Source organism: Sciurus vulgaris (genome assembly GCF_902686455.1).
Source record: "Sciurus vulgaris genome assembly, chromosome: 6".
NCBI lineage: Eukaryota > Metazoa > Chordata > Mammalia > Rodentia > Sciuridae > Sciurus > Sciurus vulgaris.
The window spans coordinates 61,222,508-61,283,455 of NC_136466.1; the positions used below are offsets into that span (position 1 = coordinate 61,222,508).

The 60,948-nt window shown below is 39.9% G+C and overlaps 1 protein-coding gene across 2 annotated transcripts; it reads right to left on the reverse strand.

Moving 5' to 3' along the window:
* Positions 1–29,006: 29,006 nt before the first annotated feature.
* SMIM3 (small integral membrane protein 3) lies at positions 29,007–52,809 on the reverse strand. Of its 2 annotated transcripts, XM_079145995.1 has the most exons (3): positions 52,117–52,778; positions 35,548–35,777; positions 29,007–30,315 (listed from the first exon to the last, which is right to left on the reverse strand). In XM_079145995.1, exon 3 carries the CDS (start codon positions 30,302–30,304, stop codon positions 30,122–30,124), a length of 183 nt encoding a protein of 60 aa, XP_079002121.1. In that variant the 5' UTR covers positions 30,305–30,315; positions 35,548–35,777; positions 52,117–52,778; the 3' UTR covers positions 29,007–30,121. The 2 variants fall into 2 exon arrangements, with proteins under 2 accessions (XP_079002121.1, XP_079002122.1); XM_079145996.1 differs by lacking the exon at positions 35,548–35,777 and having other exon boundaries at positions 52,117–52,809.
* Between the last annotated feature and the right edge of the window lie 8,139 nt (positions 52,810–60,948).

Here is a 60,948-nt window from a genome sequence, read left to right on the forward strand (position 1 = left end):
GACACTGTTCAGAGACCTAGAAAAAAAATACTCCTAAGATTCATATGAAAGATTAGAAGACACAGAACAGACAAAGCAATCCCAAGCAAAAATAGCTATACTGCAGGCATCACAATACCCAATCTTAAATCATACTATAGAGCTATAGAAATAAAGGCAGCATGGTATTGGCAGAAAAACAGACACAAAGACCAATGGATTAGAATAGAAGACACAGAGAAAAATCCACACAGAGTCATCTGATTCTTGACAAAGGTGCCAAAACCATATTGGAGAATAGATAGCCTTTTTAATAAATGGTGTTAGAAAACTTAGAATCCATATGGAAAAGGATGGAACTAGATTCCTATTTCTCAGCCTTCACAAAAAGTCAGCTCAAACTGGATAAAAGCCCTAGGAATATTCACCAGAAAGTCTGCAGCTACCACAAGAAAACACAGGTCAACACTCCAACATACTGGCCCAGGCATTGGCTTCCTTAATAAGACCTCTAAAGCCCAAGAAATAAAACCAAGAATCAGTAAGTAGGATGACTTCAAATTAGAAAGCTTCTATGCAGCAAAAGAAACAGTTAAGCATGAGAAGAGAGAGCCTACAGAAGGTAGGAGAATGTTTTTGCCAGCTACTCTTCTGATAGGAGATTAATATCCAGAAAATGTAAATAACTCAAAAAACTTTATACCAGAAAAACAAAGAGCTCAATAAATAAACAAAAGAACTAAGCAGAAATTTCTCAAAAGAAGATATACAAATGGCCAAGAAATATATGAAAAAATGTTTAATATCCTCAGCAATCAGGGAAAGAAAAATCAAAACTACACTGAGATTTCATCTCTCCTCAGTCAAACTGGCAATTATTAAGAATACAAATAATAATAAATGCTGATGAAGATGTGGGGGGAAATGTACACTCTTACATTGTTGATGGCACTGCAAAATAATACACCTTATTTACCCATGGAAATCACTATGGAGATTCCTCAAAAGATTAGGAAAGGACCTACCATATAACCCAGCTATCCTACTCCTTGCTATTTATTCAAAAGAACTAAAATCAGCATGCTATAAGTGATACACGCATACCAATGTTTATAACAGCACAATTCACAATAGCCAAGTTATGGAACCAGCCTAGGTGATGTCAACATACAAATGGATAAAGAAAAGGTAGCATACATACACAGTGGAGTTCTACTAAGCCAAGAAGAATAAGATTATGCCATTTGCTGGTAAATGGATGGAACTGGAGAACATCATGCTAAGTGAAACAAGCCAGACCCAGAAAGTGAAGAATTGAATGGTTTCTATGTGGAGACTATAAAGAAAATAAAATAGGAATAAAAAAGGAATCTCTTGAAAATAGGAGACCAAATGGAGTAGAGGAAGGAGGTCAAGAGGGAGGAAGGGAGAACACAGGAAAGTACTAGATAATGAAATCTATCAAATTACATTATGTTATGCCCATGTATGAATATACCACAATGAATCCTGCTTTGATATAATTATAATGTACTAGTTGAAAAATAATAACATGGGGTAGAGCATGGGGATCAGGGAAAAGGAGGAAAGGAGGGAAAGTGGAGGAAAGAGATTGATCAAATGATCATGTACAAATATATCACAATGAATCTTATTATTACATATAATTCACCAATAAAAACCATAAAAAATAAAGAATAAATCTGCCCATTTGCTATTTGCACAGCATAAATTTTTTAAAACTGTAAAATATTTATTTATACCTACAAAAAGTTAAATGATTCATTATCAACATAGCTGCACTACAAGACATTAAAGTCCTGTAATCACACTAATTAAAACTTTAACTGATGGATATCTGCATGTGCACGAGAAATATCATCATGGAAATGACAACCGTGTAGATAAGTATAACTGTTTCCTTTAACATATAAATTTCTTCAGAATATAATTGACTGATGAAAGCAGAAAAATAATAATGTAATGTGGGTTTTATAACATAGACAATAAAATGAATGATAAAAATGGCACCATCACACCTGGCACAGGGGTGCATGCCTGTAATCCAGCAACTCGGGGAGCTGAGGCAGCAGGCTCAAGGTTAAGAAGGTTAAGGCCAGCCGGGAAAACTTAGTAAGACACTGTCTCAAAATAAATTTAAAAGAGTTGGGGATGTAGCTCAGTGGTACAGCACTGGCCTAGCATACACAAGGCCCTGGGGTCGATTCCCTTAGTACCACACAAGCAAAAAATAAAATAAAATATATATATATAGTACCAACATAAGGATGGCATGAATGGAAGTATGTTATCATATGGTTCTTGAAATGTCATAAAGTAAAATAACATTGTTTGAAAGTGTTCTGTGATGAGGTAAAAATATGTACTATAGTTTGCCACTAAGAAATCATCAAGAAATAAAATCACAAATATAACTAATAAAAACAAAGTAGAATATATAAAAATGGGCATAAGGGATGATAATGAGGGTGGCTATGATCAAATATGTTATTTGCATATGGACATATGTCACATTGGAACCCAATATGCCATATAATTAAAATGCACTAATAAAAACCACAAATGGGCAAGTACACGATAAATAGAAAGGTGTTAGATTTGAACAAATATGTCATTCTAGTTTGGACTGTGAATGTTTCCCACATGCTCATGTGTTAAAGACCTGGTCCCCGGCTTATGGCACGACTTAGAACTGGCGAAACTTAAAGGAAATGGGGCCTCGTGGAAGAAGTCAGGTCACCGGGTGTGTCCTTGAAGGAAATATTGGGACCATGATCACTTTCTCTCTCTTTCTTTGCTTCCCAGTCAACCTGACATGAGCAGCTTTGCTCCATACACACTTTCCGTCATGACGTTCTACTTCATAACATGCTTAAAAGCAACAGAGCCAGCTGACCATGAACTGAAACCTGTGAACTCATGAGACAAAATAAAGCTTTCCTCCTTTAAATTGATTTATCACAGGTATTTTACCTCAGTGATGGAAATCCAACAAACACACATACCAATACTAACTTTAAATATAAACGGTAAGACCTAATTGTCAAAAATTGTGCAATTAGATTTTTAAAAATCAAGACACTACCAGATGTCTATAAGAAACCCACTACAAACATTAATAAATATTGCTTAAAAACATATGGATATGTCAATCTAAAGAAAGTCAAAGTGTCTATGCTAAATAATCACCAAATTGGAACACAGAGTTTAGAAACCTACTAGGGATAAAGGACCATTTAGTAATGATAAAAAGTCAATATATCAAGAAGACAAAATAATCGAAATTATAAGCAAGTATAAGCAAAAGTTCTCAATGATAAGCAGGTATAAGCAAAAATTCTGAACAATGCATGGACCAGTTAACTAAGGGCTCAGAGACAAGCATTCTCTCTCTCTCTCTCTCTCTCTCTCTCTCTCTCTCTCTCTCTCTCTCTCTCTCTCTCTCTCTTTCTCTCTCTCTCTCTCTATCTCCTCCCTCCCTCTCTCTCTGTTAGCTCTCTCGCAGCGCCTTACTCTCTCTCTAATCAAATGTAGCCCAAATGTCAGAGTTTTCCAGCAGCACTGACATAAAGAGCTCTAATAAGAAGCCCTCTATTTTCTGTTTCTGGACTAAGGGATCCCTCTGAGTTAAAGAGAGAAATGCTTATCCTTTCTCCCCTACTCAACTCCAGTGGTAACAGAGGCCAGGCAGGTACCTAAGTTATCAAGAAATAGCAGCCCTCTCCCTGACCAGGGAAATAAGAATGCCAAGAGTGTATCAGGCAGCCCCACTGATTCTTTCTCCCCAACCTCCGGCCTCTCTCTCTCTCTGTTCTCACTGCTCCCTATCTGAGTTGGAAGCATTCATAGAAAGCATAGAACAAGGTGGAGAAACTAAGACCTCAGCTTCTATTTAGAGAAACAGGAAAGGGGACTCAAGGAAGTAGGAAAGTGTTGGGGTATTTGCTATGGAAAGGAACCCAATGAAGTAATCCCATAAAGTTGTCTATAGACCCCAAACTAATGATGCCTGACCTTTAATATAAATTGTGTACCAGAAGCTTTGGTAACAGAAGTACAGACAGGCTGCCGCAGAGGTGCCAAACTGTCCACTAGGTGGTGCAAGTGTGAAATAGCTCCAAATAGCACCGCAAAAGTTTTGAAAATTGAACTGACATTGGAGCCAAACACCCACTCATATCAGATAGCTGAACCTCGTCAGCTAAATAAAAATCAAAGATATCAACATTCTGCGTAGGGTCTCATAATAGGCAAAACATCCCAAAGACCATCCAAAGTTACTATTCTTGTGAAGAACCAGGAAAATCTCAACATCTCACAAAGGAAAAGACATTAATAGATTTGTCAAAATTAACTTTTTTTCTTTTTCCTTATTGGAAGTTGAACCCAGGTTCAGTAGGTCCACCACTGACCTACATCCCCAGCACTTTTTTTCATTTTTTATTTGTTCTGATTAGCTGTACATGACAGTAGAATGCTTTAAAACATTTTGATAGGTCATGTTCTCCCTAAGCTACTCAGGCTAATCTCAAACTTGTGATCCTCGTATTTCAGACGCTCCAAAAGTTGGGATTACAGATATGTAACACCAAAAATGCAAAATTAACAGTTTTGCTCTGCAAAAGAATCATTGTTAATAGACTATAAAAGATATGCAACTGACTGATAGAAAATATAAGCAAACTCAGTATCAGACAAAAGATCTTTTTATACAATATATAAAGACTTCATTAAACTTAATGCTAAGAAAAACAACCCAATTCTTAAAAATAAGCTAAAACTTAGACATTGGGTCAAAAAGATATATAAATGCCTAATAAGCTCATGAAGACATGATCAACATTAAGGAAATTCACACTAAAAGTACATGTGGTATCACTGCATTCATATTAGAATGGGAGGAAAGAGTAAGTATCAGGATACTGAACAAGTGAGACATGCACTTACTTAACACTGGTAGGAATGCAAAAATGGTGACTGCTCTGAAAATATGTAGCTCTCACATGAACTAGCATCACACATTCTCCTGTATTAGGTATTTACCTAGGAGAAATAAAGGCTTATGTTTATATAAAACCCTATACATGATGTTCACAGTCACTTTATTTGTACCGATCAAAAATGAGAACGTCCAAATGTCCTCCTATTAGTGAATGGATAACTAATATGTGGTTTAATTCATTTTTTTATTAAAAATCATAAATTTACATACGGCAATGTTGTTTGATTCATTCTGTTATTTTTTCCCTTCCCCAACACCCCACCCACCCCTCTTTTCACTCTATATAGTCCTTCCTTCCTCCATTCTAACCACCCTCCTTATCCCTAACCCTAAACCTAACCCTAACCCTAATGCTAACCCCTCCTACCCCCCATTATATGTCCTCATCCTCTTATCAGCGAGATCAATCATCCTTTAGTTTATTGAGATTGGCTTATCTCACTTAGCATGATATTCTCCAATTTCATCCATTTGCCTGCAAATGCCAGAATCTTATTCTTCATGGCAGAGTAATATTCCATTGTATATATATGCCACAGTTTCTTTATCCATTCATCAACTGAAGGGCATCTAGTTTGGTTCCACATTCTGGCTATGGTGAATTGAGCAGCTATGAACATTGATGTGGCTGTATCTCTGTAGTGTACTGATTTTAAGTACTTTGGGTATAGGCCAAGGAGTGGGATAGCTGGGTCAAATGGTGGGTCCATTCCAAGCTTTCTGAGGAATCTCCATACTGCTTTCCAGAGTGGCTGCACTAATTTGCAACCCCACCAGCAATGTATGAGTGTACCTTTTTCCCCACATCCTCGCAAACACCTATTGTTGCCTGTGTTCTTGATAATCACCATTCTAATTGGGGTGAGATGGAATCTTAGGGTAGTTTTGACTTGCATTTCTCTTATTACTAGAGATGTTGAACATTTTTTTCATATATCTGTTGATTACTTGTACATCTTCTTCTATGAAGTGTCTGTTCATTTCCTTAGCCCATTTGTTGATTGGGTTATTTGTATTCTTCATGTAGAGTTTTTTGAGTTCTTTATATATTCTGGAAATGAGTGCTCTATCTGAAGTATGAGTGGCAAAGATATTCTCCCACTCTGTAGGCTCTCTCTTCACATTACTTGATAGTTTCCTTTGCTGAGAGAAAGTTTTTTAGTTTGAATCTATTCCAGTTGTTGATTCTTGCTTTTATTTCTTGGGCTATGGGAGTCCTGTTAAGGAAGTCTGATCTTAAGCCAACAAGTTGAAGGTTTGGACCTACTTTTTCTTCTATAAGATACAGGGTCTCTGGTCTGATTCCAAGGTCCTTAATCCATTTTGAGTTGAGTTTTGTGCAGGGTAAGAGATAGGGGTTTGGTTTCATTCTGTTGCATATACAGTTTTCCATTTTTCCCAGCATCATTTGTTGAAGAGGCTATCTTTTGTCCATTGCATATTTTTGGCACCTTTGCCTAGTATAAGAAAATTGTATTTATTTGGGTTTGTGTCCATGTCCTCTATTCTGTACCATTGATCTACCTGTCTATTTTGGTACCAATACCATGCCATTTTTCTTACTATTGCTTTGTAATAGAGTTGAAGATCTGGTATTGCGATACCCCCTGCTTCGCTCTTTCTACAGAGGATTGCTTTAGCTATTCTGGGTTTCTTATTCTTCCAGATGAATTTCATAATTGCTTGCTCTATTTGTGTAAGGTACATCATTGGGATTTTAATTGGAATTGCATTGAATCTTTATGGCACTTTCGGTAGTATGGTCATTTTGACAATATTAATTCTGCCTATCCAAGAACATGGGAGATCTTTCCATCTTCTAAGGTTTTCTTTAATTTCTTTCTTTAGTGTTCTGTAGTCCTCATTGTAGAGGTCTTTCACCTCTTTTGTGAGATTGATTCCCAAGTATTTTATTTTTTTCGATGCTATTCTGAATGGGGTAGTTTTCCTAATTTCTCTTTCTGAAGATTCATCGCTTATGTATAAAAAATGCATTGGATTTATGAGCATTGATCTTGTAACCTGCTACTTTACTGAATTCACTTATCAGTTCTAAAAGTTTTCTGGTGGAATTTCCTGGTTCCTCTAAATATATAATCATGTCATCAGCAAATAGGAATAGTTTGAGTTCTTTTCCAATTTGTATCCCTTTAATTTCTTTGGTTTGTCTAATTGCTCTGGCTAGAGTCTCAAGAACGATGTTGAATAGAAGTGGTAAAACAGGGCATCCCTGCCTTGTTCCAGTTTTTAGGGGGAATGCTTTCAGTTTTTCACCATTTAGAATGATATTGGCCATGGGCTTAGTGTAGATGGCCTTTACAATGTTAAGGAATGTTCCCACTACCCCAATTTTTTCTAGTGTTTTGAGCATGAAGGGGTGCTGTATTTTATTGAATGCTATTTCTGCATCTATTGAAATAATCATGTGATTCTTAACTTTTAGTCTGTTGATATGGTGAATGACATTTATTGATTTCCTGGTGTTGAACCAACCTTGCATCCCTGGGATAAAACCCACTTGATCGTGGTGCACTATCTTTTTAATATATTTTTGTATGCGATTTGCTAAAATTTTGTTAAGAATTTTTGCGTCAATGTTCATTAAGGATATTGGTCTGAAATTTTCTTTCCTCGATGTGTCTCTCTCTCTGGTTTAGGTGTCAGGGTGATATTAGCTTCATAGAATGAGTTTGGGAGGGTTCCCTCCTCTTCTATTTTATGGAATACTTTGAGAAGTATTGGAATGAGCTCTTCTTTAAAGGTTTTGTAGAACTCGTCTGAAAACCCATCTGGTCCTGGACTTTTCCTTGTTGGTAGGCTTTTGATGACCTCTTCTATTTCATTGCTTGAAATTGATTTGTTAGGATCCAAGATGGCAGACTAGAGGGAGGCTGCGTTCCTTGTTGCTCCGTAATGCCGGATTCAAGCAGAGGATATCTGTTTCTCGGTGAGGCAGTTTTTGCTGCTTATCGATTCCCTGCTCTTACCCCATTTGTCTGCTGTGATCACCTGCAATCTGCCAACATATCGACGCCTTTTTTGAGAGCAGATTGCTCACTGTCAGGCGTCTATCATCCACCATTTGCCTGCCTCTCACCTGTCCATTGCCTGCATTACCCCTATCCATCACCGAACGCTCGAGGGTCACCTCCCGATCATCCAACAGCTGCCAGCAGACCGACCGCAGACCGCCAGTGGAGTACCAACTACCTGCTGTCGCCTGGAAGTTCACTGTTACAGTACCTGCAGGTTTGATTACACATGGCTGCCGCCATTTTGAGACAACAGCCAGGCCCCGTAGGACCCCTGGCCAGACTGACTGAGCCCCGTCTCCAGGATTCCTCAACCCGACCGATCACTCCCTGCCTCTGGGGCCCTCACATCGACTGACCGCTCCCTGCTGCCAGGACCTCCAGACCAACTGACTGCATCCTATCACCGGGACCCCAGACTGACTGATTGCACCCAGCCTCCAGGATCCCACAACACACCAAACACACCAGACCTCCAGGATCCCTGCCAGACCAACTGCGTCCTGTCTCCAGGACGTCTAGCTGACCATATCCAACCCTGAGCTGCAGCTCCCCATTTGCCAACACATTTGGAAGCCAGAGCAGCCATCTTGGATAATCCTGGAACCTTAGCTCCGATCTTCCGGTGGGGTAAATCCCATTCTGAGATGCCTGCTGGAGGCTTGAAGCTCATTGTCAGGTACCTCTCATGCATCAGGCTACTGAACACTGGGAGGTTTCATTAGTGTATGATTGTTATACAGTAGTTTTCTTTTTTCTCCTTTTAAAAAAATTTTGTTTTTATTTCTTTACATTTCTTGCTTTCTTTTCCTTTTGTTTACCTGTTCCCTCAGAGTCTCTTTCTCCCTTACATGCATGCTAACATCTGATTTCTTCTGATTACACTCTCACGCTTTCTATTTTCTAGAACTTCTGTATATTCTTTTCTTATCCCATTAACAGCCATATTCTACATCCCTCTGAGTCCTCTTTGCCCTCCATTAGAAACTGCAGACCTTATTGCAAACCTGTTTGTTTTACCAAATATAACATTTGAACTCATTTTGTTTATTATGACAATTTTGTTATTGTCCTCATACGGGCTATTTGGTCTAGGATTGCATAGTGTTTGATTTGGGCACTGCTAATATTGATCTCCCCTTAAAGAAAGGGTTTTGGAAACCTATAGGGCCACTATAAGCCTATAGGGGGAAATCTGCAATACCCCAGATCTGCACTGCTAGAGGGGAAGATACATGAACAACATGAAAAAACAAGGGAAGAAAATGATCCAAACAAATCTAGATTCTATAATAATAGAATCCAATGAGAGTATGTTAGAAGAAATGTCAGAAAAGGACTTCAGATTATACATGATTAAGATGATTCACGAAGCAAAGGATGAGATAAGACAGCAAATGCAGGCAATGACTGATAATACCAATAAGCTGAAAGAGCACCTGCAGGAAGCAAAAGATCATATCAACAAAGAGATAGAGATTCTAAAAAAAAAAAAGGAAATCCTTGAAATGAAGGAGACAATAAAGCAAATAAAAAAATCAATGGAAATGGAAAGCATCACCAACAGACTAGACCACTTGGAAGACAGAACCTCAGACATTGAAGACAAAATATTTAATCTTGAAAATAAAGTTGCCCAAACGGAGAAGATGGTAAGAAATCATGAACAGAATCTCCAAGAACTATGGGACATCATGAAAAGACCAAATTTAAGAATTATTGGGATTGAGGAAGGCACAGAGATACAAACCAAAGGAATGAACAAACTACTCAATGAAATAATATCAGAAAATTTCCCAAACCTGAAGAATGAAATGGAAAATCAAACACAAGAGGCTTACAGACACCAAATGCACAAAATCACAACAGATCCACACCAAGGCACATTATAATGAAAATGCCTAACATTCAAAATAAAGATAGGATTTTGAAGACTGCAAGAGAAAAGCATCAGATTACATATAGGGGGAGACCAATACAGATATCAGCAGATTTCTCAACCCAGACTCTAAAAGCTAGAAGGGCCTGGACCAACATATTTCAAGCTCTGAAAGAACATGGTTGCCAACCAAGAATCCTATACCCAGCAAAACTAACCTTCACATTTGAAGATGAAATAAAATCCTTCCATGATAAACAAAAGTTAAAAGAATTTACAAATAGAAAGCCTGCACTACAGAATGTTCTCAATAAAATATTCCATGAGGAGGAAATGAAAAACAACAATGGAGGTCAGCAAAGGGAGGAACTACCTTAGAGAAAAACCACTCAAAGGAGAAACCAAGCCAACTTAAAAACCAAAAATAAGCCAATGACTGGGAATACAAATCATTTCTCAATAATAACCCTGAACGTTAATGGCCTAAACTCATCAATCAAAAGACATAGACTGGCAGAATGGATTAAAAAGAAAGACCCAACAATATGCTGCCTGCAAGAGACTCACCTCATAGAAAGAGATACCCATAGACTAAAGGTGAAAGGATGGGAAAAAACATACCATGCACATGGACTCAGTAAAAAAGCGGGGGTTTCCATCCTTATATCAGATAAAGTGGATTTCAAGCCAAAGTTAGTCAGAAGGGATAAAAAAGGACGTTTCATACTGCTTAAGGGAACCACAAATCAGGAAGACATAATGATAGTAAATATTTATGCCCCAAACAATTGTGCATACCTGTACATCAAACAAATCCTTCTCAATTTCAGGAATCACATAGACCGCAACACAATAATTCTGGACTATTTTAACGCACCACTGTCGCCCACTAGATAGATCTTCCAAACAAAATCCAACCAAAGAAACCATAGAACTCAATAACACAATCAATAACCTAGACTTAATAGACATATATAGAATATTCCATCCATCAACGAGCGGATTCACTTTCTTCTCAGCGCACATGGAACCTTCTCAAAAATAGACCATGTGTTATGCCACAACGCAGCCCTTAGGAAATGCAAAAAAATAGAGATACTGCCTTGTGTTCTATCAGATCATAATGGACTGAGAGTAGAAACCAATGACAAAATAAAAAAAGGAAATTACTCCAACACCTGGAGACTAAATAATATGCAATTGAATGAAACATGGATAACAAAAAACATCAGGGAGGAGATTAAAAAATTCTTAGAGGTCAATGAGAATGATGATACAACATATCAAAATCTCTGGGACACTATGAAAGCGGTACTAAGAGGAAAATTCATTGCATGAAGCGCATTCCAGAAAAGAATGAAAAGTCAGCAATTAGATGACCTAACATTACAGCTCAAACCCCTAGAAAAAGAAGAACACAATAACAGCAAAAGTAGTAGAAGACAGGAAATAATTAAAATTAGAGCTGAAATCAATGAAATTGAAACAAAAGAAACTATTCAAAAAATTGACATAACAAAAAGTTAGTTCTTTGAGAAAGTAAATGAAACAAATAAACCCTTAGCCACACTACAAAGAGAAGGAGAGAGAAGACTCAAATTACTAAAATTCATGATGAAAAAGGAAATATCACGACAGACACCACTGAGATACAGAACATAATGAGAAGCTACTTTGAAAATCTGTATTCCAACAAAATAGATACTACCAAAGACATTGACAAATTTCTAGAGACATATGCTCCTCCCAAACTGAACCAGGAGGACGTACACAATTTAAACAGATCAATATCAAGCATAAATAGAAGCCATTAAAAATCTACCATCCAAGAAAAGCCCAGGACCAGATGGATTCTCAGCCGAGTTCTACAAGACCTTCAAAGAAGAACTCATTCCAATAATTCTCAAAGTATTCCAGGAAATAGAAAAGGAGGGTACCCTACCGAACTCATTCTATGAAGCTAATATCACCCTCATACCCAAACCAGGAAAAGACACATCGAGGAAAGAAAATTTTAGACCAATATCCGTGATGAATATAGATGCAAAGATCCTTAACAAAATATTGGCGAACCGTATCCAAAAACATATTAAGAAAATTGTGCACCATGATCAAGTGGGGTTCATCCCTGGAAATGCAAAGATGGTTCAACATTCGTAAATCAATAAATGTAATCCATCTTGTCAATAGACTTAAGGATAAGAATCATATGGTTATTTCAATTGATGCAGAAAAAGCATTTGAGAAAATACAACACCCCTTCATGCTCAAAACACTAGAAAAAATAGGGATGCTAGGAACATACCTGAACATTGTAAAGGCTATTTATGCTAAGCCTATGACCAACATCATTCTTAATGGAGAAAACTGAAACCATTCCCTTTAAAAATGGGAACAAGACAGGGATGTCCTTTTTCACCACTTCTATTCAACATTGTCCTCGAAACTCTAGCCAGAGCAATTAGGCAGACCAAAGAAATTAAAGGGATACGAATAGGAAAGAGGAACTTAAGCTGTCACTATTTGCGAATGACACGATTCTATATTTAGAGGATCCAAAAACCTCCTCCAGAAAACTTCTAGACTTCATCAATGAATTCAGCAAAATAGCAGGCTATAAAATCAAAACACATAAATCTACAGCATTTTTATACGCAAGCGATGAAACAGCTGAAAGGGAAATGAGGAAAACAACTCCATTTGTAATAGCCTCAAAAAAAAAATAAAATATTTGGGTATCAATCTAACCAAAGAAGTAAAAGATCTCTACAATGAAAACTGCAAAATATTGAAGAAAGAAATTAAGGAAGACCTTAGAAGATGGAAAGATCTCCCATGTTCTTGGATAGGCAGAATTAATATTGTCAAAATGGCCATACTACCAAAAGTGCTATACAGATTCAATGCAATTCCAATTAAAATCCCAATGACAGACCTTACAGAAATAGAGCAAGCAATCATGAAATTCATCTGGAAGAATAAGAAACCCAGAATAGCTAAAGCAATACTTAGCAGGAAGAATGAAACAGGGGGTATCGCAATACCAGAACTTCAACTATACTACAAAGCAATAGTAACAAAAACAGCATGGTATTGCTGTTTGCACCAAACTAGACAGGTAGATCAATGGTACAGAATAGAAGACACAGACACAAACCCAAATAAATACAATTTTCTTATACTAGACAAAGGTGCCAAAAATATGCAATGGTCAAAAGATAGCCTCTTCAACAAATGATGCTGGGAAAATGGAAATCCATATGCAACAGAATGAAACTAAACCCCTATCTCTCACCCTGCACAAAACTCAACTCACAATGGATCAAGGACCTTGAAATCAGACCAGAGACCCTGCATCTTATAGAAGAAAAAGTAGGTCCAAATCTTCACCTTGTTGGCTTAGGATCAGACTTCCTTAACAGGACTCCCATAGCACAAGAAATAAAAGCAAGAATCAATAAGTGGGATAGATTCAAACTAACAAGCTTTCTCTCAGCAAAGGAAACTGTCAGCAATGGGAAGAGAGCGCCTACAGAGTGGGAGAATATCTTTGCCAATCATACTTCAGATAGAGCACTAATTTCCAGAATCTATAAAGAACTCAAAAAACTCTACACCAAGAATACAAATAACCCAATCAACAAATAGGCTAAGGAATGAACATGAACACTAACAGAAGAAGATGTACAAGCAATCAACAGATATATGAAAAAAGGTTCAACATCTCTAGTAATAAGAGAAATGCAAGTCAAAACTACCCTAAGATTCCATCTCACCCCTGATTAGAATGGCGATTATCAAGAATACAAGCAACGATAGGTGTTGGAGAGATGTGGGGAAAGGGTAAACTCATACATTGCTGGGTGGGACTGCAAACTTAGTGCAGCCACTCTGGAAAGCAGTGTGGAGATTCCTTAGAAAACTTGGAATGGACCTACCATTTGACCCAGCTATCCACTCCTCAAGCCTATACCCAAAGGACTTAAAATCAGCATACTACAGAGATACAGCCACATCAATGTTCATAGCTGCTCAATTCACAATCGCCAAACTATGGAACCAACCTAGATGCCCTTCAATTGATGAATGGATAAAGACAACTGTGTTATACTATATACAATGGAATATTACTAAGCTATAAAGAATAATAAATTGTGGGCATTTGCAGGCAAATGGATGGAAATTGGAGAATATGCATTGTAAGGAGATAAGCCATCTCAAAACTCCAAAAGAGGAATGATCTCACTGATAAGCGGATGATGAACAAATGGGGGGTGGGAGAGCGATCAGAATGGAGGAAGGAGGGACTGTATAGAGGGAAAAGAGAGGTGGGAGGGTTTGGGGGGAAGGAAAACTAATCATGGAATGATCAACATCATCACTATATGTAAATATATGATATATGCAAATAGTATGCTGTTACTCCATGTACAAACTGAAACAACATGTATCCCATTTGTTTACAATAAAAATAAATTTAAGAAAAAGAAATTGATTTATTTAAGTTGTGTATGTCCTCCTCATTCAGTTTAGGTAATTCATATGTCTCTCAAAATTTGTTGATGTCTTCGAGGTTTTCTGTTTTGTGGAGTATAGATTTTTAAAATAGCTTCTTATTATGTTTTGTATTTCACTCGTGTCTGTTGTGATATTTCCTTGTTCATTCTGAATTTTAGAAATTTGAGTTTTCTCCCTCATTCTCTGGCTAAGAGTTTATCAATTTTGTTTATTCTTTTCAAAGAACCAACTATTTATTTTGTTAATTTTTCCAATTGTATCTTTTGTTTCAAATTCATTGATTTCAGCTCTGATTTTAACTATTTCCTGTCTTCTACTACTTTTGGTGTTGGTCTGCTCTTCTATTTCTAGGGCTTTGAGCTGTAGTGTTAAGTCATTTATTTGTCATTTGTTGAATACACCCCATGAAATAAATCTTCCTCTAAGTACTGCTTTCATAGTGTTCCAGAGATTTTGGTATGATGTGTCTTTGTTCTCGTTTACTTCTAAGAATTTTTTTATTTCCCTCCTGATGTCTTCTGTTATCCATTCATCATATAATAGTGTTTGTTTAATCTCCAAGTATTGGAGAAGTTTCTGCTTTTTATTCTGTCATTTATTTCTAATTTCATCCATTATGATCTGATAGACTACAAGGTAGTATCTCTATCTTCTTGTATTTGCTAACAGTAGCTTTGTGGCATAAAACATGGTCTATTTTAGAGAAGAGGTCATGTGCTGCTGAGAAGAAAGTGTATTCATTCTTTGTTGGATGGTATATTCTATATAAGTCGGTTAAGTCTAAATTATTGATTATGTTATTGAGATCTATGGTTTCTTTATTCAATTTTTGTTTGGACGATATATCCAGCGGTGAGAGAGGTGTGTTAAAATCACCTAGTATTATTGTGTTGAGGTCTATTTGATTTCTGGAATTGAGAAGGATTTGTTTGACGTACATGGATGAGCCAATGTTCGGGGCACAGATATTTATGATTTATGTCTTGCTGATTTATGCTTCCCTTCAGCAGTATGTAATGTCCTTCTTTATTCCTTCTGACTAGTTTTGGCTTGAAGTACACATTATCTGAAATGAGGATGGATACTCCAGCTTTTTTGCTGTGTCTGTGTCCATGGTATGTTTTTTTCCATTCTTTCACCTTTAGTCTATGGGTATCTCTTTCTATGATATGAGTCTCTTGCAGGCAGCATATTGTTGGATTTTTCTTTTTAATCCAATCTGCCAGTCTATGTCTTTTGATTGATGAATTTAGGCCATTACATTCAGGGTTATGATTGTGATATGATTTGTATTTCCAGTCACTTGACTCATTTTTGTTTTTTGACATGATTTGGTTTCTCCTTTATTTGGCTATTCCTTTAGGCTAGTTCCTCCCTTTGCTGATTTGCATCGTTGTTTTTCATCTCTTCCTCATGGAATACTTTGCTGAGAATGTTCTGTGATGCTGGCTCTCTTTTTGTAAATTCCTTTAGCTTTTGTTTGTCATGGAAGAATCTTATTTCATAGTCAAATCTGAAAGTAAGTTTTGCTGGGTATAAGATTCTTGGTTGGCATCCATTTTCTTTCAGGGCTTGGTAAATGTTGTTCCAGGCCCTTCTAGCTTTTAGAGTCTGGATTGAAAAATCTGCTGATATTCTTATTGGTTTCCCCCTGAATGTAATCTGATTCTTTTCTCTCACAGCCTTTAAAATTCTGTCTTTATTTTGTATGTTAGGTATTTTCATAATAATGTGCCTTGGTGTGGGTCTGTTGTAATTTTGTATATTTGGAGTCCTATAAGCCTCTTGTACTTGGTTTCCCATTTCATTCTTCAGATTTGGGAAATTTTCTGATAGTATTTCATTGAATAGATTGTTCATTCCTTTGGTTTGTTTCTCTAAGCCTTCCTCAATCCCAATAATTCTTAAATTTGGCCTTTTCATGATATCCCATAGTTCTTGTAGATTCTGTTCATGATTTCTTACCATCTTCTCTGTTTGGTCAACTTTGTTTTCAAGATTAAATATTTTGTCTTCAATGTCTGAGGTTCTGTCTTCCAGGTGTTCTATCCTATTGATTATGCTTTCTATGGAGTTTTTAACTTGGTTGATTGTTTTCTTCATTTCAAGGATTTCTGTTTTGTTTTGTTTTTTTTTTCAGTATCTCTAACTCTTTATTGAAATGATCTCTTGCTTCCCGTATTTGCTCTTTTAACTGTTGATTGGTGCGATCATTTAATGCCTGCATTTGCTCTTTCATCTCCTCCTTCAATGCCTGCATTTGCTCTTTCATCTCCTCGTTTGCTTCCCTGATTGTTTTAATTATGTACATTCTGAACTCCCTTTCTGACATTTCTTCTGCTGTGCTGTCATTGGGTTTTATTGATATATTATCTAGGTTTGTTTGGGACGTTTTCTTCCCTTGTTTTCTCATATTGGTCAGATGTCAGTGGGACTCTGTGATATTGCAGATTTCCTCTATTGGCTTAGAGTGTCCCTGTAGATTTCCAGTGTAACACTCCCAGCCTTCAGTAGCCTGAAGTCTTGGAGTAACTTGATAATGCAGTGCTTCCGCAGAAAGCTGCCCCTAGCCCATTACTGGTTCCAGGGAGAGAGACCTGGAGAGGTCTCCAGTTCCCCTGCCCTGGTCCCAGAGGCTGCTTGCAGGTCGGAATTCTCCGCTGGCTTGGGAACTTGTGGCTGGCTCCGTGTAGAAAGGCTCTCACTGGGCGGTCTTCACCAAGAAGCTAGCCTAGGAAGGCACTTCCCACCGGAGGGAGCCGGGCTGCTTGGGGAAGTCCCTGGCTCCCCTGTCCTGGTCTCTGAAGAAACCTGCTGCATGCTGGCTCAGGGACTTGGAGCTGTGCAGAAAGGCTCTCATTGGGGGGCCTGCTCCGAGAAGCTGGAGAGTTTGGCCCCGTGGGAGGAGCCCACCACCGAGTGCTCAGGGCTGCCTGGGGGAGACTCTAGCTGCCCTGCCCTACTCTAATAAGCCACCCAAATCGAGGCCTGTTGCCCAGGCCAAGCTTCACCGGGTGGGGGAGACTCACCCCATGGTTCTGTTTTAGTCCGAGTCTCTCAATGTCTCCCCTTCTTGAATCCTGGGATCTGGAGTGACTGGAGATGCAGTAACCCTCTAGTCCACCATCTTGGATCCTGTGGTTCAATTCTGTAACAACGTGGAGGAGAGTAGAGATACACAGGATACAGATGCAAAGGACAAATACACTGTCAAAGGAGTGAGACTCAAAAGAATACACACTGTCGATTCCATATACCCACCATTATGTAAAAGGCAAAACTATACTGGCAGAGAACAGATCATTGCTTCTCAGGAACTGGGGATGGGAAATTGATTTTATTAAAAAGAGATTCATAGCCAGGTACAGTGGTGCATGCCTGTAATCCCAGCAGCTCAGGAGGCTGAGGCAGGAGGATCACAAGCTCAAAGCCAACCTCAGCAAAAGTGAGGTGCTAAGCAACTCAGTGAGACCATGTCTCTAAAAAATAAAATACAAATTGGGCTGAGGATGTGGCCCACTCAATTCCCAGTACACACACACACACACACACACAGACGCACACACAGAGAAATTTATCACAGTGTTTTTGGATGTGGGGACTGCACTCTACCCTGTTGGTGGTGATATTTACATGAGTCTTCACATATTTCAAATGTCATAGCAAACAGGTCAATTACACTGTACATAAATCTTTAACAGATTTTTCTTTTTTTAATATTTTTTATTGTAAACAAATAGGATACATGTTGTTTCTCTGTTTGTACATGGCGTAAAAGGATATCATTTGTGTAATCATAAATTTACATATGGTATTGTTGTTTGATTCATTCTGTTATTTTTTCCCTTCCCCCCACCCCTACCACCCCTCTTTTCCCTCTATACAGACCTTCCTTCCTCCATTCTTGCCCCCTCCCTAACCCTAACTCTAACCCTAACACTAACCCCTCCCTCCCCCCATTACGGGTCCTCATCCACTTATTAGCGATATCATTCAACCTTTGGTTTTTTGAGATTGGCTTGTCTCACTTAGCATGATATTCTCCAATTTCATCCATTTGCCTGCAAATGCCATAATTTTATTATTCTTTATGGCTGAGTAATATTCGATTGTATATATATACCACAGTTTCTTTATCCATTCATCAATTGAAGGACATCTAGGTTATTGTGAATTGAGCACAACCTGGCTATTGTGAATTGAGCAGCTATGAACATTGATGTGGCTGTATCTCTGTAGTATGCTGATTTTAAGTCCTTTGGGTATAGGCCAAGGAGTGGGATAGATGGTTCAAATGGTGGTTCCATTCCAACTTGTCTAAGGAATTTCCACACTGCTTTCCAGAGTGGCTGCACTAATTTGCAGTCCCACCAGCAATGTATGAGTGTACCTTTCTCCCCACATCCTCGCCAACACCTGTTGTTGGTCTATTCTTGATAATCGCCATTCTAATTGGGGTGAGATGGAATCTTAGGGTGGTTTTGATTTGCATTTCTCTTATTACTAGAGATGTTGAACATTTTTCCATATGTTTGTTGATTGCTTGTACATCTTCTTCTGTGAAGTGTCTATTCATTTCCTTAGCCCATTTGTCAATTGGATTATTTGCATTCTTGGTGTAGAGTTTTTTGAGTTCTTTATATATTCTGGAGATTAGTGCTCTACCTGAAATATGATTGGCAAAGATATTCTCCCACTCTGTAGGCTCTCACTTCCCATTGCTGATAGTTTCCTTTGCTGAGAGAAAGCTTTTTAGTTTGAATCTATCCCAGTTATTGATTCTTGCTTTTATTTCTTGTGCTATGGGAGTCCTGTTGAGGAAGTCTGGTCCTAAGCCGACATGTTGAAGATCGGGACCTACTTTTTCTTCTATAAGATGCAGGGTCTCTGGTGTGATTCTGAGGTCCTTAATCCATTTTGAGTTTAGTTTCATGCATCGTGAGAGATATGGGTTTAGTTTCATTCTGTTGCATATGGATTTCCAATTCTCCCAGCACCATTTGTTGAAGAGGCTATATTTTGTCCATTGCATATTTTTGGCCCCTTGTCTAGTATAAGAAAATTGTATTTATTTGGGTTTGTGTCCGAGTCCTCTATTCTGTACCATTAATCTACCTTTCTATTTTGGTACCAATACCATGCTGTTTTTGTTACTATTGCTTTGTAGTATAGTTGAAGTTCTGGTATTGCGATACCCCCTGCTTCACTCTTCCTGCTAAGGATTGCTTTAGCTATTCTGGGTTTCTTATTCTTCCAGATGAATTTCATGATTGCTTGCTCTGTTTCTGTAAGCTCTGTCATTGGGATTTTAATTGGAATTGCATTGAATCTGTATAGCACTTTAGGTAGTATGGCCATTTTGACAATATTAATTCTGCCTATCCAAGAACATGGGAGATCTTTCCATCTTCTAAGGTTTTCTTTAATTTCTTTCTTTAGTATTCTGTAGTTCTCATTGTAGAGGTCTTTCACCTCTTTTGTGAGATTGATTCCCAAGTATTTTATTTTTTTTTTTGAGGCTATTGTGAATGGGGTAGTTTTCCTGATTGTTCTTTCCAAAGATTCATCACTTATGTATAAAAATGCATTAGATTTATGTGCATTGATCTTATATCCCGCTACTTTACTGAATTCACTTATCAGTTCTAAAAGTTTTCTGGTGGAATTTCCTGGTTCCTCTAAGTATATAATCATATCATCAGCAAATAGGGATAGTTTGAGTTCTTCTTTTCCTATTCGTATCCCTTTAATTTCTTTGGTCTAATTGCTCTGGCTAGAATTTCAAGAACAATGTTGAATAGAAGTGGTGAAAGAGGGCATCCCTGCCTTGTTCCAGTTTTTAGGGGGAATGCTTTCAGGTTTTCACCATTTAGAATGATATTGGCCATGGGCTTAGCGTAGATGGCCTTTACAATGTTAAGGAATGTTCCCACTATCCCTATTTTTTTAGTGTTTTGAGCATGAAAGGGTGCTGTATTTTATCAAATGCTTCTTCTGCATCTATTGAAATAATCATGTGATTCTTGACTTTAAGTCTATTGATATGGTGAATTACATTTATTGATTTCCTGATGTTGAACCAACCTTGCATCCCTGGGATGAAACCCACTTGATCATGGTGCACTATCTTTTTTTTTTTTTTTGAAAACGACCAAGACAGATCCTTCTGTCTGGTTTTTTTTTTTTTTTTTTTTTAATTGTAAACAAATGGGATACATGTTGTTTCTCTGTTTGTACATGGCATAAAGGCATACCATTTGTGTAATCATAACTTTACATAGAGTAATGTTGTTAATTCATTCTGTTATTTTTCCCTTCCCCCACCCCTCCTACCCTCTTTTCCCTCTATACAGTCCTTCCTTCCTCCATTCTTGCCCCCCTCCCTAACCCTAACTCTAACCCTAACACTAACCCTTCCCTCCCCCATTATGTATCATCATCCACTTATTAGTGATATCATTCGCGTTATTATTGAGATATGATTTGGTTTCCCAGTCATTTGGTTCATTTTTAAAATTTTATTTATTTATATTTATTTATTTATTTATTATTTATTTATTTATTTATTTGACAACGACTTGGTTCCTCCTTTATTTGACCAATTCCTTTAGGATAATTTCTCCGTTTGCTGATTTGCTTCTTTGTTTTTCATCTCTTCCTCATGGAATATTTTGCTGAGAATGTTCTGTAATGCTGGCTTTCTTTTTGTAAATTCTTTTAGCCTTGTTTATCATGGAAGGATTTATTTCATCATCAAATTTGAAGGTACGGTTTGCTGGGTATAAGATTCTTGGTTGGCATCCATTTCTTTCAGGTCTTGAAAAATGTTGTTCCAGGCCCTATGTAGCTTTTAGGGTCTGGATTGAAAAATCTGCTGATATCCATATTGGTTTCCCCCTGAATATAATTTGGTTCTTTTCTTCTCGCAGCCTTTAAAATTCTGTCTTTATTTTGTATGTTAGGTATTTTCATTATAATGTGCCTTGGTGTGGGTCTGTTGTAATTTTGTGTATTTGGAGTCCTATAAGCCTCTTGAACTTGATTTTCCATTTCATTCTTCAGATTTGGGAATTTTTCTGATAGTATTTCATTGAATAGATTGTTCATTCCTTTGGTTGTTTCTCTAAGCTTCCTCAAATCCCAATAATTCTTAAATTTGGCCTTTCATGATATCCCATAGTTCTTGTAGATTCTGTTCATGATTTCTTCCATCTTCTCTGTTTGTTCAACTTTGGTTTTTCAAGGGTAAATATTTTGTCTTCAATGTCTGAGGTTCTGTCTTCCAGGTGTTCTATCCTATTGGATGTGCTTTCTATGGAGTTCTTAATTTGGTTTATTGTTTCCTTCATTTCAAGGATTTCTGTTTGTTTTTTTTTTTTCAATATCTCTAACTCTTTATTGAAAATGATCTTTTGCTTCCTGTATTTGCTCTTTAATTGGTCGATTGGTGCAATCATTCAATGCCTGCATTTGCTCTTTCATCTCATCATGCAGTGCCTACATTTGCTCTTCCATCTTATCGTTTGCTTCCCTGATCATTTTAATTATGTACATTCTGAACTCCTTTTCTGTCATTTCTTCTGCCATGCTGTCATTGGGTTTTATTGATGTAACATCTAGATTTGTTTGGGGCATTTTCTTCCCTTGTTTTCTCATGTTGTTCAAGTATCAGTGGACCGCTGAGATATTGCAGATTTCCTCCATTGACTTATAATACCCCTGGAGATTTCTAGTATATCCCCTCTTAGCCTTCAGTAGGCTGAGTCTTGGAGGAAGTTGATAGTGCGGTGCTCCACAAGGAAGTTGCCTCTCTAGGGGTGGTAGCCTTCAGGTAGGGTATTTTCCCTGCTAGTGGGCAGAGGTGCCTCCACTTGTTGACCGATGGTCATCCAAAGGGGAACTAGGCCGCGGGCTGAGGCAAAGCCTGTTTGGGCCTGTGTCTCTGGTTTTACCGTCCTTGTGGGAAAACCTCACCCGGCAGGGAAGACTCACCTGGTAGGGAGGTCTCGCTGGTCAGTTCCCCTCCTAGAGGTTCCCCTCAATCTACAGCTACCGCCTGGGCTAGGCTGCCTTCCTCTGCAATGTTCCCAGGGGCCCGGACCTACCTCCTGGGCCTGGGAGCCTCACCCTTCGCAGACGAGTCTCCTTAGGCTGCCTCTCCTCAGAGAATCTGCCCGCAGTCCTGGAACCTTCGCTCCGCCCCTAAGTGTGTCTCCGTGCGTCTCTTCGCCTGGCTATGCGGTCCCTCCTCTGAGCAGCCACCTGGAGCCCTGTACAATCCCTCTGAGTCTCAGTGACCCGCCGCACACCTCTTCCTCCAGACAGCCACCCAGTGTTCCAGTGCAGTTGCTGGGAGTCCAAGCAACTCACTGTGGCCTCCTCCTCCCGCCAAATGCCCGTAGCCCTGGGCAGTAACTCCGAGTCCAAGTGACCTGCCCCGTTCCTCCTCCTCCTCCAGGTAGCCCCCCAGGTGTTCAGGAGCAGTCACTCTGAGTCACTCTGAGTCGCTCTGAGTCCACGTGACCTGCTGCACACCTCCTCCCGGCAGCCGCCTGGAGCTCTGGTGCGGCCAATCGAGACCAAGCGACCCACCGCGCTCCTCCTCCAGCAGCCCCCTGGTGTTCCGGAGCAGTCGCTTTGAGTCCAAACAACTCACCACTCGCCTCCTCCTCTGAGCAGCCGCCTGAGCTCCAACGTAGTCACTGTGAGTCCAAGCGACCCGCCGCGCTCCTCCTCCTCCTCCTCCTCCAGGCAGGCCCCTGTGTTCAGGAGCGGTTGCTTTGAGTCCAGACAGCTCGCCACACAGCTCCTCCTCTGGCAACTGCTCGTAGCTCCGGTATAGTCACTCCAAATCCACGTGGCCACGCTCCTCCTCCTCCTCCTGCGGGCAGGCCCCGGCGTTCAGGAGTGGTTGCTCTGAGTCCAAACAGCTCGCCAAGCTGCTCCTCCTCTGGCAACTGCCTGTAGCTCTGGTGCAGTTGCTCCCAGTCTAAGCGCCTCGCTGCGCTGCTCCTCCTCCTCCTCCTCCTCCTCCTCCGGGCAGGCCCCGGTGTTCAGGAGCAGACACTCTGAGTCCAAACAGCTCTCCTCGCAGCCCCTCCTCTGGGCCGCCGCCCGGAACCCCAGTGGTTGCTCTGAGTCCAAGCGCTGCGCTGAGCGGCCTCCTCTACGTTGCTCCCAGTTATCCAAGTTCACTGCTCCAGCAGGGGCAGCTCTACTTCACAAAGTTCCCTGCGTTCCGGGACTACCGCCCCATCTGGGACGCCTCCCCAACGGAAGAGACTCACCCGGCTGCTTTGAGTTGGTCCCAAGTCTCTCAATATCTCCTTTTTTGAATCCTGAGTCCTGGAGCAACATGAAATGCAGCCACCCTCTAGTCCGCCATCTTGAAAACCTTTAACAGATTTTTCAAGTGATAAAAATAGAGTCAGTCAAAAACAAGGCCAATTCAATGTTAATGTCAATATACTGAGCTAGATTTTTGTCTGCACTTGCCCCAGCATGTTAAGAAACCAAAGAAGTGAGAGTCTTGGTCCCAATAACATTACAGTCTGTTAATGATGTTGGACACTGAGATCTTTGATGACAACAGAAAGAAAACCCAGGCATATGCATTCGAATATACAGGCAAAGCCTTTATTGGGGCATCCACGTGGGAAGGGAGACACAGCTCTAACAAGCGTCAGGACCCAGAGTAGTGGCCTATACCTGTAATCCCAGCAATTTGGAAGGCTGAGGCAGGAGAATCACAAGTTTGAGCCCAGTCTCAGCAACTCAGTGAGACCCTGTCTCAAATAAAAAATAAGAAGAGCTGGATTGTGGTTTAGTGGTAAAAGACCGTTAGGTCAAATCCCCAATACCCCTCGTTACCCTCAAAAAGTGTCAGGCTGGCTTGCTGAAACAGAAGAAAGGAGCTCGATTTATTGACAGCTTTCAGGGCAGAGCGGAGTCCAGGTTGTGCATTGGCTCTGGGTGCTCTTTGACTTAAGCATCTTCGCCCTGTGAGAAGGATGAGCTAAGTGAAAGATCAAGTAACAAGTTAAGGGCCTGGGGATCCTCCATTTCAGCACCTCCTCAATGACCTTACACTTTTAGCATGGGAAGAGTGGCAGCAAGGGCACCCTGGCTCTATAATGCACGTGGTAAGATAGTCTGAAGGTGGATAAATGAGGCACATTTGGTATCTGACAAATCGTGAGTTAAGTTGGAAACTTTAAATGGCTGTCGGGCCCAAGAGTGCATTTTCCCTTTGTCCTGGTGGTAGTCCCCAACTATCTCACTGATAAGTTCAACAATAATGGATATTAGCAATCTCTACCAGAATCTCCATATTTCTCAATTGCATGGTACTGAAGTAGAGAGATTCATGCACTCTGTGACAGACACAGGCATTATTACACAACCATATTGTGTTTCAAAATACTAAATAAAACATTTGTGCGTGGGTTTTAAAAATTCAACAATGCACTGCCTTAGTCTGTTTTCTGCTTCTGTAACAGAATACCAGAGACTGAGTAATTTACAAAGAATGGAGGTTTAGTTAATTCTGAGTTCTGCAGAGTAGGAAGTCCAAGAGCATGGCACTGGCATCTATCTACTCAGATCTGATGAGGGCCTCATACGGATTCAACTCTTGGCAGAGTGAATGCAAATTAAAGTCACCCATACGATCAACAAGGATCTCAAACTTTGCAGAAACACTTTGATGGATTTAAAAAGAAGACATCAACTTCTGATTACAATGTTCTTCCAAAAAGTTTTGGTGTTTAAAAAAGAAAGAAAGAGGCCTTCAACTATTAAAGATCTCCAACCATCCACATCATCTGCTTCTGACATCCAACCTTTGATCTCATCATGACTGTCCAGGATCAACCAAAGTAGGTGATCTTTCCATCTGCAAATTTATTAATAACTCATATTAGTGACCATTAATACTAAATACTATATCTAAAAATGGAAAAAGGTAAGATTTGTTGTGCGAATGTTTGGTAGGTAACACTACAAAATTTGTATATCGCCAAACATGTTTATCACTGAATGGACGGTTAAGCAAATAATAGGAACAGCTACATGCAGCTGAGCAGGGTGGCCCACGCCTGTAATCCCAGTGGCTCAGGAGCCTGAGAGAGGAGGATCACAAATTCAAAGCCAGCCTCAGCAACAGCGAGCTGCTAAACAACTCAGTGAGACCCTGTCTCTAAATCAAATACAAAATAGGGCTGGGGATGTGGCTCAGTGGTTGAGAGCCCCCGAGTTCAAGTCTTGGTAACCAAAATAAAAAGACAAAAAAAAAAAATCTACATGTGTGTTTCAGGTGGATCATGTTAGTCCTTAACACACACATGATTGTGCAGGCACACCAGTGCACACAGAATCTCCCAACCTGCATTCCTCTGGACTAGTAAGGTATGTATAGAGACATGCCCTTGGAATGTAGGTTTCCAAAGATATAGGTTTAGTTGAAAGAAGAAATCTGAGGAACTCAGATGACATTTGAAATACAATAGCAGAAATTACCCTGTAATAAGAAATGGAATAAATGTCACAGAAGTAAATTCATGAGTGATAACAAGTGCATTCATAATTGTATTGCAGACAATTGTAACTAATGGAGAATCAAACAAAAAGAAAGTGGTCACCCTGGGCTGGGGAGATAGCTCAGCTGGTAGAGTGCTTGCCTCGCAAGCACAAGGCCCTGAGTTTGATCCCCAGTACCGCAAACAAAAAAAAGAAAAAGAAGAAGAAAGTGGTCACCCTAATCTCTATGTCACCAGTAGAGTTCTCTAGATTTCCTCTATGCTCCTTCCCAGCCTTGTTTGGATATGTACATGTTCAAAATATTCTATTTGCAGCTCCCCAAAATTATTTTGCAGGAGCAGTTGACCTTTTCCCAGTCTTACAAAAAAGGTTATGAAAAATTAGATTAATATTACATTCCCCAGGCAAATTATCCCCTTAGCTCATTATATAAAAATTCTTGGGGTACCACTAAAAAGGTACAATTTGATACTTTACTTTTTGTTGCTTACCATTTATGCCAGATAGCACTTTAGTTTTTATAATTTTTATCCCATTATTGGTACCATGTTTACCAGACCACTCCTCTATGACTGTATAAATATTGTAATTGTTTTTTCTTTTCCTTCTAGTAATTCTCCAATGAATTGGTTATTTCTGGAGTTGGGGTTGGGATGGAGGGAGTTTAGAGAAAAGTTTACTAAGGCTCTTTATTTATAGCAAGAAATAGCATTCTATCTGACTCACCAAACATCCTTCTCTCCCCAAAATGTTATTTCTGCTAACTTTAGCAAGGATGCTAAATGATAAAACATTAATTAACATGTATAGGGAGTGTATAAAAAATATGTTCATGTATATAGTTCTTACCTACGAGCACACATATGTTCTCTACTTTTATGAATTTAAATCATTTTTGCAGCTAAATAACATAAACTAAGCACTAATTGCAATAGATAAAAAAATTTCAACCTCTCTTATATGTTATCAGACTATTTTTCTAGGCAGCCAACAAATGTAAATTTAAAATTTGTATTTTCACTGTTTTTTTTTTTTTTTTCAAAAGCCTCCATATATTGTCTCACACTTTTGAAAGATGCTAAGATAACTGTCTCATTACTCTTACAGGCTTTGTTCCAGCAACTGACTGGCAAAGTTCTTATTCCATCACTACTCATGGACCTCTCTGTGATTTGAGACCACCAGTCCCTTGGCATCTCTATTTATTCAACTCATCTGCCCCTCGTTAACAAGAGTTCTTTCCCCACTGAGGCCAGATTACCTGTTGGACTTAGAAGTGAAACTGCTAGGTCAATAATTCATAGATTTTTCCATCTGGACCAATTAAAGTGCACGCTAGCAAGCGTAAGCAAAAAAGTCTTCAACATAGGGAAATATGTGCCTAAATTCATTAAGAAGATCAGAGGAACAGAGACGGCCAGAGTTACCAGAATTCCCTCCCAGATGAGCACCGTGAGGCTGGCCGTCTTGGAGACTGCGTTTCAGGGTGATCACTGGGAGCCCAGGGAATAAGAAAACTACAGTCTTGGCTGTGGGCTGCAGGATTGTCCCACCTCTTATGCAATCCAGGTATCAGAAAGCTGCCAGCCTGGCCTCAGAGCCATGCTGATGCAGCTGGAGTCACACCAGCACCCTGAATCCCTCACATCTCATCGTGTCCCTCCCAACTCCAAAATAAGCCTGGCACGCATGCATCTGAACAACAAAGCCTAAAAGCACACTTGAATCTCTAGCAACAGTGCAGAGAGGGAAATGCAGGCTTTCACTTTTGATGTAGTTTTTCACTTTCTAGCCTCTGACATCCACGATGCACACCAGTAGAAGTTGGAAGAAATGCTGAGCCAACTGTCAGAATCTTATCATGAATACTATCCTCTGCTATAGTCTCAATGTTTGTCCCCATCGAAATTCTTGTGTTGAACAGGAACCTCCACTGTGATGATATTAAGAGGTGGAGTCTGTGGTGGATGATTAGGTCATGAGGACTCTGCTCTCATGAATGAGATTGGTGCCCTGATAGAAGCTGGAGGGAGCCTTTTAGCCCCTGCCAGCATGTGAGACTCAACTATGAGGAAAGTATCCTCAGTGGACTGTATGTACTAGTGCCCTGATCTTGGACTTCCTAGTCTCCAGAACTGTAAACAATAAATTTATACTGTTTATGTATCATTCAGTCTGCAGTATTTTTTTGGCAGGCCAAATGTACTAAGATACAAATCCCCTCTACAGCTCTTTCCTTGACCCCACTTTAACTCTGACTTCCTCACTACAGTGCTCTTCCTGGGAACAGGGAGCTCAAAAGAAACTTTTCCTGTTGGGTACCGTGGAGCACCCTTATATTACCAGCAGCTGGGAGGCTGAGGCAGGAGGATCACAAGTTCAAAGCCAGCCTCAGCAACTTAATAAGACCCTGTCTGAAAATAAAAAATAAAAATGGGCTGTGGATGTAGCTCAATGGTTCAGTGTCCCTGGGTTCAACCCCAAGTACTAAAAAATAAAATGAACTTTTCCTCTTGTAGGTTATTTTGGACATCATGACAAAAAGTTGACTAATATAATTATTTTCCTGAATCCCTTGCTGCTCCTCTTTGATATTCTCTGCATTCTGAACTTAGCACCTCACTCTCTCAGCCTGGATACTCTGATCCTATCTACTGCAGTAGCTTATCTACCATATATGACAATCCCCCAAACCATTACTCCAAACACAAAATCTTCCCCAAGGAATAGAGCAAGATTTCCACTATATCCTCTAAGTGTCCACCTGCATAACACAGCACCTCAAGCTCAACATGTCCAGGCCTAAACTCATCATCTTACATCCCAAATCGGTTTTTACCCCTGGCATCATGTGTTTTTACAAACCATATAACTTCATCCACTTACTGAAGTTGGAACCCTGGAAGTTAATGTGATTCTCCTGTTTCCCCTTCTGTTCCTCCATCCATACAGTCTCTAAGGCCCCAAAATTCAGTGGAATTCTTCTGTCTGAGTTCTGAGTTTAACAGGTGTTCTTTAAAGAAAGATATCAGACAAGCTCATTCTAGCACTTTATTGGAAATTGATTGTGTAGGTCAATGAAATAAGATCAAAACATCATTTTTTACACAATAATATCCTAATATCTGTGCTATCTTCTGACATAGTTTAATAAATCCCAGGATGCTCTGGTTCTGGGTATCAAAGAACTTGAGCGCTCCAGAAATCTCTCCAGATAAATACAATCATAGCCTCTACAATAGCCATGACTGGTTTGAGCAGGTTCCACAAGTCTTAAGAACACGTCTTAAGACATCAGCACTTGGACGGACTGCAGTGCTGGTGAGAGGAGTGAAAGGATCACACGTGGAGCTAATGACAGCAGGAGCTGGGACAGAGGGACATAGCGTCTCTGGTGTGGGGTGCATGGGGACTGGGGGCTGGAGATCCCAAAAGCTGAGCAGGGAATCAGAAACCCTGCACTTTCCAACACTGCCTGAGAGGCTAAGCTGACAGAGATGTGAGAGTCTACTGCAGAAAGAAGCCCACCACCCCAACTCCCTGGGCAGAACCCAGCAATGGCAGCCCTCCTCCAGATTACACAGGGGCACTGAGAAGATTCTGGACAGCTTTATTCAACTCCCTTCCCCCTGCCATGTTCAGCCCCTGCCCTCCTTGACAAGAGAGAACACTTGAGGGAGGGATGCTTCAAAAACGTCCACTCTGAGCCAGAGTGCCACTGGTCCCTGGGAGAAGGGACAGGGTGCCCTTGGCTTGGTTTGAGGGGACTGGCAAAGGCTGCTCTGTCCAGTGCCTCCCTCACCACAGTGAAGGCCATCACCAGCTTTTAGGCTCTTTGCTTCCTCAAAGCTTCTCAGCACTTAGTGTGACACTGGTCCGTCGGTGGTGGCTTTATTGTTCACGAGCAGCTTTCACCCCACCAAGTCACTTGGTTTCCACAACCCTATGAGGTAGGAAGGCCAGGGATCGTGATCCCTGGTTGAAAGATAATGAACCTGGAACTCACATAGGTAGGTCCCACGACCCTGTTGGCTGGTGGCAGAAACCAACCTAGAATGCAGGTCTAACCCCAAGTCCTTCCCAGCATTTCGCTGAGAACAGGCTGGGGCAAGGGACTTGCGTCCTCATCCCCACAGGGCCTTTGGGTGCTTCTCAAACAGCCCCATTGAGCACTGGCTGAGTCCGCATGCGGTAGATGATGACTGCGGTGGCTGGACACAGCAACAAGGAGGTCATGATGACGATGGTGGCCAGGATGATGAGAACAATGGCCCAGACATCCAGGATGTGCTTGGGAAGCACAGCGTCCACGGGGGATTGGCTGATGGCATCCATGCTGCCTCACTCTGCAACACACAGGAAAGGAAAATCAGCATGTGAACCCTCTGCCTGCCTCCCTGGTGGCAAGGACAGCTCCAGCAGTCAGAGGCTTGGGTCACTTTCCAACATGTGATCCTACGGTTTCTTGATCAGTCACTGTAATGGCTTCCTTGCTGAAGGCTTCCTATGACCAGGCCTTGCAAGGCACTTTCTACTAACTCTTTCACAACCCAAATCAACCACCAGCACTGTGAAGGAGGGACTATACTACCATCCTTTTTTTGTTTTGGGCCTTCTCTTCCATTATGCCTATTTAATAGAGAAGGAGGCAAAGCCTTGAAAGGTGTAGGTGTTGCTAATTTGACCAAGCAGTGACCCTAGCTGGGGGCACTCCAGTGCTTCCATGCTTGCTTATTGAACTGCCATATTACCAGTCTGTTTCCCTCAGCTCTGAAATGAAAATTGGTTGTTTTTGTCCTGTGCCCCTTCCTCATTCTCCTGGTAATAGAACTTTCTCTTTTCTAAGGAGAACCTACCTGTTCCTTGTGGGCTAGTTGGGGCATCACCTGAGCACAGGAATGGAGATGTGGCCTAGCCTTACCCACTACAAATCCCATAGTCACATTCAGGGATAGGGAAGTGACCCAGGATGGTCAAGCAAGGTCCTCCCCAGTACTTTCATGCAGCAGCTCTTGGAAAAGAGGATCATTTCTGCTGGGATTGCTAAATTAAAAGGATGTGAGTCTGGAAACCATGGGCCCAGGTCTGCCTTGCTCACCAGCAGAGAGTCTGACCTAGAGAGATGGAAAGACAGACTGACCTCAGTGGTCATGTGCGCACTTGGACCCTGCCAAGTTTAATACTGTCTGCAACCCTGGACACTCCAGATGTGGGATCCAGTAGTCCCTGTTTCTGCTTAAGCCACTGCCGATTTGGTGTCTCTCCATTGAAGCTGAAAGAATTCAGATGACTAATGGTTTAGATGTGGTGTCCCCCAAAAGCTCACGTGTGAGACAATGCCAGGTTTGGAGGAGAAACAATTGAGTTATAGTTTTAAACTAATCAGTGAATTAATTCATGATGTGATTAACTGAGTGGCAACTGGAGGCAGGTGGGGTGTGGCTGGAGGAAGTGGTTCATTGGGGGCTTGACTTTGGGGTTGATATTTTGTATGTGGAGAGTGGGGTCTCTTCCTTCTGATCATCATGTGAGCTGCTGCTCCCCTTGCCACACTCTTCTGCCATGATGTTTAGCCTCATTTCAAGCCCTGAGAAATGAAGCCGTTGTCTATAGATAGAGACCACTGAAACCATGAACCCCCAAATAAATTGTTCCTCCTTTATATATTGTGTTTGATGGATATTTTAGTCACAGAAGCAAAACAGCTAAGTCAGGATATATATCAGTCACCCACAATTATTTTTTATTCACCTTTTATTCAACCTTAGGGTCTTAGTCATTATTTCATAGCTCCCTGGGCCAAAAGAAATACCTAGCAGTTCTGTATATTATGTAGTTAAGTTGGAACAGTTTAATAAGTATTTGTGTCCTAACAACTTAGCAGCTGTTTAAAAGTACACACAATTTAAAAGAAAAAGATTGTATTTCATTCTTCAGTTACTTACTAACAGAATTCATGCACTGTTGGGCACTGTGCAACTTTTCAAACTTTGGGAATAGGAATGGACATGCTATCCTCTTTTCTTATTCCACAGTAAAGTATGCCCAGTAGTTGCCATATCTTGGCAACCATCAAAAAATTAACTTCATAAAGTACGTTATCACCAAAAAGAATGTAGTATGTTTCAAATTAAACTGTAACCTACCAGTATGCATAACCTCTGAGATCACTACTTCTGCTAAAAATGTTAAAGATACTGCAGTACCCCTTCCCTCATTCCAGTGAGTTCCCCCAGGTACCTCGGTGCAAAACTTGGGAACCACAGATGTAGTCTCTTTCCTGTCCAGAGGGCAAGCAAGAGGCAGGAACAATCGTCTATGGTTCCCTCTAAATCAAAGATCCATAATTCCTGACCCTAAGTCCCAGGCAAAATTCCCCATTCCAGTCTTATTTCCTTCTCTTAATCACTGGCTTTTCTTTTCTAATGCCTTTGTCTCAATGCCCACTGTGGCCACCCTACGTAAGTACCCAAGATACACATGCAAGCGTGATTCTGCATTATCTGTTATCATAATCAACACAGAAGTGTCTGCAAATAGTAAAGTAGGACATACCTGAATGCTATGATATGGTTCAGTGTGTCTTCTGAGGGTTCGTGAGTTAATTTAGTCCCCAATGGGAGGTATTAAGTGGGTGGATACTTAATGTAACTTTGATATTTTGGAGGTGGGGCCTTTTAGAGATGATTAGGATCACATAAGATCATCAAGGTACAGCCCCCATGATTGAATCCTGATTACTTTATAAGAAGAGACCCCATCTGTTACACCTTGACTCTGCCAGCAAGAAAGTCAGGACCAGATGCAGCCTTTGCCCTTCTGCCAGAACCATAAGCTAAATAAACATCTTTTATTTATAAAGTTAGTCCACCTCGGGTATTTTGTTACTGACATGAAAAATGGACTAATACCATAAATGGAGTACCAGGCAGCAACTGTCATGCATCACTCATTCATTTAATAAATATTTAGTACTGACTACACATCAGGAATGTTCTACATACATTTTATAAAAATAGAGCTACCTTATGATCCAGTAACCCCAATTCTGGGTGTATAACCAAAGGATGTGATATTAGTATGTAGAAGAAACATCTTTATTTCCATGTTTATTGCAACAGTAATCACAATAGCCAAGTTATGGAATGAACCAAAATGACCATCAATGTGAGAGGATAAAATAAATACAGTAAATATAAACAATGGTATACAATTTAGCCTTTAAAAGAAAACTTGTCATTTGTGACCACCTGGCCAAACCTGGAGATGATTATGCTAAGTGAAATAAAAGGCACAAAAAGACTTACACGTTCTCACTTACATATGGAAGCGAAAAAAAGTCACCTAGAAGCAGAGCGATATGGTGGCATATGGATCCTGGGGAGTGGCGGGAATGGGGAGAGATGTTGGTCAAAGGATACAATGTTTCAGCTTAACAGGAGGAAAAAAAATAAGTCTATGAAGTGAAAAAATAATATTTAAAGATTATTAAAAGGAATCTGACATTAGTGAGTTCCAAAATAATTTTAAGTTGGAAAAACAATAGTGTATAGGATGTTTTTGTTGTTGTTTTTTTTTTTTTTTTTTTTTTTTTTTTTTTTGGTTCATACTTTGTAGAATTAAGTAGCTAGATAGGTAAGGTCATATCCATGAAAAATATTTCTGAGTATAATCCCAAGGAAGGGTTAATAGTGGTTACCCTCTGGGGAATTGAACCAGGGATATAAGACATTTTTGCTTTTCATTCGTCATGTTTTTATACCATTTGAATGTTCTGAACATAAGCATGTATTTTAATCTTTTTATCCCACCTGAGGAGAAAATGGAATTTGGGGGGTTTTCTTTAAAATTCTCCGTATTAAAATGAGTAAATAAAGCAGGGTGTGGTGGTACACGCCTGTAATCCCAGTAGCTGGGAGGCTGATCCAGGAGAATCACAGGTTCAAGATAGTCTCAGCAACTTAGCAAGACCCTAAGCAACTCAGTGAGATCCTGTCTCAAAATTTAAATTTTTCAAAAGGGTTGGGGATATAGCTCAATCATAAAGCTTCCCTGGGTTCAAGCACTACAAAAAAATAATAATAATAACCCAATACCAAAAAACAAAAACTAAAAAATATATAAAAAAGTAAATACATATAGATGAGGTACGAGACTAGATTAAGGGTCACCAAATGCCATAGTGAGAATCACCTTAGGACAGTATTAAAAACAGCCTAATATCTCACTAGAGCTCACCATTGTAAATTCTTTCAAATAGCTATTAAAGAAGTTATTTTTTTCATCCCCAAACATTTTTTCCTCCTGTTTAATTGAAATAAGTAGGTACCCTTTGACCAGCATCTTCCCCCCACTGCCCACGTAATAAGTGAGAATCACCTCAGGACAGTATTAAAAAACTAACTCTGGGGTCCCCATCTAGACTCAGTGAATGAGACTCAAAAGTGAATGGGAAGGCACATCGTCCCCTGTAGCCCAGGAATCCAAACGCGCAGCCCGGTGTGGGAGGCCCTGGACTCAGTAATCTCTAAGGTCTCTCAGACTTTTTCTAGCACTAAGATTTGGGAAGTGACTTCTAGGGGCTCTGTAGCCAGGTTGGCCAGAACTGGGCAAGTTCCAAGCCTTTGGCAAGGCTCCTCAAGGCCACAGGATGATCAGGCTGGGGCCTGCAGAGAAGGGAGAGGCCCAGGCCAGCCCTGACTCTGGTGCAGAAGGAGTCACTTTCTCCAAGATCTCAGACACAGAAGCATGAGTCAAAGGAGCCACAAAGTGCAGTTACAGGAGGGCTGGGGGGCAGGGAAACCATTCTTTGTGGTCTCCTGATTACATCAACAGCAAGCTTGCCTGGGGCCAGAGGAACCCCGCAAAAGCCCTTTCCAGTAAATCCATTAACATCAAATAGTCGCAGGGACTCCAAATGCCAGGAATACATAATCTCCCTGACTGATTTTCATAAGCGAAACCTGTCATTTACAGGAACTCGGGCTTCGGGGTTCATCCACACTCTCAATCATGGAATACTAAAACTAGAACCAGTCCTGTTTTAGACAGTGAAACTGACATCCTGGGGTCCCTACCACTTTCACTACCTCCTCCTTCCAGAATAATCATTTAAATATGTAATCTGATCATTTCACTGACCCTAACTACAATCAAACAAAAGCAAAGCAAGTAGGTGAATAAATGAAACATTTTCAGTAACCAGTATCCTAGACCAATATTACTCTTGAGCAAATGAAACCATATTTAAAACCACAATCACAAAAACAAAAGTAAAACAGCTGTAGTAGAAGGGCAGAGAGACAGGGGACGGGGCTGTGTCCCTACCTACTCGGCAAGGCTGGATAAATATCCTTAGGGACCCTATGCACTACATATTAGAGTACCCACCCACTTGACAACATGCAATTCAAACTAAAAGCAATATTAAACCATAACACAAAAGATGAACATGGTATGAAATTAAAGCAGTTTTTTTTTTTTTCTTCTAACTAAAAAAAAAAAAATCTGATAAAATAATTTTGCCCAGTTTTTTTGTTGTTGTTGTTTGAAGTCCCTGTTTAGTGCAGTCTGCTTACTTGGTGGTCCAGCACAGCTGTTCGGCTTCCTCTTGACTCCTTGGGCTTTTCAGAACACAGTTGGAAAACCACAGATCACAACATTCCCCAAGGGACAGGACCTTCCACAGCTACTGTTCCAGGATTCTAAGGCTGGCCAGACATGTAGTCAGGAGGGCTCAGGGCACTCTATTGCCCTCTTTCACTCTTCCAAGTCTTCAAATGTTTCCTTCAACAGGCTGTGTCTCCCCCTATAATAGGGGTTTCAGACACACGAAAGAAATATAAGAAGCATGCAAATCACATAGTCAGTATCTTTAATTTCATGCTAGATGAATTTGCTTGAAAAAAAAAAAAAACAGAACTCTTAAGTTTCTGCTAGCTGACTTCTGTTTGATCTTATCTGGCATCCAGTGCACTGGCTCTTTATCAGTACTTCAAAACGTGCTTCTTAGTACATCTAATTAATATTCACAGATCACTTTGCTAATAATTCGCTTCACAGACATACTATTTGTTATTTCTGATTAATGGCTCATGAAGGAATTTAGCCCAAACCATTTGCGTCATAATTTAACCCTGTCGCTGATAAGAAAATCATGTTTCAATGACCATGGGAAGTAAAACAGCAGTCAGACCTGAACCCCTGTCATTTTGAACTGGTATCCTTTATCTACTATTTACCTCATTATTAATAAGAAACGCTTAACATATGTTCAATATAAATTTGTCTAAGAAACTACCTCAACACCTCCCTGAGCTCACAGCAGGAAGCCACTGGTAACAACAAGCCACCCTATCAGATTACAGGTCCTGCACCGCCAACCCAGTGAACTGCTCCTCCTCAATCCACAGGACTCAAGCAATTTAGCCAATTCGAAGAAAAAGTCAATAATCAAAAAATGATGAATTTTGAATCCTCTAACAAGATTAAGTGTAAGATCAAGTGTAGATTCTCTAAAGAGGGAAATTTTGTACTTTTTTCTAAAGATGGAAATTTCATCCCATCTATCAAGTTCTCCACTTGATCCCCTTCAGGCAAGAAAGGGGATGTCCTACTGTGTGTTTAGAAGACACAAATTCTACATCTAGTACTATTTTCCTTAAGCAACAAAGTTCTTCGGCAGAAGAATCATTGTTCCAAACAATCTCATGATACAGCCAATGTTCTGGTATATGAAAAAATAATATGTTTCATAAATAAAAATTTCCTATAAGTTGGTAATTTTAGAATAATTGGATTCAAGGCAACAACACTGTACTATCTATTCACCTTTCAACTATGAGATTCCCCAGCAAGCAAATATTTTCTTCTCTGACAGGGCAATATTGTTTTTATTTTTGTTTAAGTACTATTAGAACAAGTCATTCTGTCCAGGATAGTCATTAATTTATTCGTTTGTCAAGGATTTGCTTATAAGCAAGATGTTCTGTTAGGAATAACTATGACTTACTCATTATGACTGTTTTACTTCCAAGAAGCACAGAGAAGTGAAGTACCCTCCCCTCATTTTCTCAAACATATGATCATAAAAAACAGCATTTAACAAATGGTATTTGTTTAAATCTGTTTAAAACTTTATTTTGTTTAACAAATTTATGGCAAAAGCAAATATTAAGTACTATTCCAATCTTGCCCCATACATTAACATGGTAAACCTTCACAGTAATCCTGTATGGGACATTCTTTTACTGCTGTGAAAACTAAAGCTAAGAGAAGTTAATTGGCCAGTGATCATAAAATTTGAACAGGATTCAAACTCAGGTCCCCTGATCCGGTACCACCATTCCATCCACACACACCTACAGCTCTCTTCTCAGTTCAGGTCAGATTCTCATTGTTTCTCACCAAAACCCTTTCCAGGTTGAAAAGAATAAGAAGAGGGATGTGGTTTACAAAGATCAGAATTTCCAAACCTAGTAGTAGCAAACTAGACAACTGAACAAGTCCTTTTACTAGAAAACTAGAAAAGTGGCCAAAAAGGGGGGAAAAAAAACAAACAAACCTACTTGAAAGAACTCACAAAATAATGAAGAATAACTGGTTAAGATCTGGGAGAAGTAAAAATCCAGAGGTGAACTTGGCCTTTTGGGCAGCATTTCTCCCAGTGGAAAATGGGGACCGAACAGTGCTTCCGACAGACTCAGAAGGCTAAGGGTGCAAAACCTGGAGTCCAAGACAGACAAGACAGCGGGAACAGTCTCTGCACCTTGAGCACCTTTAGTGCCAAAGGTGACCTGGAATTACAACTGTCCTCCCAGAGACAGTAACCAGCTTGAATGGTCCGTTTTTAAAACCAGTTCAGATTGTTTCATTTCTACTATCTTCCTATACCTGACAGAAGCAAACATATCTCCTCTCTGGAAACAATAACATCCTGATAAGACTCAATTTTTTCATATACAATGACAAAACTGAAAGTAACCAGTATTGGGAAAAAACAACATGGCAAAAAGTAAAACCATTAGAAAGCAGAAAATAGAAAAAAACTTTAGGGGCTCCAGATATTGGAGTTATCAGACACACACACACACACACACACACACACACACACACACACACAGAGTAAATAAACTTGTTTACTATGTTTAGGGGAGGAAATCTAAGAATATGAATTTTTACAGAGAACTTGAAACTACAAGAAAGAACACATCAGGTTTCTTAAAGAACCAATAGAAATACCAAAACTGAAAAATAAAATAGTAGAAATTATAAATTCAGTAGATAGACTTAACAGCATACCAGACATAGATGAAAAGAGGATTAGTGAACTGAAGAATCACATAAGAAAAATTTTTAAATCCAATAGAAATATTAGATCTGAAAATATAACTTTAGGAATTAAAAATACAATAGATAGGCTTAATAGCATAGTAGACATAGTTGAAAAGAGGATTAGTGAATTGGCAGATAGAGAAAGAAAAATCCTTAGAATGAAACAGAAAGAAACAAAAAGGGTGAAAAATCCTGAAAACTGCCAAGGGACACAGAGAAAACAGTGACAAGATATAACACACAAAATAAAATGGAGAATCGGGCAGAAGCAAAATTGGAATAAAGAAGAGCTGGGAATTCTCCAAAGTTAATGAAAGACATCAATTCACATGCTAAATTAGAAGCCCTAGGGATTCATAGAAAGATGGATTGAGAATAACTATACGGTCATTTAATGGCATTGAAAAAATAACTATATAAATCCATAATTACATTGTAGTAAATCTGCTAAAACCCAAAGATAACAGAAAAATAGGATAAGTTATCTTCAAATGGGATGAATTATCAAAGATACATAATCATTAAGAAAAATATTAAAAGAGTGCATAACAACTTCCATGGGCGGAGGAACAACAGGAAAATAACAGCAGCACAGAGCAGATGGGACACAAAAAGCATAGAGAAAGACAGCAGACTTAAATCCAAAGACTATTCCAGTAGATATCAATAAAAACAAAATGTCCACCTATTTTTTTACAAGAGACATGGGGATTAGAAAGGTTGAAAGTAAAAGGGTACAAACAAAACACCATGTAACTATGAGTTTTGTAAGCTAGTAGACCTATCCTACCATCACACAAAGTAGACTTTTAAGCAAAAGGAATAACCAGACTTGGAGCCTCAGGTTTAAGTGTGGTCATGTTTCTCCAGTATTACCCCAACAAGCAAAGAGATCGGTCTCCACACTGAAGAAATTTAACCCTAGGAGACAACAGACCTGCTCAGCCCATCCTGCTTAGTTCTCCTTGACAACCAGTACTGAGACATTGAATCACTATCAAGAAATGCTTCACAGTGCTCATGACCCAGCAATTGCACCCTCCGAGGGTCCCTTAAATTTCATATCTCTTCTGTTGCCTGCTCTGTTTTGGAGAGCAGCAAACAGAACAGGTGACGGAGTCTGTGAGCCATGAAGCCTTCTTCCCACCCATGCCCTTTGGAATCCAGTTTCCTCATTGTCTTTGATCATGCTTGTGTGAGGCCATCATGATGGCATCCTCTTTAAAAAGAACATGTTTTTCATATTTTGAATTTATTGTCACGTTATTAAAGATAAAATCATTGGGGGGGAGTATAACCAGAGATACCCGAAAGGTGAAATGATTTTTAATTTTTAAGTACCTAATTTCTGAATTATAAGGAGAAAATGCTTATGTCTCTCAAATATATAACAAAAAGGTTTTTTAAAATCAACTCTGGAAATAGAAGATTTCCTAAATTAATAGTTTTCTGTAATATATTATTTCCAATAGAAAAAATATCAAAAGCCCGGCACAGTGGCGCATCCGTATAATCCCAGCAGCTAGAGAAGCTGACAGGAAGATTGCAAGTTCAAGGCCAGCATCAGCAACTTGGTGAGGGCCTATGCAACTTAGCAAGGCTCTGTCTCAAAATAAAAAATTTAAAATGGATGGGGATGTGGTTCAGTGGTTAAGCACCCTTGGATTCAATCCCCATTACCAAAAAAAAAAAAAAACTAAATATGAAAAGTTAACATTTAAATGGTTTCCTCTGAGAATAACTATTTTGATTTAAAGAAAAAAAGCAAATGAATATTTACATTAAAATAAAAGAAAGCACAACATATTGTGGTTTTTTGTTTGCTTTTTGGGGGGTACCAGGGATTGAACACAGAGGCACTCGACCACTGAGCCACATCCCCAGCCCTATTTTGTATTTTATTTAGAGACAGGGTCTCACTGAGTTGCTTAGCACCTCACTTTTGCTGACGCTGGCTTTGAACTCATGATCCTCCTACCTCAGCCTCCCGAGAAGCAGGAATTATAAGCATGTGCCACCACATGCAGTCAACATGTCGTTTAAAAAAATAAGTTCAAAGCAGAATAGTTTTAGTCTAGGAACAGGTAACTTTTGAATTAATTTCACAAGTAAATTTGTTTGACCTAACTCAGAAAAGAGAGAGCTGGTTCTAGCATGTTTCAGGTACAACCATAAATAGGACATTACTAGAAAGCAATTATGGCATGCAAAATTCTAGATGGTCCCCAAGAATTCTGTCCGCTAGTATTATTCCAGCAAAGGTGAAGGAACTTTGCAGATGTAATTTAAGTTTCCATCGATGTACAAAATGCCACTCTTTCTATTAAACACTTTGGCTTTAGGCTCAGTTACAAACACAGCTAATGAAGAAGGTACTAATAACACTTGAAAGTTATTCATTCTTCATTGTGGATTAGGTTTTAGATGACTTTAATCAAAATTTGTTTGTTCAAGGTGGGACTTATTTAGTCAGTTGGAAATCCTTTAAAAGAGGGCTTGGGATTTGCCTGAGGTCAATTCTCTGGCTGGCTTCAAAGAAGTGAGGCACCATGAATGTTACAGGGGCAAGGAAAACGAATCCAGCCCACAATCTGAATGAGGCTGGAAGGAGATTCTTCCCTCATTGATCTTCCAGATGAGAAAGCAATGTAGCCAAAACCTCACCTGCAGCTTTGTGCGACCCAGCTAAGACATGCTTGAACTCCTGACCTAATGAAACTATAAGATAATAAATATATTAGTTTAAGTTTGTGATCACTTGTTATGCATCAGTGAAAATGAATGCAGCAATTCTACATAGTCAACTGAGCTTATTCTGTAGAAATGAAACTAATGGTGTTCTAGAAATCTGCATAGAATCAGACACTATCCAGTTTAAACCATGTAAACTACCTCCCATTGTACACTTGAGGAAAATGAGGGCCAAAGAAAGGAAATGACTTGCCAGAGGTCACACAGTAAGTTAATGGCACAACTGAGGGAACTAAGGCTCTGACTGGTAGAGCTGTTTTTGTTTGTTCCTTCACCATCTTGTTTGAGATGGGAGCTGGGGATTGACATCAAGTGGGGAGCTGGCTGGAAAACACAGTGGTAGAGGGGGTTGTAGAATAAACTGATGCAAACAATGAAAGCCAGGCGGTTCCTGGCTAAGTCTCTCTGCTAGGTAAGAGCATGTGAGGTTGTTTGAGGCCCAGAGTCCTAACGAAAGTCACAGAAGGTGAGCTGAGTGGTTTTCCAGAATCAAACATGCACACACACACACACACACACACACACACACACACACACACACAGAAGAAACCACCCGAATCAGTGATGCAGTTCTACTTTTATAATTCATCCCTTGGCTTAAGGCCCAAATGCAAATGAATCTACTGAAGATGATAATGGGCAAATCTTGTAGGCTACATATTTCCTATTGTGGGTGCAAATATCAGAGAAGAAAGGAAAAGACAACAAAATCCACTTATGGTGGGGGAGTCTACCAAACGGGGGAACTCCACATGCACTCAGAAAAGGGACTGGGAGACGAACAGCAGAGACAACTCTGCCTGGGTTCCAGCCCTGCCCCAGCACTGACATCACCCAACACAGCTCATGTCTGCTTCTGTACAGAACGCCCCCTCTACTCAGGAAAAGGTACTAAGTAAACATTTCTTAAATCAACAAATCCTCAAGATCTTATATTCGCGTCAGGTCATGGAAACTCTTTCAAAGTGGAGAGAATATTTTGAAACAAGAGGGAATATGGAGAGATTCTTTCCTTTAGAGTCACACTACAGAGTAGTGTTAAAAACCCGGACTCAGAGGCCAATCTGCTTGGATTTAAATATGGTTCCACCACCTTCTGGCTCAGCAACCTTGGATGCTACTTCCACTTCCTCATGCTTCTAGTTACTCAACTGAAAATATGACCAAACATGGGAAAACAGTTATCTGCTTCATAAGATTAAGAGAATTAAATAAGAAAATCACACACCGCATTTAACTGGGTTCTAACAGAGTAAGCAGTCTACAAATGTTAATTTCTTAATATGGTTAGAAATTCCTGACTGTCGGGAATTAAGCAAATAAATATCTTCCCTTCCTTCAGTTAGTTTGTTAGCATCCAAGACTTGGACCATGTTTTTACTTCAACAACAAAGATGATACTACAGTTTGGATATGGTTTGTCCCCCAAAGGCTCCTGTGCTGGAAACCTGGTCCTCAATGCACACTACCCAGAGGTGATTAGGGCCTGGGGCTGCCTGTCATGCTTAAGAGATGCCCATCTCACAGCAGCAGGTTAGTTACCACAAAAGAGAGTCCTTACGCAGCAAGGCCACCCCACGTGGACGGCCTTTTTGACACATACTTCTTCCCTTTCTGCTTTTCTACTATGAGGCCCACACCAGAAGCCAAGCACATGCTGATGTCATGCTCTTGAACTTCCAGAACTGTGAGCGAAACAACCCTTTTCTTAGGACATACCCAGACTTGAGTGTTTTGTTACAGCAATACAAAATAGACATGCTACATAATAATCCAAATACAGGTGTTTTTAAATTAATAGCACAGTGATTAAACTGACCTATTCTGCCAGTGGAATAGGAGCGGATTAAGAGACAGACATAATAAAATACATATTTTGCCCTTAAATAAGCTCACCTCTTTTGAAAGAAAAAGATATCCACTATCATCACTAATTGCAGAGAAGTACAAAATACTTGGACTGTTACACTGATGGTACAAGCCACTCACTAGTGGAAAAGAGGAATTAAGTAGAGAGAACACGGATGCTAGCACTGGAGGGTCTTGATTCGAACCCTGCCTTACACCTTCATTAGAGGTGAGACTTTGGTGCAGTCATTTAAGAATATTTAAACCTTGACCTTCTCCTCTGTGAAGGAGGGATATTAAAAAGTACTACATCACAGCATAACAAAGGCTCCATCCTCATTCCTTTATCTTGCCTAAGTAAAATGGAAGACCACAAAAACGGGGGCTTTTGATATAGGTTTGGAAGCATAAGCTGAAACTCAAAAGGAATAAATGAGGGGAAAGGCAGGCTGGGCAGAACAGACAACATCAACAAAACCCAGCAGCAATGAGATGCTCTGTGTTTTGGGAGCGTGTGTAGGCCTAGTGGCTTTGACAAGAGGCTTGACCTCCTTGAACTTCAGTTTCCTCATTGGTAAAATGGAATGATAATACCAACTACCTCATTGGGATGCTGTGGAGGTTAAATGAGTTAATGTGCCATTGGGAGGTAGTGGAAATGTTAAGAGGTAGGGGCTAGTGGAAGGCCTTCAGCTAGTGGAGGAACACCTCTGAAGGGAACACTGAGACCCCAGTCTCTTCCTCTTCCTCTCTTTGCTATAGTTGCCATGAGGTGAGCAGATTGCTCCACCACGTGCTCCCACCGTGATGTGCTGCCTCACCAAAAGCAACAGGCCCAAAAGTAACACGGCCAATCAGTCATGGACTGGAAACTCCCAACTTGTGAAACAAAATCAACCTTTTTTCTTTATGAGTTTATTATCTTGGGTATTTGTTACAGTAGCAGAAAATCAAATAACACAAACCCTCACAACAATATCTGAAACACAGTAAAGGTTTCATAGAATTAAACTGAGCTAGTGAATACAGGAAAAAAGAACTCTTATAAAAAGAGTTCAGAAGCCAGGTGTGGTGGCCTCTAATTCCAGTGACTCCAGAGGCTGAGGCAGGAAGATCCCAAGTTCCAGGACAGTTCTGCAACTTACCAAGGCCCTAAGTGACTTAGCAAGACTCTGTCTTAAAATAAATAATTAAAAAAAGGTTGGGGATTAGATCAGTGGTAAAGCACCCTGGGTTCAATCCCCAGTACAAAAAAATAAATAAATAAAAAGAGTTCAGAGGCCCTACTATTCATTAAGGTGCTATGATTGCTCTATGACTGATCTGAGTCCAATGTAGGAAACCACAGTGATAAATTTCATAAGCAAATAGCCTTCGATAGTGTGTCCCCAGCTCTGACATTCTACCGGAAACAGCACACCCTCCACTCTAAACTATAGCTAACTGTTAACTTTTGAGAGATTGCCAATGGTTATCCAACCGGTTTTACCACCAAGGAGCTCACAGAGGAAGAACGCAATAAAAAAAAAAAAAAAAAGACTCCCTGCTTGCAGGCAAGCTTAATTATCCCAAAATGAGAGAAAAGGTGGATAGAAGTAGGTGGCATCCTGCAGGTATGGCCCTAGCTCAGCATTGCCGGAGCTCTGAGCAAACAGTGCCACAGCCGTTTGCTTTCCACCAGACACGGTGGCCAGAGAGAAGGTAGAAAAACCAACTCAGAGTTGGTGATGCTGGTGTGTTTGAAGATGCGTGACTCTGCACACATCTTGCAGAATGTGAACTGTGAGCCTGATGGTTCCCAGGACACAGGCCTCAAGGGTATCCAGGATCTTCCACCTTCCAGGACCCCTTTCCAAGGCTCCATCCACAGAAGGAACTGGTAAGATTGCCAGGGACGAATGGAGTGTTCAGGACAGAGAGGACAACTCACTGGCCATCCTCTGTCATCCAGGGAAACCTAATGACCTGTGTACCAAGGGCGTATCCCACTTGAAGATCATTGCTGTTCCCTCTTCTTAGAGTGCAAAAAATGTTTAGAATGACCCCCAGTCAGTTGCCTCAACGTCCATGATCTCAACTGTTCCTGTTCAGTTTTTCCAGATCCACCCTGTTAAACCACCACTCTTGCCCACCAGACATTCTTTGTCTCATATCTCATTTTATTTTCTTCATACAGTTTTCACAAATTAATTATCTGCCACTTGTTTACCTGTTTTGACTTTTACTCCTAACAGGCTAAAGTCTTGTTCCTTTGACCCCTCAAATGGAAACTGGCAAAGAGCAGAAGACCTGTTTTTTTATTGCTGTATCCTCAGCACCTATCCCCGGACCTGGCACATTGTTAGCGCAAATAAACACAAGACCAATGAAGGAATGAATGAATGAATGTGGGAAGACTGGGTGACTTCAGATCTGAGCTCAACTCATGGAACTTAATTGGCAGTGGAGGTCCACAAAGAATCCTGATCCCTGTGGAAGTTCCAAAGACCCTAAAAGTCAAAGCCATGCCTCCAAAACAAAATGACATCCTCTTATTTCATCATTTTCTGGAGTCTCTGAACATTCAGGAGGGATTGCAGGGCCCTCTTTCTTTCCCAGCCCACCCTGCACATGCACCAGGCAGAGGACTGGCCTTTCAGAATCAAGCCCTTAGATTCCCTGCTGCTCACGAGCTTGGACTAGTGCACTCACATCCTACTTTTGACTCCCTGTGTGCGGGAGCTGGATACTGAGGAGAAGGGGAGTTTGTTGCATGTGGCGAAAAACTTTTTCTCTCTTCTCAGGGAAGAAGATGGAGGAGGAAGTGTGTTTCCCATGGTCAAACCACTGTGACGACATCTTAGCCTCACATTCACTCTTGGAAGCAGCTCTCCTCCCATTGTGTAATCGTCAGCCTAAACATTCGTTGGCCCAGCATGGAGTCATTTCACCAGGGACCTCTGTTCCAAAGAAAAGGGCCAGCGAGAAGGAAAGAGACAAGGCACACAAACTATCAAGAATGTGAAATGAATCAAATCAAAGGACTTTCGTCAATAACCCAAGGTCCCTAGGGAAAACTCTGTTCTCATTTCACCCCAACTGGTCCTTGTCTCCTCCAAAATCACCAGTGAGTTAAAGACCTGATCCCTGCCTGAGTTTCTATTTGTTCCTCTGTGGCTGAAAAAACACCAGTATATTTGTTTCAAAGAGATCAGATATGCAACCAGGGCAGTTCAAGACTGCACATACTATCTGACAAGCCAATCGCACAATTTCAAAAACCAACAGCGAGCCAGCAGAAGGGAAAACCCGACCAAATCCACAGCATCCTGTTTCAGCCACTACCATCCATCACTGTTATTTGCCAGCACAAAGTGCTGCGGTGTTCTGGGCCAACAAAGGAGACTCTCCAGGAGAGGGGACACAGGGTGGTCCGTGACACCCTGTAATGGAATGAAATGCTAAGGCACAGCCTTACTCAGTGATCCCAAACAATTCTCTCTCCCAAAGAGGGCCTCACACGTACTGCAGACAGAATAAAGATGTTCCCCACCAAAGATTTCCATGTCCCAGTCCCCAGAACCTTGAATACAAAAAAGGAAGCATGACTCAGAGGGCAGAGACATGAGAGCACAGACAAAAGGGACTTTGCAGATGTGATTCAAGTTAAGGACTTTGAGATGGGAGATTACCCTGGATTATCCAGGTGGACCCAACCTTATTACATGAACCATTAAAGGTGAAAAGCATGACAGAAGAGAGGATTAGAGAGGTGGAACGTGGGAAAGATTGATTCACTGTTGCTAGCTTGAAGCTGCAGGGAGCTAAGAGCCAAGCAGTCCGCCAGAGGCCATAAATGGGAATGGTCCTCCATTTACAGCCAGCAACAAAGTAGTGACCAGTGGCCCTGCAACCACAGAAAGTAAATTCTGCCAATAACTCAGATAAGCAGGAAAGCAATCCCCTAGAGCCTCCGGTGGGGAAGGTGGGGGAAGCAACTTGCCGATACCTTGACTGATTTTATTCTCATGGGACCCATACTGGACTCTGACTTACAAAACTATAATTGAATAAAAAATGTTTAAAGCTGTTAAACTCAAGTCTCATAAATTGTTAGAACTGCATTAGAAAATGAATACATGGTGTGATGTGATCCTGAGTAAATGACTCTTTCCAACTGGACCTCAGGTTTGCTGCCAGTCAATTAAAACGAAGGGACAAAGTAATTTCTGAAAGTCTGGTCCACTCTGGAAGACTGATCACCCTCCTGACACTCTGCCTCCACCACAACTTTATTCCCAGTTCCAGGATGAACTTGGGTTGAAAACCATCCCAGAAAATACAGAAGAGGGTTAAAGAGAAAAGCAATCGTTAAAAAAGCCCCACGGTGTTTTCTAAGATAACATATATGACACTAAACAGAGGGTCTCCTCTTTTGCCATTTGTTACTTTCTTGACCTACCCCAGAGGACTAAAGTGGGAAGTCTGGGAAAGCCAGCAGAAGGCTCCAGCTTCAAATGGTAGAAGCAGCCTGGAGTTACAGATTTTGAAGCCTCATCACAACACTCAATCTCAAATTATACTATAGCTATAGTAACAAAAATGGGATGGTATCACCATAAAAATAGGCAAAGACCAATGGAATAGAATAGAAGACACAGAGACACACCCACACATCTGATCTTTGACAAAGGCACCAAAAAACATAAAAGACCAAAAAAGAGATAAGCTTTTTAACCAATGGTGCTGAGTAAACTGAGTATTCATATGTAGAAGAATAAAAATAGGTCCCTATCTCTCATCCTGCACAAAAGTCAATTTGAAGAGGATCAAAGATGTAGGAATTAGACCAGAAACACCGAAACTGCCAGAAGAAAACACAGAGTCAACACTGCAATATATAGGCATTGACTTCCTTAATAAGACTCCTAACGATCAAGAAATAAAACCAAGACTCAGTAAGTGGAATGGCATCGAATTAAAAAGCTTCCCCACAGCAAAGGAAACAATTACACGCATGAAGAGAAAGTACAGAATGAGAGACAATCTTTGCCAGCTACTCTTCTTACAGGACTGATATCCAAAATAAGTTTAAAAAAACTTAACACCATAAAAACAAATAATTATTGCCAATCAATAAATGGACAAAGTGAATAGTCATTTATCAAAAGAAAAAGTACAAATGGCCAACAAATATATGAAAAAAAAATGTTCAACAACCTCAGCAATCAAGGAAATGCAAATCAAACTACAATGAGATTTTACCTCACACCACTTAGATTGGCAAGCATCAAGAATATAAATAAATGCTGGAGAGAATGTGGGGAGAAAGGAACACCTATACATTGTTGGCGGGTCTGCAAACTATGAACAACCACTTTAGAAAGCAGTATGAAGATTCTTCAGAAGACTAGGAATGGAACCACCATATGACCCAGCTATTCCTCTCCTTGGTATTTATCCAAAAGAGCTGAAGGTAGCATACTCTAGTGATACCTGAAGTCCCCAGTGATACCTAAAGTGCAGTTCACGATTGTCAAGTTATGGAACAAGCCTAGGTATCTGGAGAAAGAAAGTGTGGTGTATATATACACAATGGAGTTCTACTCAGCTATAAAGAAAAATGAAATTATGTTATTGCTGGCAAATGGATGGATCTGGAAAACATCATGCTAAGTAAAATAAGTCACACTTAGAAAGTCAGGGACAAGGGGCCAGGCGAATGCCTGTAATCTTAGCAACTCAGAAGATTGAGGCAAGAGGATCACAAGTATAAGGCCAAACTCAGCAACTTGGCAAGACCCTCAGCAACTTAGTGAAATTCTGTCTCAAAATAAAAAATAAAAAAAGGACTGGGGTTGTAGCTCAGTGGTTAAGGGCCCCTGATTCAATCCCCAGTATCAAAAAAAAAAAAAAAAGGGAAGTTGGGGATCAGATATTTTCTTTAATTATTTGGAAGGTAGAGAGAAGTAAGGAATTTAAAAAAGGAGATCTCGTATCTCATGAAAATAGAAGGGAGAACAGTAGATAAAGGGAATTTCTCTCCCTCTGGAGAGGGGAGGGAAAGGAAAGGAAAGGAAAGGAACCGTGGACTGATGTGGATCAAATTATGTGCGTGTATAAATACATCACAGTGAATTCCATTTTTATGTATCATTTAATGTACCAATTTTTAAAAAGCAATAAACAGAAGGAAGACAATTAGTGTGGAGGAAGGGGATCAGTGAAAGAGAAGAGGGGAGGAAAATGGGAAGTACTGGGGATTGAAATGGAAGAAATTATATTATATGCATTTTATGAATGTATCAAAATGAACCCCACTATTATGTATAACTATAACGAAATAATCAAGTCATTAAAAAAGAAAAAGTTTCCAGGGCCCTGTGGAAGTGAGGTGCGAAGTACTGATTATCAAGCTCTGTCAAGAAGGGATCAGGAGTAGTGACATGTGTCCCAGATACTTGCATCATTAGTTGAAACTGATTTAGGATACCCAGTTTAGTTTTCCCTGTATCTCCTTCTCCCTCCTCTATTTCATTTTCTCTGATCCTGCGTAGTGGGTCACCAGCAAGTCACATATCCAATCAGTCCAAACAAAAGAAATAAGGACGCTACACACAACCAATGTCTTGCTGTTGCTTAATATGTCAGGCAATTCTAATTCTCACCTGTTCCCCTTCCTGGCTACCCAATACAGCCTGACCCCCTCCATTCTCTCTTGAAATTCACCTTCTGTCTCCCTAGAGAGCTACAAGGGAACTAGTGACCTTCTAGTACACTGTCAAATTGTCATCTGACTTCCCCCATGACATCCTGCAAGTAAGTAAAAGAGGCAAGATCTGAACCCGGCTTCCTTCAAATTCCAATGAAGTTCAGAGGACAGATCCTGAAGCTAGACTGCCTGGACTCAAACCCTACTCTGCCACTTACTTCCTATGTGATCATTGGTGAATTACTCTCTCTGGAGCTCAATTCCCTATTAAATGGAAGGAATGATCATCCCTCCCTAATAGGACTGTGGTCACGACTAAATTAGTGAATACATGCAAAATGTTTAGAATTATGCCTGGCTGTAATCCCAGCAATTTGGGATGAGGAGGCCAGCCTCAGCAATTTAGCCACCCTAAGCAACTTAGTGAGATCCTGTCTCAAAATAAAAATTTTTAGAAAGGGCTAGGGATGTATCTCAGTGGTTAAGCAACCCTGGGTTCAATTCCCAGTACCAAAAAAAAAAAAAAAAAAAAAAAAAGGAAAGAAAGAAAGAAAGAGATATGCCTGGCACATAGTTAACAGTTAATGTCAAGTAAAATTATTATTCCATCATTCATCATTCAATGTGGGTGGGGGCTGCAGAGTGTGGCGATGCCAACACTTATTCCTAGAAACAGTGGATAGGAATACTTGTGTCTTTCTTCCCACTGACAATAGTGTAAAACAACCAAAATACAGATCCTCCTTTCTTGGAGATATTTCCTCCATTTGTATGTTTTAATCCTTAAAGAAAAAGAAGCACATGTTTAGAGGAGGGTCAGAGACAGCTGGGAATGATCTGGGTTGTGACTGCCCCTTACACTCTTGTCCTGTCACCCCTTAGTCCCAGTATCTGACCCAACCACAGCACCAAGAGCCTCTCATTTGTTTTGTGTCTCTGACACTTCATTACAGCTCCCATCTCCTCTAGCTACACCACAGAGGGGGAATCCCCAGACCTTATGAGCAATGGAGCCTCACAGTTCTGAGGTTCTGAGAGGTCAGTGTGGGAGACGTGATGGAGCATGCCTTGTCACCCACAGCATGATTCACAGCCCGGAGAGCTAGAAACAGGATGTCTCCACTGGAACAGAGAAGCACTTTGTAGTTTCTTCTGTTCTCACTGCAGAAGTTCAGATTGTCCTAAAACTCAGATGGATTGTCTCCCATGTGTTCAGATGATTGGTGGGTGCACTGCACAACCCACAGAGCAGGCTACATTCACCCGTAATAACACATTTGCCCCACTCCCACTTCCTCATTTTGCAGCCAGTAAGATAAAGTCCAGAGAGGTCAAACTGCCTAAGTCATGGTAACTCAGAGGAACTCCTAACCCACAGAAAATTGCTCTTCTCACCCACACTGCCACTTCAATCGGGGGAATGTTCACTCCCTACAGTGACACCACATATCATAGCAGATGGTCTAGGAATCTCTGATAGGTGAATGACCGAGCAGCTTCCTCCACTACAGCCTGCTCCACTGTCTACAGACAATCCAGACAATCGCCAGCCCCCAGGTACCAGCGGGAATACTAGTAGTCAGGAAGAGGCAGAGAGGCTGCAAGCATGAAAGCACAGAATAACAACTCCTGACATTTGCTCGGGTTTTCATAGCTCACACCTTTTGCCTTTTCACTCAGTGAGCATGTATTGAGCGCATACTATTTGCCAGGTTCTGTAGCAAGTGCTGAGGATGGCTCAGAAATGAGGATAGATGGGCAGTGCTATCCTCAAGAAATGGGGGAGGAGAAGAGCGGCGGTACAGGGATTCTAAAAGAACCAGCCACAGGAAAACTAAATTCTAAAGCAGATAACCGGAGGAGGAAGGGGCTTGGAAGAAAGGCTCCTCTCCAAGATACTTTTCAAACGTCTTTCTCCTTGCTTTCAGTCAGCAAAGGATGTTTTTCCCCTCTCATGAATGGGGAAACAGATAATGGTGAAGCAGCTAGGGACAGAATCAGGGCTAGAATCCAGCAGTCCAAACTCCCGGCACCTTCTACACGGAGTTCTGAGAAAAGCTGGACAGACGGCCCGCTGATTTGGGTGCTTCAAAGACAAAACCCAGTGTAGTGTCCACACACAATCGGGCTGGGGCGCTGAGCCCTGTCGGCGGGCCTTCGGGGGAGTCAAGAGCAGCAGAGCCTGGCGGAGAAGGGGGCGCGCTACCGAAGAAGGTGGGAGCAGGGGAACACCGGGAGCAGCCCTTCTGCGAGTAGGGCTGCGGCTCCCCGACCCAAGTTCCGTTCGCCCTAAGGGCCCAAGATTGTGTGCCTAAGCTGGCTGGAACTGAGGGGCTGTGAGCATAAGGGGGACCGTGGAAGGAAGAAATGCAAAAGTGGTGAAGGGGCAGAGATGAGGGGGCGGGGGCAGAAAGTAGAGCGTTGGCAGGACGCTAGGGTAGGAGCAGCTCAAGAGCCAGGTCGCGAGTCTAAAAGGCTCCGCTCCGCCGGAGCCCCGCCGTCCACACCCCATGGCCTCACTCACCCCGAAGCCGCGGTGCCGCCTAGAAATCCTGCGGCCCCCGCCACAGCCGGATCGCAGCAGATCTGCGGAAAGTTCCTGGCACAGCGACCGCCCGCGCTTCTCCAGGTCCCCAAGATCAAGCAGGATCCAGCAGCCGGAAGCGACCCCCGCCCCTGGAGTCTCAGCCCAGGCAGCGCCGGAACGTGTGCTGGCTCCTCCGAGCCCAGGAGCACTCGGAGTCTGCTAGGACGAGGGCTCCGCACCCCGCGCGCGGCGCTCGAGTGGCTGTGGAATGCCCGGCCGCCGAGGACCGCCCCCGGAAAGCCACGGCCTCCGGCCTGGGTGCAAACCCCGCTCAGCTCCTCCCCAGCCTCCCTCGCAGACTGGTAGAGAAAAAAGGAACCTCCGAGGGAAAGAGATTGAGGACTCGCAGGTTCCCGTCGTCACCTTGCCACACACTCGCCGTGTGGCCTTAAACAAGTCATTTGACTTCTCCAGCTCCGCTCTATTGTAGACCGAGAGGGATGGCCCACAGCGTGTCCAAGGTCCTTTCCAGCTCGTCTAGACACGGGAAAGTAGCGTGAAATGGATGTCGGAGCCAGGACTCAAGAGTTCTGCTTTGCAATATGCTGCGTATAGGATCCTTGGGAGACTGCCTCTCTGTTCATTCTCTCCGTAAAAGATAATAGCACCTGCCTCCCAGCCATCTTTTAAGGATTGGCTTTAGAAGACCAGTGTGAAACTGCTTGGTTGCCATAACAAACCTCTAAACTTCCTGTTTATTTTGCGATAACTATGAAAGTCCAAGGTGATCAGAGGCCCATTGGAATTCAGCCTCTAAAAGTCTTCCCATCCCTTTATTCATGGGCCATCTTCTACACAGACAATGCCAACTCCGCAATTTCCTTACACACACGCACACACACACACACACACACACACACACACACACACACAATCTGTGGAATAAGGGAGGACTCCCATCCCATCTCAGCACCCACCCACACTTCTTATTCCACAGCAGTTTTCTTAAGTCTTACTCTTCTGAAAAGGGGAGCATAAGTTTTGACTTCCAGTGGGACTTTGAAAAGCCCTGGAGCCCAGTTGTTTCCCTTTCTTCCTTTACCTAATGGACTTAATAAGAACCATACTACAGGTCTAAATTTGAGGTGGTGTAAGCCCTGAACTTACCCCCTATCATTTCCTCTGACTCAGGGATGAGGTCAGCAGAAATGACATCAAATCATTACCAGATGCCTTTTTTTTTTTTTTTTTTTTTTTAAAGAGGGAGGGCAAGGAGGATAAAGGGGATAGACGAGAGAAGTGATCTGACAAAAATTGTAAGAGTTATCACCCAACGTCATGTTTCTACTTTTGTTTTTTGTTTTGTTTGATTGATTGATTTGGCAGGGGAGAGGAAGCTGGTTACTAGGGATTAATCACTGATACATACTCGACCTATTTTTTGGGTTTGTTTGTTTGTTTGTCTTCCGTTTATTTGGTTTTTTAGACAGGGTCTAGCTAAGTTGCTCAGGGCTTCCCTAAGTTGCTGAGGCTGGCTCTGAACTTATAATCCTTCTGCCTCAGCCTCCAGAACTGCTGTAATTACAGGCCTGCACCACCATGCCCAGCTAACAACATGTTGTAATCAAAGAGAAAATAAAGGCACCCTAAAAACAAGTACAACCCAATTCTAAATTTTCCAATACAAAACTCTCATTTAATAGGAAAAAAATAAGTTAAAGGAGAACAATATTGATTTATATCAGTATTCGCTGGTCAGTGGAATGGGGATGGGGATCCTTTGGGTGGACAGTTGATAACTGAATGTGACCCTGGCATGAATACTGGCTTCCCTCTGGGACAATGCAGAGGCTCCAGATTGGAGCCAGTATCAGCCATGCTTAGCCTGCTTTTTCCATTTAGCAGGGTATCAGTATCTTTTTTAATATTGATTCATTCTGATACCCAAAACACAAGCCAAAGGAGACAGTTTGAATATTCTGTGGGAAGTGTACAGAACTGTCTGCAACCTCAGCTGGACTGATTTTAAATTATATCTACATAAGATCTTTTCTTTTCCTTTTTCACTTATAGAAGTATATGTATTCAGTTGTGGAGAATAATGTAGTATATTGAAGTGGAAGTGAGGAAACCAATTTTCTGAGTCTGCCATTCAGTAGCTAAAGAATCATAAATAGCCCAGTTTTATAATTTGTAAAATAGTAAAATGAGAACTATTCCTCCTGTCTAATACAATTATTATGAGTAAATATTTCATTCATGCATTTCTTTGTTCAGAACTATTCATTAAATACCTCCTAAGCATTCTAGGCATGAAGAACACTATCTTCATTTATTGTGCTTACATCTAAGAAATTTATATTAGTTATAATCTCAATAATAAAACACTCTCCAACACTCATCTTGTTTTATGTTCTTCATGGTTTCACAAACTAATATCATCTAATTTATTTCTAAGGAAGTTAGAATACAAAACATTATTCATCAAGCATAGTATGCACACATATGTACACACCTTTGCCTCTCTTTTTAAATGTTTGAGAGTGGACAGACCTTTGGGTTGTATTATTGTGATGTTCCATTTACCACTTTAAGAAACATAGAAGGGGAGCTGAGATTGTAGCTAAGTGGCATAGCACTTGCCTAGCATGTGTGAGGCACTGGGTTTGATGCTTAGCACCATATAAAAATAAACAAATAAAGGCGTTCTGTCCATCTACAACTACAAAAAAAGTTTTTTTAGTAAAAAAACAATAAAAGAAATGTAGACAAGATGTATGATCTTGGAAAGTTTTATAACGATTGCTTTTGATTCCATATTTCAAACTATACTCAGTTACCTGCCTAGAGTTATCTCAGGGAAGAAATAAGAGATATATAGGCACTTTGGTTAAAAGTGGCAATTTCCGGAGATCACTGAGACTATACTAAGAATCAAAGTAGCAAAGAAACATGAATACATATGTACAATTGTGCATATGGTTTGAGTTATAAAGGGAAAAAATGAGTAATTTTGTCTGGAAGTAAATATGCCAGAATGTGAAAGATTAGTAAAAGACAAAATTTGAATGGGCAAGCTGTAGAAACTTGAGGAAAAGAAAACATTGTTTTCTTTGGTTTATAATACTTGCAAGTAATGAGTCTGGAAAGAAATAATGAAATGCATTAAAACAGTCTAAATTGGCTCTGCTTTAATGGGCTTACTCATAAAAAAATTTTAAAGGATTATGAATCCCTACTTTTAATTGTTATATTAATGCATAAATAGAATTTGTTTTCCTTCTCTATGTTAAAATGGCAAACTAGTCTTGGAACATTCACTTTGTTCTTAACAAAAGATGGTAAAAGTTATTTTTAACTTCTGTGTAATTGGCCCAAATAGCAGATATTGTATACTAACCAGAGTAACTATGCTTTGTGCTGACTTTGTCATGCCTTTGATGATTTAAAAATGAAATAACAGAAAAGTTTCCTCATTGTGAAATAGCTGAAGTTCCTTTTCATTACACCTCCAATTGTATTTATCTAGTAATACCATATTGTCACTCTAGTTAATAACTAGCCAAACTACAGCAACCATTCATTGTTTCCCAGCATATTCATTTTTGGTTTTATGCCAGTGACTGTTCTTTTTGGAAAATTATTTTTAAAGCTGCCTTCCCAGGTTCAGTTTCAGAATTTAGAAAGATGTAATTGTTAATGTCTTTTTACATGCCAAACCATCTTTGATGCTTTGTAGTTTGCTCAAATAATAAAGGCTTAATATTTTAGTTTCTACCTTATGACATATATATATGTCATTCACAAGCAGGAAAGATGCTAGTATTAACTGGCTGTAGTTTATCTGCTCCATATTTCTTTTTCTTCTTCTTTTTTATTTGCTCTAATTAGTTATACATGACAGTAGAATGCACTTATGCACTTTGATGCATCATATATAAAAGGAGTATAATTTCTTATTTTTCTTGTTGTACATCGCGTAGAATCATACTGGTCATGCAATCATTTAAGCACACAGGGTAATAATGTCTGATTCATTCTACTATCCTTCCTACCCTCATACCTTCTCCTTTCCCTTCACTCCCCTCTACCTAAAGTAACTATTCTTCCCTGCCCCTTATTGTGAATTAGCATCCGCATATCAGAGAAAACATTCAAGCTTTGGTTTTTTGGGATTGACTTATTTTGCCATATTTGTGACTGGCTAATAATCTAAGAATTGCATTATATATAAACCCACAAAAGCATTCATTCTGTCCAATCAAAAAATAATGTTTATCTTCCCTCTGTTACTTTTTTAAATAGATAGGTCATTTCCTCAGGTCCACAGTATTTTCTTGCCCTTGAGGAAATACTGACAAAATTCATAACCTAATAGAGGATTTTATTCACCCTTTTCTGATATAGATTGTCTACAGTAATAAACTAAGAGAACTTCAGTTTAATCAACAACAGATGGTTTTTGCCTTCCTTGCATGCTTGTCTGAAGACCTGTGCTGGAATCTTCAACAAAGACAGTCCCTGTGCCTTCACAGAAAATACTGCAGCACCTACTCTTAACTGGGAGAGACATGTGGAGCCAGGCGTCTTAGCATTCACTGACCACAAGTGGACATCTATAGACTAAACCATATGGCTATTTCAGGACTGCTAAGACGCTTTTTAGTCCAGAAGCAAATGGCCACGGAAGTACACTGTTGATTCGTGAGTCAAGAATAAATTATATAAGCCTAATGAGCCAACAAGGGAAATATAATCATGGTTATTTGTCTTGGTATACTGGTGGATTGCTTTGAATGTTCTGTTTTCTGATGTGCATAAGGAAGTTCTTTTCTCTTTCATTTTTAATTATTTGCCTACTTCTTGGTCTATGGATAATCCTCAACTTAGCAAACTATGCTTATGCAAACTGAAAAGAAATATTTTTTAATGATTTCTTGTTCCTACTGACCTCTAACAAAGGAGTAAATATTTTCAGAGTCTCTGGCTATTATAACTATTTGAATAGATTCATAGACTCTGCTCTCCTCTTTACCAGGATATATTGGATAAATCTATTATACAATAAAAACCTCCAAAGAGTTTTATATGAGAATAAATGTCATTTAATCTGTTAGAATTACATAACTGCCAAGGAACAAGAATTGTACTTCCTGTGCGGAAGCAAGGCTGTAGCCCTCTGAGGAAACTGGTCTGGTATCTATTTTCGGCTTAAGGGTCCCAACATTATACTGATAAGATAGTAAGGAAGTTTACTTGCTATCAGGCCAGTATTGTTAGCAAATGGTGAAGACCTCGAGAAAAATGGAAGTCGCTCACTTTTAGGTACTGCATATAAAACGTAATGAAGATTAATTTCTTGGCTTTGGTTTTGTAGTATTGGAATATATGAGCAAAGAGGAGCTTTGATAAAAGTACCAATCATTACATTAAAAAATATTCATTTCATGTTAACAAAGTAGTAAAAGAGCAATAGAAGAACAAAAAATACAGAAAACTATTTAAAAAATTGATATCTATTACCAATAATCATGTTAAATGCAAATGTAATGAACAATTCAATCAAAAGGCAGTGATTCTCAGTTTGGATTTTTAAAATTCAGGATCAAAGTTAAACAGTATCTAGTGGAGAGGCACACTTTAGGTTCAGAAGTATAATAGATTAAAAGTAAAAGAATGGAAAAAATATATGATGCAAACGGTAACCACAAGAAAACTGAAATGGTTACATTTACAAAAAAATTATATATATATATATATATTATAAAACAAACATGTTATTAGAGATAAAGAGGCACATTTTATACTATTAAAGAATCAACCTATCAGAAACTTAAAACAATTATAAACAAATGCACCTAACAACCAAGGAAAAATAACACAAAGCAAAGATTGATAGAATTGAGAGAAGAAATAGACAATTTAGTAATAATCATCACAGACTCTCGTACCTCACTAATATTAGATTGAACAATTAGGAAAAGGATGGACACAGAAATAGAAGAGTTGAACAACGTCATGAACAAGATACACCTAAAACACATCTGTGTAACACTCTACACAATAGCAGAAGAATATACATCTTTTTCATGTGAACACAGAACATTATCCAAGATAAACATGCCAGACCATAAAACAAATCCCAGTAAATTTAAATAGGCTGAAATCTTACAGAGCATATCCTCCAATCACTATGTATTAAAATTAGAAATTGATAACAGAGAAAAATTGGGGACATTAACAAATTTGTGGAAATTTAAAAATATACTACTAAATAACCAGTACATCAATGAAGAAATTACAAAGAAAATTAGAAAGCCTTTTAAAATAAAATAAAATGGAGACAAAACAAGCTGGGCATGGTGGTGAACAGTTATAATCCCAGGTACTTGGAAGCCTGAGACAGGAGGATCCCAAGCTCAACGCCAGCCTAAGAGACTTAGTAATATCTGTCTCAAAATAAAAATTGTTTTTTTAAAGAACTGGGAATGTAACATAGAGGTAGAGTGCTTGCCTAGCATGCACAAGGCCTAGGTTCAATCCCCAATACCACCACCACAACAAAAACCTAAGGGATACAGCTAAAGCAGTGCATGGAGGAAAATATTTGCTGTAAATGTCTACGTTAAGAAAGAAGAGAGATCACACATTGGCAACCTAACCTACCACCTTAGACAATGAGAAAAAGAAGAGCAAAGTAAACCAAAAGCAAGCAGAAGAAAAGAAATAATAAAGATTAGAATGGAAATTAACAAAATAAAGAGTGGAAAAACAATTAAGAAAATCAACAAAACCAAGAGAGATTTCTTTGACCACATCAGTGAAATTGGCTAATTTTTAAAAGCTAAACTGAACATGAAAGACGAAGACCCAGATTACTAAAAGTAATTTATGAAATGGAATTTAGAAATGGGAGAAGGGACATTACCATGAATCATTCAGAAGAAACAAGAATCATAAGGAAACACTGTGAACAAGTTTTTGCCAATGAGATCACTTAGATGAAATGGAAAAATTTCTACATTGAAAATGAACTACTAAAACTTACTCAAGAAGAAATGAAAAAATCAGAATAAATTCCTAGCAAATTGGGAGAGAATTGGTAGTTCAAGTACAAACAAACAAAAAAAGCCCAAGACCAAAGGGCTTCACTGATGAATCTACTAAATATTTAAGAATTAATACCAATTCTTCCCAAAAAACAAAAGAAATGCAAATGTTTTCTTAGCTTATTTTATGACAGCAGTATTACCCTGATACCAAAACAAGACAAAGACATCACAAGAAAAGATTGCAGACCAAAATTTCTCATGAATATATTCACAAAACTCTTCGATAAAATAGAAGACTTACACAAAAAACCAAAGGCCACATGTTTTCTCTGATAAGTGGATGATGATACATAAGGGGGCGATTAAGAGAAGATTGGAGGAACTTTGGATTGTTTAGAAGGAAATGGGGAGGAAAGATAGTAGACTGACATATTATTATTACCCTATGTATATGTATGATTACACAAATGGTGTGAATCTACATTGTGTACAACCATAGAAATGAAAAGTTGTACCCCATTTGTGTACAATCAATCAAAATGTAGTCTGTAAAAAGAGAAAGAAAAGAAAAAAATAGAAGGCTTAGACCAAGTGGAATTATATGATCAACTTGGATTTATCCTAGGAATGCAAGGTTGGTTGAATCAATGTAATATACCACAAATCAATGTAATATACCACATCAAGAGAATTTTAAGGATAAAAATGACATGATCATGTCAGTAGATGGCAGATTCAATGTAATTTCTATCAAAACCCAACTGCCTTATTTGCAGAAATGGACAAGCTTACAAACTAAATTTCTACACAGAGGTAGAGTACTTGCCTAGCATGCACAAGGCCTAAAAAAGTAAAGGACCCCAAAGAGTCAAAACAATTCTAAAAAAAAAAAAAAAAAAAAAAGAGAGAGAGAGAAAGTTGGAGAATTCACACTTTTCAATTTCAAAACTTACTACAAGCTACAGAGTAATTGAAACAGCCTAGTACTAGCATAATGGCAAGCATATGGATCAATTTATTCAGGAATAAACCCTTACATTTATGGTCAATTGATTTTCATAAAGGCTGTCAAAAAAATTAAGTGAGAAAAAAGTAGTCACTTCAAAAAACGGTGCTGGGACAATTGTATATCCAAATGAAAAGGAGTAAAGTTGGACTCCTATCTCATATCATATAAAAAATTAACTCAAAATGGATCAAAGAACTAAAACTATAAAACTCTTTGAAGAAAACAGGAGTGTATCTTCATAACTATGCAATGGTCAGTTAAACATCACAGTACTATTTCAGAATCGACATGAATCAACATTGCAAGTTAAAGAAACCATCCACAAAGGACCACATATTTATGGTTCCTTTTATAAGAAATATCCAGAACAGGTAAATCAATAGAGACAGAAAAGATTAGCAGTTTCCTAGACTTGGGGTGACAATGGGAATACTGGGCAATGTCTAAAGAGTATAGAATTTTTTTCTGAGAAAAGGAAAATCTAAAATTGATTGTGGCGTGCTTGCTCGACTCAGCAAACATACTAAAAGCCATTGATTTGCACACTTTATTTTTTAAATTTTTTTTTTAGTTGTGGGGACACAGCATCTTTATTTTATTTTTGTATTTTTATGTGGTGCTGAGGATTGAACCCACTACCTCATATGTGCTAGGCAAGGGCTCTACCACTGAGCTATAGCCCCAGCCCAACTTGCATACTTTAAATGAATCAATCATACGGTAGATTAATTATATCTGCCAAATTGATAATATCTGGAATGATACTGG

Coding starts and splice junctions, on each gene's coding strand:
- SMIM3 (XM_079145996.1), bottom strand. CDS start 30,304: ATGGATGCCATCAGCCAATCCCCCGTGGACGCTGTGCTTCCCAAGCAC.